The sequence below is a fragment of the Osmia bicornis genome, chromosome 3 (assembly GCF_907164935.1).
Source record: "Osmia bicornis bicornis chromosome 3, iOsmBic2.1, whole genome shotgun sequence".
NCBI classification, from domain to species: domain Eukaryota; kingdom Metazoa; phylum Arthropoda; class Insecta; order Hymenoptera; family Megachilidae; genus Osmia; species Osmia bicornis.
In genome coordinates, this window is record NC_060218.1 from 8,769,811 (window position 1) to 8,841,899 (window position 72,089).

At 42.0% G+C, this 72,089-nt stretch overlaps 1 protein-coding gene across 1 annotated transcript; it reads left to right on the forward strand.

Annotated features, from left to right (window-relative positions):
- The first annotated feature begins 3,214 nt into the window (after positions 1 to 3,214).
- On the forward strand, positions 3,215 to 59,440 carry LOC114872502. Its single transcript, XM_046285130.1, is given in 22 exon segments — positions 3,215 to 3,305; positions 36,956 to 37,009; positions 46,433 to 47,952; positions 48,136 to 48,949; positions 49,506 to 49,780; positions 49,854 to 50,201; positions 50,269 to 50,592; positions 50,673 to 51,020; positions 51,126 to 51,432; positions 51,515 to 52,152; positions 52,228 to 52,605; positions 52,673 to 53,497; positions 53,574 to 55,442; positions 55,518 to 55,804; positions 55,875 to 56,415; positions 56,633 to 57,227; positions 57,300 to 57,643; positions 57,712 to 58,003; positions 58,093 to 58,407; positions 58,486 to 58,763; positions 58,837 to 59,244; positions 59,352 to 59,440. Coding segments are annotated over 22 exon segments (10,887 nt in total). The 3' UTR covers positions 59,388 to 59,440.
- The last annotated feature ends 12,649 nt before the right edge of the window (positions 59,441 to 72,089 follow it).

Consider the following 72,089-nt stretch of genomic DNA (forward strand, 5'->3'; position numbering starts at 1 on the left):
TGCATATTTCTTGGCGACGCTATGCGGAAGAACGACACAAATAAGTGTTTACACGATTCAAGGTGTTAAAGAAAAAGTTCGTTTCACAATTTAGGTCGTTCCTTTGCGAACTGACCTATGATTCTGTTACTATGATATTAACAAAGTAAGGTAGCAAGTTGAAAGCTTGGATATGAAAATTATTAGGAAATTATTATAATTGCAGCTGACTTTTTATGGTTTCAGTGGACTATAATTATACATTTCCTTGAATCGTGTTAAAGTAAACGATACTAAGAAGGTGTGACTTAAGTCATACATACATTACAAATCTAGTTCATTATATGGGACGAACGGGTTAGTGTGCCGTGCAGAGAATGAATATTCGTTTGAACGAGTCGACGCTTCATTCGTCACGAATTCCAGTAGTTATTTCGAACAAACAACCTCGATATTTTTTCCAAATTAATTACATAAAGTGAAAACATTTTAATTTGTCAAATGATCAGAAAGAATTGAAATTAATATGTTATTCCTGTTCTGTTAACTATACCATTATAATTCTTACTAATCGTAAGAAGAAAGTACATCACATTTTCATTTTCCTCGCAAGACAAATTAACTGATTTCTCATTTTTCATTACACGTATAAAAGAGAAGCATCATCTTAAGCGTGTTATAAAAAGTAAACAAACGACACGATCCTATTCTCTCAACAATCACGAAACTCATCCAGGTATCATTAAATCCCAGCGACTGTATCATCAAACCATTCTCGAGAATCGTGCAATTGTCGTCCATCTAAACAAAGGTTTCCCTCGTCTGGTGTTTTTAATTTTCCCCGGCTGTCCAAGTCGCGGAACGTCGTTCGAACGACGTCAGCCGTTCAATTTCGCGGTCCACGAGCGTGACGCTTGGTCCGGATGCAAAGCAACCGAACTCGAAGAAGAAAAACGGAGAAAGAATGGAAAGGGGAAAGGGGAGGGAGGGTAATTTCTCCAGTGGAATCTCGGCGAGGGTATTCGAGAATCGGTCGGCATCGACACGAATACTTTAGGCGACCATGGCTTCTCGATCGAGGCAGACATCGCGGAGAGAAGCGTTCGTTCCGCGCGAATGTAGGTCCTCGGGTCGCCACCTATAATACGAACCTCCCACCTCGACGATCGTGCCACTATCCTTCTGTACAGCTTCCTTCAAGTACCGTGCCCGTTTCTTCCTCGAGATCATTCGGTAGAAACTGGACAACAGGTGAACTACCACCTTATTGGGAAATGACCGGATTCGCTTCGATGCGTTTCGGGAAATTGAATACGGTTAAGCACCGGTGTTCGCATCGAATTTAAGTCTATTAAAGATAATAATTTTCTTAACTAAATATTTATGATATTTAATAATGGAAGATTTTGAAGCAAATTACAATTAAAGTTTTTTTCCTTTTTTTTTTAATTAAGGTATCTATATAGAAGAATAATTTATTTAATAATTTTTAATTTTATGTAAATTAACCGAGTGTCAAAGTGTTTATTTTAGCATTGGAATGTTTAGTCAGCCATTGGAACTGTGAGAAAATACTTGAAACTTCCAAGTATTGAAAGGGACATCTCGTCGATGATTCTGAAGCGATCATTTCGCATACATTAATTTTCTCCTCGGGAGAAAAGTAAAGCGAGGATCCGTTATTTTTGAAAGTAATTTTTTGCGTATCCTCGAAACGAAGAGAGTGTCGAGATTCTCCCGTTTCTTTTCTCATCTGTATATTTTACATTCTAATAAGTTACAAAATTCAAATTAAATTGAAAATATTCAATTTATCAGACTTCAATTACAATTCCATTGAACATAATTTAAATCTAATCAATGTTATATCAAAACTTGAAGATATACTATATTCACCTTGATCATCAATCAACTTAACGTTTCAATCGATGTAGGGGATATTTCTTCAACAATTCTATGCAATTTACTATGAATTTGCAGTTGCTGAATACCAAGGAGTTCCGAAGATTTTTCAATTAACAAAATGGTAGTTTGATAGACAGATTAGTTGAAATGTAACAGCTGCGACGTCAGTGGCAGAGTCGGTAGAATTACCACGTAACGGGTGACCATGCAGTACAGTTCGAAAGTAGCAATACAGGAACTTACTACAACCACCACGTGAAAGACGAGAAAAAAGAACGGTGTCCGAGCCGGCTCCCTGCTGGAATTAATCGAACAACTTTCTTTATGAATATTTGTTGCAATATCTTGTCTCGCTTCCATCTTTAACCAAGAGATTTCCTGCGAAATTGAAATTGAATAATTTAAATGAAAAAAAAAGATTTTAAAATCCAAACACTCTACAGCCACAGTGAAAAGTTGACTATGCATATTTAAATATGTGGAAGCTCTAATTATTGAGAACAAGAATCATTCATTTTTAAATTTATCATAAATCAATATTAATTAAAATTTTCTCGAATAAACCCTGTTGGTCACAGTTCACCTTACATATCGAAGTCAAATCAATCATCCATCTATCATCCCTTATTTTCCAAAAAGCAGGAAGGAAGAGCGTGATATCAGAACAAGGCCGCGTTCATCCGCGACAAAATTATCAGGTGCAATTACAATGACAATAAAGGGACGATCAAAAAGGAATAGAGCGACGCGTCGCGCGAACGGGCCCATTCGCTAAGAAGAAGGAAACGAGAAAACGAGGTAAACAAGTAAGAAAGACAAAGAAGAGAGGGAACGATATTAAGTAGAAGGGGAAAAGAGCGATAGAAGAGGGGTCTTACCTGCTTGCCTCTGGCCTCTCTCTCGATACACCTTTCTCCGGTTCCCCAACAGCCGGCGGCGGGCCTTGCTTCCCCTTCAGTCCTCACCGGGACACAGACAAAGTTACGCACCCGGAGAAAGGTCAATCGGTCGACTGCTCAGCTCTTCGAGTACCGTAGCTCTCGTTAACCGCACTCTGTCTGCTGACCAGGTGGATAATATCGTTCCTCTTATCAAACCCTTTCAACGACCACCCTTTCTGTTTTTTTTTAATAAATTTATTTATTTTATTTTTTCGTGCGTTCATTCGTGAAACTGAACGGTTCGCGAGCAAGGTGATAAACGGTCGCGTTAAGTGCAGATAACGTTCGGTTTTTTTGGTGCCGATGTAACGGGCTACGTATCCATCCGGGACCATTTTACATGAGAGTGCACCAAGTCAGCTGGTAATTTTGTGGTACGTGGGAAGCAGATGGGCGAAGACATGTGGAGGCTCTGGTTCACGAAACTGCTAATCCTAGCGATCCTGTTGCTCTCCGTTGACGTGGAAACGCGATCCCAGGGTGAGTTCACCTGTCACCTTATACACCTACGCGATCCTTGGAGAATCGTGGCTCCAAGTAGAAATTTATCTCGGTTGATTCAGGATAATTTAATGGATTGCAAGAAAATTTATTCGCTCACCGTTTAAATTACAGGAAAAATACCTTGGTGAATTTGTTATTATTTATAAGAATATACTCTGACAGCATAACGTCAGTTTGCTAGATAAAAATTGCAAATTTTTGCAATTAATTTTTCTAAATACCTAAAAATGAACTATTTACGAAATGTGTCATTGTTCCAAAAGAACGAGGATATTTTTCTTTTCCAAAAACTAGTTCCTCGTTCAAAGAAAGAATGTCGACTGACGCACATGGCGCTCCAGGCGTTGAAGTCTCTGGCCAGCTTTGGAGTTGTCAGCTCTTGTGCAAACGACATTTGCATCAGGTTAGCCAGCGACCGGCTGTAAACGCGTTAAACACTTTCTAATTGGTAGCCTCGAAGAAGGGAGAAAAGACTTGTCGCGGAACGCGTTGTGCAATTCGCGAATGCAGGAAGGGTTTGTCGTCGGCCAGTTCGGTTTTGGCGTGATTACAACGTGTAAACCCCGAAGACGACGGATAGGAAGCTGATCGGAATACCATTCCACTCGGTGAACAGCTGTTTCTTCCGTCTGTTGAAGACGAGATAACCGCGCTTGTTTTCCAGTAATAGGATATCCACTTTTACGCGGGGCTCTCACCGTGGCGATTGTTCGCGTCGCGTTGTACGTGCAACTGTTTTCCTGCGATTAAAACCCGTCCAGGAATTAACTAGCCATTTTACACGAATACCGGTGTTCCTTGTTAACGTGTTTGTCGTGGCAGATTAAAGAGTAGGAGGGTAGATAACTAATGTTTGGCGATTAGATTAATTAAAATTGTACACTTTGTCATTCGAGCGAACAACTCTTTTGATAATAAATAATACAATTTTGGAGGTATTAAGTTATCCAAATGACAAATGACAATTTTTCAAAACTCTATCTATCAAATTTTACTATATAGGTAATTGGACTAATAGTTAATTGGATAATAGCTTCACCGATAAGATCTCTAATAAATTCAATCGATCAAGGAAAATATCGTTCAGACAAATGTAGTTCTACTGTATACATATTTCCACATACCTCTACAGATTTCTGATTAGACTCGTGAGAAAGTGGACACGAACGAGCGTTAGATCGAAATTGATAGCGTCGTGAGGCGAATTAGTGAATGAAGGTAAATTTGAGGGACGCGTTGCATAAGTTCAATGGAATTAACGTTAACGGCTACGAATACATTAAACGGATAATAGTCGTGGCTACAAACTCATGTAACGGTCTGCGCGACGTAACAATGCGTCGCGTAAATTCTTGTGACCCATATGATCCTGAAAATAAACAGAAATACGTGACGAAGAATAATTATTAACGCGCCGGTGTTCAGGAGCCGATTTTTTAACGGGACAAGTAAATTCGCGGTTTTCTTCTTCCTTCATTCTCCCCCGGTGGAAGTAACTCGAAGGCTTCATGAATGTTTAATTTCGCGGTCGACGAGTCTTGATAGAACGGAGCCTCGCGTCTTTATTAAACATGCATGTAATCACTCGCCGGCACATAATTCCTCAATTAATGCCGGAGCGGATTCGCGAACGATGACTCGGGGCTTACGGCTGCGAAACGAAAACTGGTATCCACCTTTGAAACTTGGGAAATAAATTTATCGAAAGAAACACTTTCACTGTGGATCAAAATTCCGAGTAATATTTAAATTAACTAATCTGTCCAATTCTTACACAATTTCTCGCTTAAAAAAAAAAAAAAAAAATACCGAAGAATCTATCTTCGACAAATATTCGCGACAGCGGTCGGAGAAGAGGCGCCGAAGACGCGTCGGAAAACAAACTGCGGGCACGATAAGATCGGCGTAAAGACGGCGAGGACGTTTTGCAAGCCGCAAACGGTCCGTTTGCGGGCATCTATCGTGCATAGGGCTCGCGATACGATCGTATATTACGCATTCACCAGCCGTAGACGACTCTTTCACCGAGAAGACGAACGAGCCTCGCTGACTCGCTGGCTGGAATCGAGGCTTCGTTTACAAGAGATCCTTGCGAACGACGATCTCTCCTGTTTAGCCATGGTGAATGGAACACCGGAGGTAATGTCCGCAAGGCCAACCGGCGCCGACAAAAATACCTGGAATAATGCAACCGCCTCTGTTCCACGCGCGAATCTCGTTTCCCTATTTCTCCGTCTCTCCCAGTATCATATCGAGTCAATGAGAACTGATATTTTTCAAGAATTCAGTGTCTAAGACTGGGTCAATCGCGTCTATGAGGACTTTCAAGGACCAAAGTAGCGATTAATTCCACTTTGTTAATTTTAACGTCAAAGCACTTAATCGATGCTTAATTTACGGTTTTCGCGCGGGTTAAATTGTATTGCTGTTGTATAATAATTGAATACTGGGAACCCAGAATGGCAACGAGTCGGTGGAGCGACATTTTCGTGGCATTTGCGTCACAGCTGGGGCTGCCCACGTAAAAGGACACGCGAGACAGAAGTGTATCGACATAGGAATGCAATTACAACGATAAACCTCATGTTAATGTATGCATCCGTGACTCAACGATTCTATTCGACTTTCTTTTATTATCATACCGATCATTGAAATTAACGAGTGAATAGAAACAAGGAATCGTTAGAGCACACCAGAGTAGTTGGAAAATTGTTGAGATTTAAATACATAATGTTTTATCATGGATAGAAGAAAGTGATTCTTGATGATGATGTATCAAAGTAATTTGTGAACGTTTTGAAGGCTCAGGATGCGGAAAATTCCGACTAATTGAAAGTTACGAGGCCAGTTGTAAATGTCTCCCAGTCGATCGAAGTGAAACCGCGACGAAATATCACGTAGCCCAGTTTTCTCCCAATGATCACGATGCTTCTTTGCTGTCGACACGATTCAATTAGAGTTGAGAGTGAAGCTGTTATCAAAATTCGAATATTAGAAACTTGGAGGAAATTTTCACCCTCTTTCGATGCATTCAGAATATTTTAAGCCTTTATATGTTTAAAACAAAAAGAAAAATATATACCATTTTGTTGCCGAAGGAAAAGCGAAGAAATACACAAATCTGTTCATTTCACCGGCACCGTTCTATTAGAAACGAGGAATGAAAGGCCGCCGGCTACCTGGAAGGCCGCCGAACAAATTGAAACGCCAGTTGCATTTAAATGCATACAACTAGTGCATACAAGTAACAGCAAACGCACAGTTTTCAGTCTTGATCAAGGACAACGTAAGAATTGGAAAGGGACGTGCCATGTCACGGTCATCATGACCCAGCGTCCTATTTACGTCCGCTCAGTGACGTTAATTAATTTTTCCAGATCATTCTCCCAAGATCGATAACCTCGATTACTGATCTTATCTTTATTACGAAATTCATGTCAGTGGTAGCTCTAATATAAAATACATACCCTTATATAGGAGTAATTACCAATAAATTTGTGTATATATCTGCGTTCGTCTACGTTATATAAATAAAGAAAATACATGTTTTTTTATACAAGTAATTACAAATGTAATAAATTTTCCAGAAAATGATTAGAAATTAATTTATAATAAAAATTGCATTTCGCAGAGACTCGTATTGTAAGGGAAGAATGAATGAGAAGGTTAATTACAAGGAAGACAGTAAAGTCTCGCATCCGTGGTAAAAAAAAAAAATGTGCCACGGGAGTGCTCGGTTCATGAAAGTGGACACGTGGAGATCACTCTCCCGGCGTCCGAGTGCTCCAGGCGATGAAAGTTTGCATTCCCTTGTATCGAGTCCTCGGACCAGGGTCCTAATTTCACGAACTCGAACTCATCCGTGTGCTCGAGTGAGAAAAGAAACACGTACGTTTCTTCTCTATCGCTCCCACCTGCGATTCGCTTTGATGACCTACAAGTTTCCGAGATGCTGACCGCTTCTTAATCACCGATCTCACTTTCTTATTTTATACTCGGGAGACTCTCCCATAAAACTGGTATTAGTATTAGTGGCGCTAGTAATAGTGATTCTACTTTTGCTGATAGGGACGGCACGGTATACTACCGATGAAGATTCTACTATCGCTAATACTACCGATGCGGATTCTATTATTTTTAATAACATCGATACGGATTCTATTATTGCCGATACTACTGATATCGATTTTAGTATTGTTAATGTCATCGATACCGAATCTATTATTGCCGATTCTATCGATACCGATTTTAGTATTGTTAATATCCCCGATACCGATTCTATTATTGCCGATTCTACCGATACCGATTTTAGTATTGTTAATGTCACCGATACCGATTCTATTATTGCCGATTCTACCGATACCGATTCTGTTATTGCCGATACTACCAATACCGATTTTAGTATTATTAATGTCACCGATACCGATTCTATTATTGCCGATTCTACCGATACCGATTTTAGTATTGTTAATGTCACCGATACCGATTCTATTATTGCTGATTCTACCGATACCGATTCTATTATTGCCGATTCTACCGATACCGATTCTGTTATTGCCGATACTAGCAATATTGATTCTATTATTAATAATACTACCGACACGAATGCTTCTATCGCCAACACTACCAATACGAATCCTATTATCACCTAAAGCACCAACACCGATCCTATCATTACCAATACTGCTCCTCCACGCCTACCAATTTGCTTCAATCCAAAATCGAATAAAAATCAGAACAGCATCAATCGAAACGACAAAATATCCGCTTCCGCGTTCAACGTCCAATCGTCTGCAAGCGTACATAAAGCCATGCACTTTCGTTGCTTCGAGCAGATATTCAGAGCGTTTCGAAGGAGGAAACGCGTTGGAATTCCACGATGACAGATCGCACGCGATCGCTGTTAACGGGCCCTGTTCGTACGTGTCGCGTGTTCTAAACCGTATAAAGCCAGCCGATACGACAGATGCAGTGTAATAACGTACTCCGGTACGGATCGAAGCCCGGATTGGTTTCTCTTGTCCGATCGGTGACCCAGATTTTTGCATAATCTTATGCAACCGTGTTAACAAAAGGCCTTCCTAACGGGTCGTTACGTGACATCACTGGCAAACCTTTTGCTTCCTCGTTTTCTGAATGGTCCCCGCCTCGAGAGTGGCACACTGTCCGTCACTGGAATTCAAGTTCACGAAGTCGTTGCTAAGAAATTAAGGACATACCGAACGGAAAACCAATTCATCTTCGTGTTTTTGTGCTGTTTCTTTGCTGGACGAAAGTTTGATTTAAGAGTTGATCATTTTTTCTTTCCTGGGGAGAATAAATGATCTGGAGAAGGATGTTGTATTCAATTTTTAATGTTCTTGTGATTTAAAAAGTATACAATATTTTTTTATAAATCTTTGTTCCAAAAAATCAAGTCTTATTTTCTCCAGTAATATCTTTCGATCTGACAATAAGATTAATGGTACAGAACAGCGCGTATAAGGATTTTGTAACAGCATCGTGTCGCAAGCTCGACTAGTCCTCTCATCAATGCGATCTAAGACATTCCTATGCGACAGAACTAGTTTTCAAGGAAAGAGAAAAAATATCCTCCTAGAAACCTATTTACGTGTTTTGCCTGAACGTCTGTTGGCCTGAAATATCGACTCGTCGTGAATTCTGAGTTTCCTTCGGCTATTCGACAGTTACGACCTCGAAAACCTGTAACCACGTTCCTTCGTCGATCCTCATTAACGTCATCCTATTAGCAACTTGGACATGTTGCATTAATTCCGTGTCATGTACTAACGAGCACCTTGTTTCGTTCTCCAACCCCTTATGAACTTCATTTATGTACTCACTTGCTCTCAAGGAAATTGGTGTTATTAATGGCGTAAATGATTGTTCTGATTGGAAAATCAAGAGCATAGGAATTTTTAGGAGAATGTAGATCTAACGAACCTAATAACTTATTAATAATAAATGCTTCTTTTTTTAATGGGACTCAAAAATAATGAAATACCAATTTGAAACTCAAAAACCGTAATTCTAAAATAGCACCACGGAGAAACCTAATCCGAAGGAATAACTAATCGAATCAAACGGGATTTGATACCCACAACGGAAAAAAGAAAACAGTTCTCGTCCAAAAACGTTTGATACAGGGTCGTTTAGTGTCCAGTTTACGACAACCGAGTCCATTTCGTCGGATGTCGTTGAACGCGAAACGATTGGAACCTCGAAAATATCGCGAGAAAGAATCCAGTCAACTAAAGAGTCCAACAAGAATTTCAGAAAACTGGTCCTGTCTGCCGTTTCCACGGCTAAATTTACAAGGTTTCATGATTATTATAATCTTTAGGCACATTCCAATTATTGGAATAATATTAGAGTATTTTCGAGCCACGATTAATACAATGATTCTAATTTTCAAAATAATAAAACAATATTTATAACTAGTATGATGAATGGAAATTGTCCATTTTTTATCCTTCTCGATCGCCGTGCTTCGTTCCGTTATGCTCCTTTCATACAACGATCGTTTGATTGCCATACGTTCGATCACGGATAAATTTAGATCGTGTCGAAATCAATTTTGCAACGGGACTCGATTTCAAACATCGTGATTCAGTTTTCTCTGTGTGAGAAAGAAAGATTCTCTACCAAAACTCGTTTCACCGATCGATCGGTAACAAAGGAGATTGAATTTCTTCTACCGGAGAAAGTTCGTTTCCCGTTTCTTCATTCCCAAAGACAAACGTGAACCTCGTTGAAAAATGAATCGTTACCTTACCGTTCATGAAAAATCGATGTTGCAAATGTACAGAAAAGAAAATGCAATGTTTCCTCGGTATTTCTGATTGTTATTATCTAACCGTCGATTGTGAAACTGAATTGTAGGAAAGCAGAGAATTCCTGTGTCACGAGATTCCTGCGAACAGCTTGAATTTCTTACGCGCGAGTACTTTCTCCGTCGCTTCGATCAGGAACGAATCTCGCGCCTTTATGGTTTCTTTACAGCTACCACCTTCTCTTCCTCTTTCTTCGTTCCGTTTCTTTTTTTTTAATAATCTGACATCTTCGACGGAGAGAGTATCGGCGATCGTTTTCATCGAATAATAAAAAAGCTTCAACGATCTTCTTCTTACGTTTCTGCTTTATAATTTCGCTTCGTCGTTCGCCAGGACTTTCTATCGATATACTTGTCGTCTTCCTGTTATTTCGTCATGCAACGAATAATCGTAGTCGACCCACGCTTCGACGACACGCAGAAGACCGATCGATCATTCGGCAAATTACAACTTTATGGCTCGAACGATCCGCGAGATCCCGTATCCGCGTGTGCGTAATCCCGTTGCTCGTGGTCATCGTTGACTTAACGATTCGATGACGCATAATGGTGCCGACAACCCGTTGTCCTTCGTCCTAGGACGTTTACCGTTGTAACCGTGCTTTCGTCCTCCAACATCCATCCGCGATGATTCTTCTTCCTCCTCCGCCTTCGAGTGATTATTCGAATAGCTTTTATGATGTGTGACAAATTAAGTTGAAGGTTTAAAATAAGTATAAGAAAATAGAAGGTGAGAAATCGCAAAGTTCAGAATTTCTAAGTACCGTGCGTCGCCGACTCTCCGGACGAATCCTTGGTATTTATAGTCTATATGGAATCATACTGCGAGTACCAAGTCGATGACGAAAACAACTTCCAAGTTCCCATTTTACAAATTTCATCTAATTAAAATCGAAAGTCTTGAATCTTAGAGTCGGGAGCCAAAGTCGTTTACTTTGTTGCAAAACAGTAACAAAGAATATCAAGAAAGCGAAACGAAGTTCCAATTCGTTAAGCATTATATTATAGAACGTTTTTCAACGACCTGTCTGTTTCAGCATGAATTCATCGATCGTGTAATTTACAAATGCTTCTTGGATCTCGTAATAGCTTAGCTCATCTGCAATTAAATAAACACATTCTTTAGATGTTCGAATACGGAAGACATTATCACAGCAAACGTCAACGATATTTTTACGTAAGAAGAAAGCAAGACGAATGTACTCAGCTCGTAAGGATCAGCCACTTTGTAATTATAATAAGCGTCCTTCCATTCCTGCGATCGTAGATTAGAGGCTCGCGTTAGAAAATTTTCATATTTTCCACTTGAGATTCATAACCGAGCTATGAACACGATCTGGAATTTCTATTCTGTATTAATGTTCACTTTCATTGCACACCTTTAATCTCTAGAGCTATGTATATTTCATTCTGCTTTTATTACAAATGGAAAAGGCGATGCTCAATTAAATTTACAATTCTTATTCTATCACCTTTCATATAATAATTAAGATCTCCTATTGCATTTGATGTTCGGCTATTATTATTTTAGTACTATTCAAAGCTCATCCTCTTCTTTATTACTTAATTATTCGACTATACAAAATTAGAGGCGCCAATTACCGATGACATTCCGCAGCAATCAAGCCGCTGAAATAAAAGCAAAAGTCTTTTGATTCTAAATCACGCACACGTCAATCAATCACCCCAACAAAAGCTAGCTAAGTAAGAAAGTCTAACGAGTAACGTCCTCTTCTAATGATAGTCATTACGCGCGATAACAGGAGAAAACAGACTAAATCTCTAGGAACACGCTTCGTTGTCCACGTGCAAAACGGTAAAAGTATGCGATCCTTGCCGGAATGCGGAATAGCAATGGCGATCTTGAATTCTCCGCAAGGTAGGACTAAACTACACGGTGTCTAGTAATGGGTATTAGATAGTCACCGTTGCAAATTGTCAAGCAATTCAATCACATTCAAATTTGGAATTACACAACTAACCATGATAAATTTACTAGGGAAAATAGCACTGTGAGGTAAGAAGGTTCCACTTTCGAGAATTTTTCATTTTATACTTATTTTATTATTAACGATTCCTTCAAGTATTATAGCGAAGTGTAGTATCTTCTTTTTCTATATTGCATTTTTTTTTTAAAAAGAAAAACCATCATTTATATGACACTTTGAATATTTGAAATGACTCAAAATGATTTCTAAGCTATCACTACTCGCGTTACGAATCGGTAACACGCGCGTGCTCGCTCGTATCCGGCTGCAATCCTTTCGTACCTATAAATATCCTCGCTCCTTTCAGCGGTCCTAAATCACACTGTACAGAGCTTGGTTCAAGATTCTCTTACTCCATGCAGCAGCTCGTTAAGTCTCGAAGTAGTAGACTGATTACACGGTGTATCGAGTCACTGAATTATCCGCGCGAGTTGTAGGGTGACGAATTTTTCCAGGTGTTGCTAAATATTATAGCTATTATAACAGGTACGAAATTCAGGAACGAACGTTGATACGTTGCCGACAACGTTACGCAAGAAACGTAGAAAGTTGTTTGTCATACGCGGCCAATGGTGCGATCAAACGGCGCAACGAAGGAAATCCTGGCAACGTGAAAATTGTGTTGCGTTCCTGAGATCGTTGAACCTTAATTTGTAAGATCGATGGGTGATTCGGGTGGGGGGATCGTAGAAAGTTGGTAAAATGAATTTTCACTATTTTAGCTGATAATGCGAGCATTCATGTAATCATTAATAAGATAACTAATCAGTCGCGTAACAACTCCCACTTGTAACATGTCGCCTACTATATGACACCCACATGTACAATATCAATCATAGTGTCCGTTCATCTAGTGTATTTTGTAATTTCAAATAAATTATTGAAAATTCTAAAGCTTTTATTAGATGATTATGTTAATTATTTTAACGCTTTTATTAAATAATTAGATTTATGATATTTGCTGCGGTTAAACTTGGACTCCAAAGTCAGTGATTTTTCACTAGACGAACGGACACTATGATATTGTATTTGACACGTTACAGTCTATTTAAAATAAGAAAATAAAAATTGCAATTCTCCCAGTACGAGCTTGTTATTATAATATTATAATTGCTTCAATCTCCAAATTAACGCAGACCTATGACCAGTATTCTATTTTCAGTAAGAATAAACAACATTTGTAACATAGTATCGCTTGTAGCTTCCAACAAAAAATTAATTCTTTCGACATCGAGCAGCCACGTTATTCTAGATCTACCCGAGATCACGTTCGAATCAAATAAATCCCGAGCGTTGGAACGCGAAACATGCAGAAAAGCAGCTCGCATAGAATCTCGTGTATGTTTGAACGGATCTCGATCCGTTCAGTATTCGACGGATGAATCGAATGATCGTTCAAGCGTATAGAAATCGCAGATGTTTCGTGAGCGTTGCGCCGTGTGTCAGTTCGTAGCTTGGAAAATAAAACGAAAGCTGGGAACAGATAATAGCGGCTTGTCTGTGGTACAGGGGAATGCGGGCAAATAGGGGTTTCTTCGCTGTACCGTGAAAATTCCGAGCATACCGTTAGAAATTTTTTTATTTTTCAAACGATAGAAGATAGCCGCGATTAGCAAGGCTATTAAATCCGCAGTAAATTAAGGAAAATAAATATTTACTCTGTCGAAAAGCATAGATGTTTAATCATTCACCATTTTCAAGGACTAGTAACGGATGTGGTAGTTATTTTTGTTATGTTGAAAACACGGTGGGGTATGTAGAAATTTATAGTTAAATTGTAAAAGGTTAGAAGTATTCTTGTGTGGACAAACAAATAACTTGGCCAACTCCTCCATGGAAATCTGCAGGCGTGCCTTGGTACGTTCGTGACATATTTGCCAACCCACGTGCACATTTTCAACCCACAATGCTTTTCTAACGACCCATCGTCGTTTAGTTTAGTGCATCGCGACGCGTTGTGCATTATGAGACGCGGCGTCGTGATTCTGATAGCAGAACTGAGAAAAGACGAAAACACCATGAACGTAAACGTCCTACTTTCATTTTCTATAATTATTGAATATTCAGTAGCTCTCGTATATTTTAACGATACCGTAGCAAATCTGATTATCCCGAACGTTAGAATAATCTAAACGTTTCAATTCTGCATAATAAACCAAATATTAAGAATATTCAAAAATCAAAGTGATTTTTCCTCGTTGAAAATGAAAAAACGATAAAAAGAGGAGCAAAACGGGAGTTGAAACGGCTTCCACGAAGCAAGTACCTGGAACGTACATGTTGGTTTTCAATGCGCGTTTTTTACATGCAACCCATTGCGACCGCAATTAGTGCCGGTGCCACGGCACGGTTGCATTTCTACGTTTAAAGTGCATTATGCAATCCCGTATGCTAACCGTTACTTTATACCATTTAGATGAACGGACGATTCAGATAAAAAGATAAACAAAACAGAGATACCAGTTCTGCTTGATTCAGCGAACTAAATATTGCGTTCAGCGACTGACATTGCATTTTCCTTTCATTTATATTCTACAATCTGATAACCTACGGTTCCGTTTCTACGTTTACAATGTCAGAACGTGAACGCGTTGAACTCGAAACGATTGGTAGAAATTGCAGCTGGTAACTGTATAAGTGAATTTAAAATCGTAATTACGGTCCACTTATTATTATTGCTTTAGGCATCGAAATTAAATCCACAAGAACCGCAGAACCGTCACGAATGGCTGTTTTATACTGAAAAATTCAAACGTGAAATATTATTCCAACGTTTTAATTTCTTTTAGAAATTTTTCAAGTTCAAATATGTATAAGTCGAAGAAGAGATTGAGATCTGTTTCTCCATGTACATGTGCTGATTACAAATTAAAATAATACTACTGGAAAAGAAGAAAATGTTTGATTGTATTAGTTGATCAGAATCACCAGTGATTTGGCACCGATTCAAGATTGTATATTAATAGTAATAGTAATTATCACTCGACAGAAAGGAACAGCAAGCTTTTGAAAGGGAGCCATGAGTTTTGTCCACTAATCGAACCGGTCCTGGTCGCGTTTCATTTATCACTGACCTCGGAACTTTTCTTTAACAATTTTGTGACGCGAGAGAACCCGGTTCCAAAGTAAATGTCACGTGTTAACACGTTAGCAACTAACCTCCCGTATAAATTTCATTCGAGTACTGCTATAATATTAATTCACCTTCTAATATAATTAATTTTCAACGTAAAAATAATCACGCGAAATTATATCGGAGGTATAGAAGAAAGCATGACAATAATAATACACTTTGTTGCAAGTCGTTAGGACCATCCGTTCCGGAGTTGCACGTCTGTAAAGAAACTTGCAGTCATCAATGAGTGATGAATGGATAATAGTAAGACGTAGAAAAAGTAGGTCACACACATCGTAAACAAAAAACAGGGGAGAAAAACGATGTCAGAGTAAGCTTCAAGCGGGGTGCATGGGGGTGAGCTATAAAACGCTGACGCGACGCCGCGCCGGTCAGTAAGTTCCGAGTGAAAAAACTTGTTTCCGATTACTGCCGGCTGGCTGAGCACCTGAAACATCCTATAAAGGGCATATATTCATTCCTATTATAAAAAGAAATTAATGTATAACTGCGCTGAAATCAGGCTTCCCCAGGAAAAAAAACAACAACCCTTCCTCTTGTCCTTTCCCTTCGACGTTCACCAAAAGACTACCAATAGGAGGAGCTCTTTTATATATAGAATATCTGTGCCCGCCTGTTACTTGCGAGAAACGTATGTGCGGTAAAATTTGAATTGATATTTACTCGTTATTCATACTTCCAGTTGTATACTAAATTTTACAATATTCAATAAGTGAAAATTAAAATGTTTACCTAATTGAAGTAGTATACAGTGGGTAATCAAATTATTAGAGCCACGGTATGAGAAATAGGTTTTTCATATTTGTGTAGAAATAGAGCCACAATTTTAACTTTTAATCAATAATTCTTCACTATTAATATACAAAAAATACTGATAAAAATAAATAAGTACATTTAAAAGATTATATTTACGCCTCAATTTTTTTCGGCATATTTTCGATGAATTTTAAGCAATTTATTTTGATTGCTTTATTTCTAGCCCATACTTCTGTCAAACGTTCAATCAGTTGACATTTATTACTAGTAATAAATATTCTCATAAATTTTCAATGGGGTTGAGGTCCAGAGAATTTCCAGGGCAATCAAGAACTTTCACTTTTTTCAACCGTGTATCATAATTTTACAAGCATCGATACATCATAAAAAAGTAACAGGAACTCTGTTTAACTCGGTTTTCATTTAAGAATTAATTTATGTTTTTATGTAGAATCGTCAATTTATGCGAGTGGCTCTAATAATTTGATGACCTACTATAAATTATTCTATCCTATATTTTAACGCTTAAATAGTGTCAAATTTTCGAATGTACATACATAGCAATAGATACCTAAACATAGTAGATATCGTTTAAAATATTATTTCGTAGAGTGAAAGAAGCAACGTAACTAGCACTTAGCTAAAACCAGCTATTGCAGGCTATCATTACGACTGCTCGTTCCGCGTTGAAAACTCTCGTTTTTTTTTTCTAAACCTACGATTGTTTTCCACGGCTTCACCGAATAACGACAGGTTCCCTGGTTCCGCGTAAACATTACCGTTATAAACGGAACGATCACTGTAACACGGGTTGACATTCCATTTCGTGTCATTATATAAATTAGAGATTATTCGAATATCTCCTCGCGTGCCCAATTCTGCGATCTTCTTAATAGATTTCTGTGAAATGCAAATAATTGCATGGAAGACGGAGGAATGATGCTAATAAAAGATAAACTTATCGTTGAGCATTTCAATCTTGCTAATGCATCGATGTTAAAATGAAGAATGCGAAAAGTATTCTTCTTAAAATAAATGCAGTACCGTTTCTTGCCTTCCAATTTACAGCAAATGGCAATGGATCAGTCGATCTACTCGCTTTTATATTGATTTTTTCCGCGATCTGGTGCCATTAAACGATCCAACCGACTGACTTTTGACGTAACACAATTTTTTCCTCGGATTTGTTGTTACCGGTTCGAGAGGCTTTCCGGTTTCGTGTCCAGGCGGTTGTAACAAGTTTTCCTGCCACGACGAACGTTCACGCAAGCTTTTGGACACTGCGAACGCCCACATAGGTCTAGTTCATTTGTTAATTAATTATTATATTCACAATCATGACTTGCATCGGCCAATAGCCTGCGATAATCTAGAACGCATGCGCGTGAGGCGTGACGCACCGAATTCGACCAATCGTACCCGCATTCCTTTTCCTAATGTTCTTTAAACCTTTGGGTATCCTGGCATAATTGTTAATTATAAGTGGAGTCATTTTTCCTTGAAAAGTTGCGATTGCTCCGTCGCGACGCCTCTTCCGCGCCGCCGTCTCGGCGCGGCGTTCCCGCTTTTCTCGCTGGAGCGTGTCGCAGAGGTGGCTAGATGGCCGAGTTTATACGTGTCTTTTTTTTTAACGAGAATACCATGGCTCGCGGATGTCCTATCGCAGACGACTTTGTATTTACTGTTAGTTGAATGTGGGATACCAGGTGGATGTTCACTGGCACAGCTACTACCTCCATTATCGTACAGATGCACGAATTCAACTTGTTAACTGATTGCGAGTGTTTTCTCAGGTAAAAAATCTGACTAATTTCTTGCAGAAGGAATAAAAAGTGAACATGATTGCATGCAACTATCCCGTGGATGCAACTTTGTTTTGTAAAGATAATTAAATTCTAACAAAGTACGTAATGTAACACAATTTTTTAATTTAAATTTCAAATTTTCTATTTTGCATTATTGTTGTAATCATAATGCTATTCAAAATTGCTTTTCTCCTTTTTATTTTTAATTATTCAATAGACTGTAATGACCCTCAGTGGCGGTCAATAGGCTTCTCTTCTTCCGTGGAATTGAATTTATGTAACAAGGTCTAGTGAACGATTATTCCTAAAAACAGGAAGAGATTTTATGATCAGTTAATCAAGGGGAATGAATTTCGGTTAATTAGTCGGTCTCATAACGTGTGCTTCTCGCCAGTCTAGAAAGTGGTTAACATTTTGGCCCCATTTTTATTGTAACGAGCGGTAATAGTGGGGACAGAAACCTGTCGCACGTTACCTGTGTTCCATTCCCACAGACACACGAACCCACAGTGGCTAAATTACGTGTACACGTTGCCGTTCATATGTCATTAATTCGTTTCAATAGAAGCGTGACTCAAGATACCAACTTTATTTCGTATAAAATCAAGATATTAACGGTGATTAATTTGTTTTTATAAATGGTACGCGATTACGTCACTCATTTCTTCACATTTTCAACGCTCTCGTTGACGTTTCATTGAAATTCCTGAAATTCTGAAGAAAGATACTTCGAAGGATCGTCAGTTTTATGGTCGTCTTGACACTCGTATGAAAAAAAAAGATTGCGCGTACGTGGCGAGGAATTGAATGCGCTCGTTGCATGGACGCGTTGCACTCGATTGCATAATTTCTCGTCGGCCGCCGTGCTCGTTCAGACACTTTGCCTAACGAACTGGATAACAATTAAGTGGAAAGCGGGGAGATGTTTAACTCGTCGTTCGTTACGCGAACGCCATTGAGAAACGTCCAAATAAATAACAAAATTGTGCTTTAATTTGTGTAAGACTTGAAAATTTTATGCATTATTATACGAAGCCGGCAATTTCAACTTTGCTTACGATCCATTGATGGGTCATTAATTCCGGCACTTTATTTTAATCAAAAAACATCAGAAAGCACATTATGCACATCCTAAACTTTTCTCAATCGACCGAATACTTTCACAACGAAAACCGAAACAAACTCACTTAGATTGATGAAATTCACCCACAGAGGTTTCTTTCGATTTCACGAACAAACAAACAATGAATCGGTTCCGATCGATCGCGATCCGTTTCTAGAATCCGGTCGAACGAAGCAGCCCGTGTTCCCAAGCGAGTGTCGAGGATTTCGCAAAGCAGCAGGAGAGGCGAGCTGACACGAGAGGAGGAAAGCAGATAGGATCTAGCTTCGTTGCATAAGGATGAAAGTACCGACCGACTGAGTAAATAATAACGGTTACGTGGCGTGGAGACGTGCTTCTTCTTCTGCGCTGAAAACACCATAATGAGTGGTCGGGTATGGTGTCCCGGTGCGTACCGTGGGATCCTTCACGAATCCTGGGACCATTGATCGTCGCGAAACAGTACGGCAATTATCGTAGCCGACTGTGCGACGATTCTTTCGCGACTCGGTCACACAACGAAGACTGTAAAATTTCATATAATTGAATTGTTCAAATTTTTTGGTTCTCGTTAGTTGGAGGATATCGTTTGAAACTAGCTGTTTCGGAAGACTTGGGAGGAAATGAAAAGGAAGCAACCAGTGAAACGAAAGCAGTCGGGTCGCGATCGACACGCGTGCGATCTCGTTCGCGTGTAAAGCCGTGTTTACATGGTTCGAGAAGCACACGCGGTTGCTTCTTGCGGAGCTTATCGAATCCGATCGGCGTTCGTGCCACGCGATCGTTACCAGTGAGATGTTCTCGAAGATGGGGAAAGTCAACGATTCTTTCTGAACTTCGACGAAAGGTCCATTGAAAAATTTCTTAAAATTGAAATTTTCATTATTATTAAACTGGGCCGAGCCATATTTCCACCCTTCTGATTATTAAACTCATTAATTTGGAGTTGGAGCCTTCGAGCACTAAGATAGCCATGTTTTAATATACTCATCAGGAACGATTATTCCACTGCTCGTTGCTTCATCTGGGTACCATACGACCCCTTCTTAATGATGCGAAACCGCAGCCTCGAAGATTGCGTAGAAAGTGTCTGGGAAACTGAGGATCCTTGTCGACGATTGACGTAATTCTCATGCTTTCCCTCGAGTCGTCATCCTTTCAGCAAGAACAAACCTCGTAACAGTGTTGGTCATTTGTTTAAGTAGCTTTTCTATAATTGGTAGGATAAAATGGAAAATTTCGTTCACCTCTGTTCGTCGAAGAAAGCCGTGCGTCGTTGAATTTCATCATCATCTTTTGTAATATAATTTCCTTTGTAAACGTGCCCAGGGTGCGACTATCACCTCGACTGAATTCTGATTAATTTTACTCCCTGGTTGACGAAACAATGAGATCCATCATGTCACGTCTCCCGCATGAGCATTTACGAAATTCGAAAGAGCGCATGAATACAAATCTGACAATGAGATCTGGAGTGAACTTATCATCAACGATGACGAAGACGATTTTAATTAACGACTTTCACGATTCGTCGCGATTTTAACTTTTCATTTTAAACCGTGCAATTACGCCGGAGAATTCCCAAACGAGAGTTTGCTTTTCAAGATTGTACAGAATGTTTGCTCGTTCGTTGACTCGGATGATTTTTAGATAAAGAAGAGGAGATCGAGGTTGCTTTTAATTAAATTTATGAGCAATTTCTAAGATTCTATTAACCAGATTTGCTGCACGCGATAAGTTTAGATCGATCATCTTCGAAATTATTATAGTATAATAACATCTTGCAGAATCAATATCCATGAACTTTAATGACTGCTAATTGAAGATACAAAAACATCAAGATACTCGACGCGATATCTGTTCAGCATCTATGAATCTAATCATAAAATGTTCTCACAAGGTATGAATACAAGTAGCTGATGTCGATAATCTGAAATCGTATGAAAAGGGAGAGTTGCATTCATAAAAGGCGGGGACGATGCATTCCCGTCGTGAATGGCTAAAAATAATTGCGGCAACAGGCGCGAATGCGATCCACGAAGACGATTACGGTAAATTATTCCAACCAGTCGGATTCTACGTCCACGGGTTTACGTGTTCTCGTTGGCATGCGTTTCGAAAGTGCAAGTGCACGATCCTCGAGGATGCTCCTCACGTTGCTACGCCCCTGTCACTGACATTTTCCGTCACTCTTAACTTCGTGATAATATTTGAACGTCCATTGACTGCAAAAACTGCATTCAGCTGAACGATGTCAAGAAAATTGCAAATTTTTGCAAATTTTCTAAATTCCGATTCTCCTCAGCCTTTGAAGATTTTACAGGAATTGAATAATTCAGATTTGATTTATACGAATTTCTCTTTTTAAATATGATAAACTGTAATCATTGTTGACCTAATATTCTGTTTGGATGTGATACTATTAGGAAATCGACAACGTGAAACAGAAGGGAAGCACGTTTTTCGTCTGGTCCTCGAATAATCTGAATTCAACATTCGCAGAACATTGATATTTCCCTGGCATCCAACCGCTCTCCTCTGAATCGTTAAACGGTGAATTCTCACTCGATCGTTCGTCACGAATGCCAAGCCGCGTTATTGCGAACCTGATTTCGTGGGCGAGGCAACGAGGTCTCAGGATATTTCGATCTTCTCCATCTATTAGATTAGAATTGCTCTGGATTATAATTAAAACGTCGTTACTTATTCAGATCTAAGTTTCAAATTTTGAATCTTCTCAAAATAAGAAAGAAAGGATAGAGAATTTTATAGAAATTTATTGACTACCAGATTGAAGAGTCACGTTTGTTTCCAAGGTTCTCACGGTTAAAGTTCGCCGGTTTCCCTTCACAATTCACCATGTAAGACGAAGAAAATGATCAGAGAAGGAATCACGGTTTCATCGATTCTCAATACCATTTTACTTAACAATATCAACGTAGTACACATTTTCATCTGGAAAATCATCAGCTGTTTTCCCTTTGCAAAAGAGGAATCTTCACTTTACTAGCGCAAGAGCACATATAAGGGACAACGCGTGCCTTTTCTCAAGATTTTACCTATAACTCTCGATTTTTCCGAAGCAAACCACGATTTCTCTGTGCCCGTTTCTCGTGCAGGTCACAATGATCCGTTGACAGGGACTTTCATCTCTGTTTTCCTCTCTCCCTCGGGAGACATTGCCCCCGACAATTATCGTGCACTTGCGTGTGCATATTTTCTAGCGTAGGTGAAACCAATAACTTATGTAACTGAACACAAGTATCCTTTTCACCAAGGATTCTAATGCTGGTTTTCTGGAGAAGGGTCGCTACGAGAAAGTGTCTCTGTGAAAGTAGTCATGCTTCGAGATGATCTTGAAGATGAGACGGAGATGTAATTCGAAAAATCAGAAAGTGTGGTGTTATGGAAACCGATGATTTTGTCTCTGACGAGAGATCTTGGTGCTCGTTTGACAACAGGCAATTTTGTCGCGAAAGCTTGCAATTTATGTTTTCCCCAATTTGACAAGCTACCAAATAAACAGGCCACAGTGGGTCACATTGGATTTTGTGCCGCCGAATCGAGGTCTGATCGAACCGCATGATCTCGAGGCAAGCATCCGTTCACCTATTTCTAAATACGTTATCGTGCGATCCTCTACACTAGATTACGTGTACGCGAGGATTAAATTGAATCGATGAGAAAGTAGCGACGTATAACCACGACCTTTGACACGTTTTATGGCAAGAGAAACTACCATGTGCATCCTCCTACTGTTTGTTAGCCACGTCGACGTTCGATCACCTAAATCCTCTTAACAAGCCTCTTCTCCTTGAAATATATTCAACGATGTACAGAGATGCTTCTATTTCCTTGTTTGAGTCGAACCTCAAAAGGAAGTGGAATAGCTTTAGAGAGTTTGAAAGAACGAGGCTATACTTGTAAATAATCATTGAATAGATATAAAATTGTGGTTCTTGTAACTGTTGGTTATTCGCTTCGAAGTGTAACTTTATTGAAAATAATAATTAAAGAAGTTTAACAAGATATAACAGGAAACTGATTACTAAAATTGACGATGCTCCCTCGCAGAAGGAACGCAGTGAAGTGAGGAAAATAGCCTAAAAAATGACCCATGCCATAAAAAACGGGCAAGAAAGGAAAAGGTCAGAACCGAGGGTGTACGAGTACAAATGCAGAGACTATGCATTCGCACCAAATGTGCAAAGGTCAAAAATATCCCTTCCTTCGGACACCCAATTCTAAATATGCCTGCTCCTGCCAGTTTAGAACGATCAAAATACCCAAGCGTATTCCGAAGCTAAATCAACAGTAACATATATTTGATGTCACAAGAGCCCATAACTAAGGCGCGCAGGTTGGAAGATGGTGGGGGAACGCAGCGAGCTCTCCGCCAATCGCTGTCCACTTCTTCTGGGAATATCGCCAATCAGGGCGAAGATGCGTACTGGAGATGCGCGAAGAACGAAAACTGGTCTTTTCGCAGTTATGGACTCTTGTTACATTAAGTATAAAATCACTGTGAAAATACGAAAACAAAATCATAATATTCTAATCGTGGATCACAGATTAAAAAAGAGAATTTTATAAATAGCATAAATAATCATTAATATTCATTAAAATAATTATTACCAAGATATGCAGGACCTCTGACTGCAAGGAAAAAAGAAAGTCATTACATTGGAATGCGGTATCTAAAGAGTTAAACAACCACAAAGCCTCGTAAGAACCATCGATATTCCTAAGTCAAACATCCAGGAAGTCAGCTTTTCCTCATTCACACGTTTCCAGCATCTTCTTTGGAGCAAAGTCGAAAAGAAATTCAAATTTCGTGCCAGAAAGAGGAATGTATGCCGTCGTCTTCCCAGAGGAGGATGCTGTTGCAAGTAGGGTGGGGAAGAGGGAATCTCGAGAGATTAATAGCCTGAGGATCGTTCGATCTCGTGGAATCCGGCTGATTCGATCGGTAGAAAGCGTTTTCACTCGAAGCGGGATGTACGATCCGTGTCTATGATAATGAAATCGAGCGTTGGCCACGATAGAGAGGCTAGCAACCGCGGCGATTTCTCGTTAAATACGCTCGGAATCATTAAATTTAATCGCACGTTACGCGATTCGTGCGATCCGCCGGCTGCTTTTCACACTCGCTGCGTTTCCGCGCGGAAATTTGATGAACGAAGGGCAACAGCGAAGCAACTCGGAAGATTGTCAAGAGCTGGTTGCAATTATATATGATTTGTTTGTTAAATTTTACCGAAAGGATCGGTGCCAGGACAATTGTAAACTATCGATTCCCTCGGCCTCGACGGAGATCGGTGATGTGTCATTACGAGATTCCCGCTGTTAGAAGGCAAGGAACTTCTATAGGCTTGGTCCATAAACGACCTACTAACACAAATACCGTGCCTTTCTACGTTCTGGCCATACCCTCGGCACACCGGGACGTATTTACTCGCTACCTGCATCAATGAGTATGTACACATCGCGTACCGTCATTTCTTCCAACGCCACGTCGCGGTTACGTGGATCGACAAGGGAATTTAATGCAATCACCGAAGTATCGCAATTAATCTATAATTTACCGAGTACGAATGAGTCATAGATTTTCATCTACCTTTCACGCGAAAAATACCCTTACATTGTTCGATAAAGAGAAGGCAAGTGTTTCTTCCTGGGAACAAAAGTCGCCGATTCCTTTCCCACAATACGCATTAAGATCGTGGAAAAGTGTTGGTTGACACACGTGGAAAAAGGGTGTATCCGCACGATTCGGCGTTAGTTTATGCCAGTATCGATTGCACATCATTGATTAGCAAAAAACAATCTGCGTTACGTAACTAGAGAAATTTCTCTAATGTAGAGTAAATTAAGTAGCGCCGTATTTGATTACATAAAGATATTAATGAAGTTTGTATTAGAGATTGATCGCTTTCATTAAATGTTCATTATATGAAATTTCAATCATTATAGATTTGTGATTAACTAAATAATAAATTTGAAGTTCCCATCAGATTTCCTTACAGAATTTCCCCCCAAAAATCCAATCCTTTGGATCCAGACTTATCCTTTCCCAACGATTAACATCCACCCACGCGTTGTGGAAGGTCCTTACCAGCTCCTTCGAACATCCTCATAGATCATACAGATCTATTGCTAGATCTAGAAACAGAAAAAGTTCAGTTTGATTTAAGTTGTTGAAGAAAGCGTAAGAAGAACAGGAGACGATAACGAGCCGGGTGCAGGCTCGAAAGTAAGACCGAAACGAAAGGAACAGAGGGACAGATAATAAATTCGATGCAAATTGCAGCTGAGGCAGTACAAAGGGGTCGATTAGCATGCTAGCCGACTACGTGTTTCGTGTCGACCGATTACCCGAAGTGGTGTTGGTAGAACGAGTCAGTGTGCCGACCCGTTATGGGCCTCGGGCTATGTGGTTTTCGATGGGACGACACGGCCCACATCTGGACCCACGTGCACAAAACACCAAGTTGGTCAGGTTGAAGAACCGACAGGTTGATTCGAGTCAATATTTGGTTAACAGTCTATCGATTGATAAATAGGTGATAAGTGGGTCGTTGAAATCTACAGCTGGAAATTTACATTACGTTAATCGCGCGCTAAAAATTGCCGATACATTTGATTTTGGAAAAATTTCGCTTATTGGGCTTTCCAATCGTGTCTAGACTCGAGAAAGGCTGAGGAACAAATAAATATACGGTCGCGCTTCGGCACCGATGGCTGCCGCCAATGTTTACACAGATAAGAGGGATTATCCTTTTCTCGAGCACGGTACTAATATTGCCGGTTTCTCCTGTATCCTATGCCTCCGATAGACCTCGCCTTTCAAACATGTTATTTACAGCGAAATTAAATTTACTGAATGTTAATTAATAGAGAAAATATTTGGATAAGTTTCCGATACCGTGGTAAGAAATTTTTGTACAATTTTGGGACTACGTATGCGCTATTCGATACTGCGCATGCACAGAACCTAACCTAATTTAACCTAACCTTACCACGATATCTCGAAAACGGTAAGACATCCAGCTCTGAAACCAACTTTAATCGGTTTCTTGTAGTCAATTTAGGTTATATACCGAACCTGAGTTCGCAATTTTGGTGGGGCCATTCGGAAACACAGTCAAATATTTTTGCATACTTGATTTGGAAATTACAAAAATGAAAGATTTTATAGTGTATTTCTTTTCCGTTACTTATTTATAGTACTCGGTGTATTTGTTTAACAAATAAATAAGAAATGTGATAAATGAGTCGCCACAATTTAAAAGACAAATAAAGAGCGGTGGTTAAAGATACACACCTTTTTCTGACCACGGTAAAAGTAGCACGAAAATGCTTTCTGTCTTCAGCATCTATCCTCTATTACTGCATATAATCAGTCGCATAAATATTTACGCCGTATATTATGGTCGACGAACACGAAAACGTTAACTTTCCCTATAGTAAGGCGTGTTCACATTACAGAAGTGCATCATAGACACATTAAACAGATTTTCACTTTGGAAAAGCTTTGAATGGAACGTTAGGAATGATGTTTTACAATTCTAATCGCACCTTAAAAAAGCGCTATTAGTGTAAGGAATTAATAATCTTAGAAACATGGACAATGATTTTGAATAAGTAATAGAAAAATGAATTTTGATTGAATGCAAGTTTGTATTTTTGAAGGATACAAATTGTGAAAGTGTTTTCCTCTCACCGAGCCAAGTGAGATCCATGCACTTTCATCGAACGTGTAAACCACGCCTTGATATTTGTATCATCAATGACAAGCGATGACTAAAGTGACGATAAGCTGAGGATTGACGTATTAATTGATTCGATCATAGCTGCGTATCGTTCAATTAATGAAACAGTCTGGAGAATTTATGAGAATATTGAACTTGCCTTTATAAAGCCAAAATACCGTGCGTCGCCGACTCTCCGGACAGATCCTTGGCATCTACATATAAGGGAGTATAGTGCGAGGAAGACTCTGAAGGCCGAGGAAAAAGTTTCGAAGTCCCTATTTCGAAACAAGAATTGGTAGTTTCAAGAGTTCAAATGTTAATTCCCTAATAATTTAACGAAATCTTACCAACAAAATTACGAAATCTATCTTCCCCTCGTATCTTCGGAAATTAATAACAGCCCCGATCGTAAAAATTACCTATCAATTATTCACCTTGCTCGATCAGGGTATGTGCACTTGCAAAACGCGTAATTAATAACGAATCAAAGCTTCGTCTGGCAACAATTAATGATACCGTGTAACCTAAATATCTTCTACTCACTTTCTAATACCTCTCGAGGATTCACCAGTGGTTCGCTCGAGGGGAATGAATGCCCCAGGATTATTAACGGTCTCATCCGGTATCATCGATCTTTCGTTCGAGATCGAATCGATCCACCATTGTTTCGATAGTTGGAAATTATTAAAGATCTTTCTAATTTTTTGGTTACCATTTTTCTCTGGCTACCATTATCCTATTAGATTATTCTTGCAATGATTTCGACACCTCGCGGTTTTTTTTCACCGCTTCTTTAAAACAAAACAAAAAGATACTAATTACGGAGAATGCTCAAGTGGGTCATGGACCGCAGACACAAGAAACGTAAATCTAATGAGTTCAAAGTGATCGTGGCGAGATTCAGCCTCTCTAACAGTAGCTGGATACAAAGGTAAAAGGTGCTTTGGGTGCTGGCTAACCGGAAACTGTCGATAATTGTTGGCTTGATGCATGATAACGCTCGAATGGTCTCTTTTCAATTTACTGATGCAATCGAGTTTCCAGAAAAATTCTGCTTCTTTCTCGCATTTCACTTGTTTCATAAATGCAACGATGCATTTAAGAAATGCAAGTGCACTTTTTTTAAGAGCCAAGGTGCAAAATGGAAGCTTCGCTATTCTGAGATTCTGAAATCCTATGGAGCTAAAATTCCAGAATTCCAATACCTAACATAGCTAGAAAAATTAAAAGACTTGGTCCACCTTAGTGTGAAATTCTAGTCGGACCATTATTGACTGCGCTATTTTCGATGAGAAGAATTATCAAGCAGGGTCTGGAGAATTTACTGAAAGTTTCACCGATCAACTGGCGAACGAAAGGGGACCTTTCGAGGGCAGCAGGCTCTTGCCTTTCCTTCCTCGCGCGTAACAATCTCATTGTTTCATTGTACGTCGTACAAGGCTTCCTATTTCGAGGCGGATGCGAGCTCGTCGTCCCGTAACACTCGTTTCTCAGCTCTCGGAGCCGAACTCGTAACGGTCCGTGGATCGATTTTTCATCTGACGATGGGTAACGAAAAACAAGAAAAAGAAAAATGACAATGCGAGATAAAAAAAAGAAGAAAATCTGCGAGAGATTCAACTGGAGATGTTCACGGTTCGTAGTTACGTCAGAATCATTTGAAATATTTTCCTGAATCCTTCAGAATATTAATTACTATCGATTCTTGGCATTCTTTTAAACCTTACTCTATGCAATTATTTTTGAAAAGTGCTAATTTTAGAGTACGTATACCTGTCCGATGATGAATTTTAAAAACGTAACACGCGCGAGGAATTACGTTAGAACGATCACGGAACAGTGCAGACAACTATGAAATCTAACGGTGGATAGGTGAATAAGAACAAGATATAAAAGAGGAACGATTTCAGCTTCGCGAAACGCCTCGCGAGCGTATTACGAAATTCAGTTTCCATGAAACGATTCGTTCCCGATTTACTGGAACGAGCGCGATAAGAGATACGAAACAAGCTATATGTATTTCGCTTATCGTTCGAATACCGTGCATGCGTTCAGCTGTTGAATCTAAGCGCCGCTAATCGTTCGAAAAATTTGACCGTGTCCTAGATCGGTTTCCCCTATTCAACGAATTGTCACATCCTTGATCTTCCTGTTTTCTTCGCTATCTTTTCACCGGCTCATTTACCTCGCTATTTATTAGCATAGCGGAACTGTAGTACACACGCCATTGCACTTCGTGCCTGCTCTTCTTTCGTAACTAATGACACGTGAAAATAAATTTCATGCCGTTTGATTTGTAATTTGTAATGGTCTGTTTACCAGGTGCACGTTAACTTATTTTTGTAAACGAAAAATTAAGTAACTATCAAAGGATCATATTTTGGTTATAATCTTTGGATAAAACGTACAAAATTATAAATTCCTCTGTCCAGGTAATATTTACATGCCGAGGTGAATCAGGGAAGTTGAAAGTCATGTTTAAAGTCCGATTAGCGGTTATCAGTAGCTAACACCGCGTATTGTTATCGAGTTAATGAAACCTCAAAATAGAAACTCGTTATGAACGAGATGAATTATTCATGGACGACTGTTTTAAGTGTCTATGCGAAGCTGACTTTCGATGACTTTCTTCTTTTCGGGTAATTAGTGGACAGAATATAACCAGCTGCTTAAATAATGAAATAATGCAACTGCATTTCCGCCCGTTCTTATCTTTTGTTGAAAGTCTTGTTTAGTTAGCACATTTTCATTTTCTTCTAAACAGAAAAAATCTTCTTGGAAAAATGATATAAAACAGTTAAACTGGTAATGTTTTTAAAATAACGCCCTGGTAAATGTACGCGTTCAAGAAATATCCGAGTTTCCACGATGGCTGTAATTCACTGGAACGCTTCAAAGCGTCCAACCAGAACCGACCGCAAACCCGGATTATTATCAAAACGATCGTCTAATGAAAACGGTGATACAGAGTGTACAAAGGTAGAATGTGAAGCTGCTCGTTATCGATACCCCCTGATAGGATGCACGAAGCTAATGAGATGTATCGGGGACAAATTCCGATCTGCGTACCAGGGGAACCAGTTTATCTCGAAAGTTTCGCGTATCGGGATCAAGCTGCATGGCCGATCTATGCCGGACCTCAAGATCGCCTCCAATTATTTCGGCGCGACCCCTCGAACCAGTAATTTTGAAAAATTTCTTTCACCCGCGATTAAGTTCCGCGATAATAATTCATTTACAATTTTACAGCACGCGAACTAATTACCGCCTTGACCTTTAAATTTTTCACTCAAGTGAGCACGAAAAGAAAACAAATATCGAAGTCAAAATGGAAATTCTTGGGAAGGTTTCTCGGAAAGATCGAAGATTGCGGAATCGAACAAGCTAGCGGAAGTTCGCGAAACGATTCAGCGAGATCGTTGGGCGAAGAATTCGAACGGGTGAACGGAAACGGCGAGCGTGAAAAACGGCTTGTGTTTTCCTGGTGCACGCACATGGCTGACAGCCACACACCGTGTTAATCCACGGATGTTTGAAAAGCTCACGGGATAATTCGCCGCTGGATAGTACAGCGATAATTATGGCACTGTTCGAGTAGTTTGCGGTATAAATCATGTGGAAAATGGAACGGTAGCTCGTTTACGAATAGAGCCTGGCTTTAGAATTACTCTGAATGGATATGGCGCTCTTGAGAAATATCGGTTGCAATCTTTGAGAAGGGAAGGAACTGTTTTCTTGAAATACGTTCCCACACGCAATCGACTAAAGGGATGTGATGTAAATCTTTCGATAAAAATTCAAGATTACTTAACGCTTTCATGGTCATACGTAGGTTCGCTTAAAGATGCATGATTCATCTAGAAAATAAGATCAGTTACGTTTGTTATTCATGGTCCAAGGATCTTTTCTTTTATTTTCGATAGATAAGTCTCTTCTAATCAAATAAGTAGAAAGTAAAGATCTTTGAAAAACAGAGAATGTTCTCGTTGGCCGAAGAAATCGCAGCGTCCATTGGTTGAAAACACTCGCGGCGCTTTTCGAAACAATCAAGGCCAGACCTTTCGCCGTGGAAGCTGCAGAAGAAGGCGTATCCTCCGTCGATTCCTGGGCACAGGTGGATCGAAGGCACGGCCGATGGGCCTGCGAATTGGGTCAGTGATTCTCGTATGAATCGAACGGAGAACCTCTCTCTGGCTCGATAGAAAGTCTAGTGTCGATGACTTTTTTCTGACACCAAAGTGAAAATCAACAAAGAAAATTCAGGAACTAAACGATAAATTGCAGAATGGTTAAAAAATTTTTAATCCATTTTGACACGAAGAATTTGCACTTTTTTTTGAACGAGCCTGTAACATAGTAGCGAAGGTGTTACACACGAAGCATGACCAGTGCCACGTGAGCTGTCGGATGCACGTGACCGACAGCGTGTCAGAGAGTCAAGCAAACGGATAGACAGACGGATATACACGGTTCCCTTGGCCACGCAACAAACCGCTTCTTGCATCTTTCGACCGAGCGACGATTTGCGTCACGACACGAGCCGAGAATGGAGCCGACCTGAATGCACTCCGCGCAATTATTGGGTCAACATCTTGGCAACCATGGTTGCGAGATGTACAATATTTATTTAGTTTTTACTTTCCTCTTGATTTCAATGATCCGACAAGTAATCGGAGAATCGGTGTTGATTAACCCTTTCGCATCTACGACGAGATAACTCGTCCAAAGATTCTGATGAAAATCAATTCACCAATCACTTTGTCATATATTTTTTTACACAAGGAAGGGTTTTTAAGCGTCCGTCTCCGATTGTTTTCATTTTTGGATGTTTTAAAGGACTGAAAAATAAGATATACGTATTTCTTTTATTTTTTCCCGTTTTCATATTTAGGGGTTGAAACGACCCCCTAAAGTTTCGGCTACAATAGGCTATCTCGGAAACTATCATAGATAGAAGAAAACTTTTGAAGGAAAAGTTTCATGGTTTTTTACGAACATATAAAAACCGTTCCTTGTCAGATATTTATAAATTCCAACAAAGGTGAGTGACATTACACTGACATTAACCTGGATTATGAATATTCAGTTCACCGTATTTGTATACACTTCGATAATTATTCCTGCTCTGGCATTATGAAACAAACGAAATATAATTTTATTATCGTGTGAATAGAGTACGATACACTGAATCAGCACTTTGGGTACGTTCCCACAATTTATTGTGACCCCGATGATCGAGCGTTTAATTAGAAAACGAGTGGCTATATTGTTATTGATGAAATTTGAAATTTAAAATTATCAAAGTGGGTAATAAATTTATCGAGTTTTATTATTGATTCATACGTTGTCGTTGTTCTTAAATTCGTATCATTCGGTTTATGGTTGTTAGCATAACAGTCGCAGAACAACGAGCACTTCCTGTTATTGGCTTTCTCTAATTTGCACCTACGCCGGAAGACTGCTCGTTTTTCCACGAAAGTAGCGTGAACTTCGTTTCCACTGAACGAATCGTGGAACGCAGAAATATAGCTAAATATAGGAAGGTTCATTTTCACTCTCTATTCCTCCATTTCAAACGTAATCAAACATCGAGTTAATTAATTATCGTTCAGCTGATATTTCTAGTTTGAAAATGTCACGGCAGAAGTCTTGATATTTTGTGAACATTAAAAGTCACGTTTTTAGAACATTGGAAGAACAAAAATGTTCGTATGATTTTCAATGTCACGCGAAAACATGAAATTTCCCATCGTGACAGTAACATGTCGCGTGAAATTGTACCTTAAGGTCGAAACGTGACAACGAGTCTTGTCAGGGTCGTTCTCCCCTCTAATCTCGTATCTGATTCCAATCGACTCCAACTCGAAATGTCACTTGAAAAACGAGAATGGCACTTTTAACAGTGCAAAATATACAGGGCGTACTATTTTATTCAAAAGTAGAATTACATTCTTTGATCATCTCCAACGCTCTGAAAAAAAAATGAAAATAAGAACAATCATATTTAGAAAGTTATTAGAAAAAACTAGAGCTGAATTTTCGCTCCTTTCCTCGCTGAAAGAAAATAAATTTCTCTAAGAATCCTTGATTTCAGCAAGAATTTTTGAAGCGACCAACTTTAGCCTCGATCCGTTTTATCAAGGACCATTAATCTCGTGGACCACGAGAGTTCGTGGCAAAAAGCTATCCGAACACGGCGGTTCAGCAAAACGACGAGCCGCAATCGATCACGATCCGTGATATCACCGAGTCGCACACAGCAGTACTTACCCGCCAGAAGGACGAAGATTAAAACGATACATTATCGTGCGATGGAGTCGGAAGAAGGATTCGTTGGCTGGTCGAAGCCACTTGACGAAGTGGAGTAGCGAGCAATACCGTTAAATGCAGTCCTCGTATCCGCGATTGCCTTTTGCTTCTCTTTCCGCGGCCTTTTTCGATCAGGGACAACGTGTCTGGCTCGGTTCGGCGATTACACTGTTCGACGGACATACGAACTCCCAATGTTCAAGATATTTCTTAAAAATTTTTAATTAATCAAAAAAAAAAAAAGAGAAAATTGTTTTTTCTATCGTGTACTATTTAGAAATCGAAACCATTCGCTGCTCGTTCATTTACATATACCTACTAGGAAATTTAGCATTGTCTTCGTTGTAACGAGGAAGAAAAAGTGTCTTGTAAACCGTAGACGGCGGCACGTTTTCACAAACCAGCATTTACGAGCGGATAATTAACGTTTCACGGTGGCCATGCATATAAGAAGGAAAAGTAGCGGTTGCATGGTGCTCAAAACGATTCCGAAAGAAGTTAACGTCGCAATGCGTTGATAGCACTGTTACCGGTTCCCACGATTGAACACTTTCTCTCTCGAACCTGCTCCATTCTCTGAATGCACAGGATTTCATGTCCCTCTGTGCTTGGGACATGCAAAACAAACGCATTCCTAATCGTTGAGTCGATTCTCCGTTTCCTGTAAGATTTTACTTAACAAAATTTCAAAGATGAACTTAAAAATTTGAATTATGGAATTTTCAAACATTATATTTTGAATATTCAATGTTTTATAGCCCCACTTCGAAGGATTACGATTTGAATCTTCCATCTTCAAAACGTTACTTAATTATTCTAACACGAAGTCTATGGATTAACAGAAACACTTTCTAACCGTGCGTCTTAGAAAACCCCGTTTCAAAATGTCCAAGCGGTTGGTTACATAAGAAAACCAGACTGACCTTTCCAACATCGAACGCTAAAAACTTGAAGCTTAACGGTTGAATTATCTCCGCGATACTCGGGACGGTATTATATCATAAAACTCTCTAACGTGGAACGATGAAAAATTACGTTCATCAAGAAAACCCTTGCGTAGGAACTCCACCACCCTCGAATCTTTAAACATGCCAACGCAAATGTTGATTGCGAAAAACTCATTGAGCAAGTGAGAGTAATCATCTTCTATTTTCATCAGCCGATGCATCAGAGCCTTGCATTCTCTCGTCGGTGCGTAGGGTTAAAGTTTCCAGACGATTTCTAACAAATATCAAATCATAATAATATTTAAATATCGAAAGCTTCGAAATTTCAGATCGTACCCAATATTTAGGAAAGCTGATATTAATTATGCTTAATGGTAGTCGATTGGGATTGTCATGGATCCAGGGTAAACGGCTTCGCCCACGGCGGAAAGTGAGATTTCCCCTTTTCGATCGAACGCCAACTGGGTTACGTTGTCCAGCGTGATCGTTGAAACTTGCGACACGTTTTTCTTCAGGGTCAGCGTGTCGGCGGCTTGGCGAAACCTTACGTTGCACCGTATGCGTGGTCACGTTCGATGCTAGACGAGGATCTGCTCGAAATTCGTACGAGCCTGGAAGCTTAGAGCGTGACGTGGAAGCAGTGAAATAAAACGTACATAGTCGTGCCGAACGGTATATTTCCATGGAATCTTTTTTGTCTACCATCAGGATCAGCTTTGTACCTTTTCCTCTTTCGTCACGCGAATATGATTTATTTATACTTTCCTGAAGTGATCCTACGTTATTTGGGCAAAAATGGTTATTTGATGGTTCTCGAAGTATATTCAGTCATTTTGCATTTTGATAAGTGGGAATTGTTAATGGCCATTGAGGAATAATATGACCCTGTTGGCGTGGACCATAAAATGGCCCTCGTTGGCCCCAGGCCAGAACGTCTGGGAAAGAAGGGCGTCTCGAAGCCGACCAGCTGACCTAATGCACCTGAACGAGGATGACCTCGAACCATGAAAGTACATCGGTCCCGATTGGTGGAATACCGAGAATTGGCCACCGTTGTATAACCGGATGTCATCTGGTTCGGTCACTGTCAACTTTTGACCGTCCACTTCTGATACGCCCAGTGCAACTATCTCGACACGATTTACTCCTGCTTGCTTATCTTACTAATAAGATTTTAGTTCATTTATTTTTATTAATAATTAACTCTTTGCACTTGTGATAATTAAAAAATTATCGATGTATGTATATTTGTTAATTACATAATGTTCTAAAAACAGATAACTGAGATATAATTATGTAAATATCAATCGAAAGTAACATGAATACTGGGAAATTGAAAATAGACTCATCTTGCTTTATAACTGACGTTTAAATTAAATCCGAACTGATGAAATTAATGACAACAGACGGTTGCAGATTTGCTAATCAAATGACGAAATTTTTTAAGGAACCCGTTTGATTATGCATTCATATACATAAATCGAGACGATGGTTTAATAAATATTAATTTATTTTGAATATTTCGCGATATGATCTCTGTACACGTGGCTTATTAATGACATTTTAAAAATATAAACAAAAATGTTGTGAACAAAGAATTCATTAATTACTATAGAGAAATGGTCAGAATACGATCATTTCATTTCTCTGTTATAGATAATTGTGATTGTAAGTTATATCTTCAAAAGCACTCTGAATGGTGATGTAACAGTGATTGCAATGGTACTAAAAGCTAACGGGTAACGAAGTGAACAGGTGAGACAGGTAGGGCAAGTCGGGTCAAGAAGACGGCCATTCAAGACGAACGAAATTCTGGGAAATCGTTGAACTCGACAAATCGAGCATGACGAATAAATGAAACAGCGCAGAAACAATCTTCTCGATCGAGTATCGAGATTCGTTTAAAGGCACTTCTATGAGAAAAAGAAATCAAAACACTAGATTTTCCTGCAATAATCGCAATCTTCAATTTGAATAATTATTTTAATTCAAAAAATTCAAATTTCAACCACTTAAAAAAATAAAATTTCAGTAAAAAGTATTACTTTCAATTTCTTATAAACACCTGTATCGATTTCCTTGGTTCAGGAATAAATTCACCGTATTCGATGCACCCAGTGCACGATATTACACGAACTCTTCAGGGTGATCGGTGTGCGTGTACATTACAGATGATTATTCTTCGTGTGCGTGCACGTGGCACGAGCCGAGAAACGGAAGAGTAGATATTCTCGCGAAGAGAAGAAAGGAGTCGGTCAGATAACTGTACGTCTCGGCCTCCGGACGACATCTTCAGCATCGAAGCCTGAGACCTCTTCTTCTCTCGTTCCCATACGTATCTATACCTTATTCAACGTTTCACGATCGCAACGTTTGTCTCGCTTCAATCATCGTTCCATTTCTGTCCGTTCACCGGTTTACTTACTCCGAAGCATCGTGGAATTCGAGGTCTCACTCTAAAACGACGGTATACTTTGTTGTTCTGAGAACGACGCCTCAATGGTGTTAATATTACACCGATTGCTGATGTGTTTATGCATTCAGGTTGATAGCGTTATTATTTCGCTGGTTTCTTTCGAAAAAGTTGACTGACACAGTAGAATTATGTGCCATGTACCAATTAGTATAGTACATATTAATTGGAATTGTCAATATGTTAATTATTATTCGAACAAAACTACTCGATGACCAAATATAGCCTCTTAGGAATTATTCCCTGAGGACTTACGTTCACCACCCACAGCTTCCTTTCTCAAAGATGCTATTATGTATCCTTGACCAATGAATTACACCTTTTTCCATAGGATGGTAAAAAGTGCTAATGCGTCTTTGATGGAAATGTCAGTATCATTAGAGGATCACAAGGGAATTTACACATTTCATAGAATTTATTTCAATTTCATTTCAAATTTTGAACCTGCAAAAAATAGATTAGCCAAAATTTTCATTATTTACAGAGGATAATTTTAATATATTTTTTCCTTCTTCTTTTTGCAGATAATGGATCGTTAACAGAAATTAGAGCACCTAGGATAGAAAGGGATCTAGAGGGTAAGTCTCTTGTCCTTTAATCATGCCTGCATCCACAACTCGTATCCTGCTAACGGAATTGCACTCGAATGGAACTCCAATTCTCTCGTCCTGAAATTAATACATTTCGTTGCTCGTGTTCTATTGGCCTATTATTCACAACGAAGACCGCGTTCAAGCGCAATTCTACCGGCAACAACAACAATTCTCTCTCGCTTTCTATCTTTCTTTCTCTGCTGTTTGGCCTTTCTATTTTCACATCAACACCAATCGTTCGATCTTTAACTGAAAAAATAAAAAAAATAAAATATCGTGATGTGCGTGTTGACGCGAGGTGCGGCCGTGTATATAATAATTGAAGTATATACTATTGTTACGAAATATGTGTTTCTCTCTGTGTAGTTGCGTGTCTATTTTCGTTTCTCTCTTGTCCGCACAATTTTGCGTTCCGTTTTCTCTGGGTACATGGGCTGGAATCCTGATTTACTATTGCCTCGAGGGACTTGATAAATCAAAATCATCGAGATACAAAAATGAAAAATTTTGATATTTCTGATATTAGTCATGTACACTTATCAATTTACAATTAATAAGTACCTATTAATTCTGAAAATACCAAAATAGAGATTTCACTTTCAATGATATCCTGAAGGCTGTAAGAAGTCCACAGTACAGACGTCAGTCGGTGTCAAAAAAATGCGAATAGCCGTGATGAATATGATACACTTTCACTTATTTAGGCGTGAAATTCATTTCGCGGTTCGTTCGTGTCTGCAGAAAATTATGATCACCTCTTTTGTCGAATAGAACGAAAGGTATGTCGAGCGAGTTGTCAGGTCCCTCGAGATGTAGATACGTACATAAAGCTAACGTGTTCGATCGTTCGCGATCAGGACCGTGTCGTTTCTCTGGAACGAAACGATTCGTTCGTGAACGCGCGACGATCGGAAATCGATACTCGTGACAGGGTAACGGGGACGTAGCAGGTGCTCTAGGCTACCAACAGGATGACTCGTCTACTAAGATCGTCTGTCTCTTTTTTTCTGTTTCTGTTACTGCTCCCGCCTGCTCCTCGCCTCTTCAACTCTTCTCAACAACTGGATGCCGTCTGCCTCCAACGTCCGCCCGCCACTCCGTCTCTCCGACGACCTACATTATCTAAACTAAATGCGAATAAATAAAAAAATAATAAAAAATACATGTATTCGAATCAACCGATCGCTCGATTGGCTGAACCGACACGACACGGACGAATTAACCACGAATTAACTGTGACTGGACATTCGTTAAATCGAATTCTGACTGCTCGTGCTTCCCCCCATTCGGCTATCGTCCCCCTCGTTTCCGGTGTTTTTTAACGATCCTGAATCTTTCCATGCTCGATGATTATCCTAGGAGTAACCACGGTCCTCCTAGTCTCGGCACGACCCGGTAAATCTGTTCCCCCGCTCGGTCTGCTAACGAAAACCGCGAGAACGTTCGTCCAGGACGGCGCTAGTACAGAGTTTGCTACCCAAGTAGTGGGTACCACCCTGGACAATGGTCGTCTGTACGCTAGGATACTGTCCACCTCGAGTAGGGTGTTCTACGAGAAGGATCCCGCACCTGATTCACCCACTCCCTACGTAGTTTATCCGTCAAGGACACCCAGCGACGATTGGCAGCTTAGAGTAGCCTTGGATAACGCTCCGATCAAGGTGTTGAAGGATATCGAAGATGCAAAGGATGGCGAGAGCGACGAGAAGAGTTCCGAAGACAGCGAGAAAGCTGCGACAAAATTGGATGAACTTTCTAGAGAGAATGACATATTCAGTAGAAGAGAGCCGAATTCGGATCCCCAAAGATTCAAACCTGCGAAGGTTAAACCAGCGGATAATCTACCGACCTACACCGTGAAGCACGAGTACGTGGGGAGTAGTTTCGATAACTTTGAAGAGGATCAACCGAAGAGCTTTAGGCCCAGAGTGCCGAAGATCTTCAAGCCCCAGCCGAAAGCTGCAGTGCAGAAGAAGCTGGACACGAAACCACTGGCGACGGTAACCTATCATGGTTTCGCTGATTTTACAACTACCGTCGGTGAAACGGTGATTGTCTTCTCGCCAAGTACATCACCTGCTCCTGCAGGTCGTCCAGCGACTACCATCAAGGGAGACGCGACCTTGAGGCCAGATGATGGGATCGCTGTCGTGCAAATCAGACCCACCAGCGTCGTAGCTGGTCAAGAGAAGACTATGCATCATCCTGGACGTAAATCTGATCCGAAGAGCGAAACGGGTGATCCTCTTCTGGACGCCATCAACAGAGCCAACATTCAGCCCAGTGTCACGGAAGACTTTGAAGTTGAGTCCACTACCACGTCCACTGAGCCATTGCTCTTGATACCAGACGTGGAGACTGCTTCTCTGAAACCAACAGGACTCCTCAAAGTCTTGGATTCAACTACTTCCAAGGATGGCATCACTACGCATTATAAGAGTCTGATTTATGGCACTTATATTGGTACAAACTATGCACAGATCATTCATACGTCATCGAATGTATATTTCTTCCCTGATGAAGCAACTGCTAGTTATGGTACCGGAGATACTACCTTGGATTATGGAACCACTGGCACAGAGGAGCCAGAAAGTGAACAGGACACTACGCTTGAGATGACGACAGGTACTACACCCAGGGTGATCACCACTACCGAGGAAGCTCCTCCTGAAATGAACGAATTAACCACTCCGCTCAGAGGCACCACTGACAGTGTGTTGACAACCCTGAAGGACATCTTGGAGAGTGCCAGAAGGGTCCTAGGTACTACTGAATCAGCAGCACCAACCTTGGACGATGAGATTCCTAATGATATAGTCCCTGGGGATCCTCAGGGTCGAAGCATCAAGGGAGGCAGCTCTAATAATATCCTTGGACACAAGGGTGGCAAGGATAATGTGTTCCGTGAACCCGAAGAGAAGATTACCCTTGCTACCAAGCTTCTTCCATCTACAGTATACAAAACGTTCACTTATTTCACCACGTTCTTCATCCCCGACGGTGATCAGACCACGACTTCAATACGTTCTAGAGAAGTGGTGTCTTCAGAGGTCAGCTATTTAACGGAATTGATTCTACCTAGTGCAACTGTGACTTCTGTCCTTCCAACAGCAGTTACTGGACCACCAAAGACAACGACAACTCCTAGTTTGATCAGTGCGGTTGAAGAAGAGCAAACTACTAAACAGGATGAGGAAATAGAACTGATATTCAAGACTCTGTACACGACGTACACGTATTTGACGACCTTCTTCCAGGAGAGTTCATCCAGTATCTCCAGTCGTGAAGTTGTTGAAACGAATGTGATCACACAGACCGTTGGTCCCAATGGAGTGTCTGCCGTGGTTGCTGGCTTGTTCGGAAAGGACGAGTCCAGTCTAATAGCGCCAACAAAGATCTCGGACAGTGTTCTACCTTCGACAACTCCACAACGCGAAGAAGGTACTGAGAAGTACCCAACCACCTTGGAACAGACGACTGAGGAAACTCTGACCACCTTGCAGGAGCAGGACACCACCACCGATCATAATATTCCCACGGAAGCAGCAGCCAACAAAGACTTCGAAGATACTAAGCAAACTGTTCCTGAGATTGAACCAAGTCCAACTCCAGCCTTGCCAACGCAAGAAGTCAAGGAACAGATCAAGACATATTACACCACGTACACCTACTTCACCACCATTTTCGTTGACGATGAGACCGAGATTGAAACGAGAACCGAGGTGTTTACCAATGTTGTCACTGAAACTATTCAGCCAACTGCAGTGGTACCAGTCGTTCAAGAAACCCTGAAGCCAACCACACCAAAGGCAGACTCTGTTGACAAACCAGCTGTTCCTCCAGAGATCCTAGCCTATCTGGAAGCTCTTCAAAGGCAGAAGTCTCAGGAAGAGGCTCTTCTTTTAGCAAAGAAGGTGCAGCATGGGTCTAGTACTCCTGAAGAAGCTGCAACAGTAGCCGAGATGAAGGCAGAGACAACAGTGGAATACCCTACCACTCAGGAATCCACTACTGAGAAGATTGATCTGTTTCGTGGATTTGAAGTAAACGCTCAAGTAACACCGAATCCTCCAATGGAAGGAGAAGTGTTAGGATCCATGATCACTGATGTAGTCTCTTCTTCAAGTTCCGGAGGTGGTACGCTGTTGGATGTGATGGATAAGAGAAACGCTGTTCCAGAAGATCAGGAACTATCTGAATCGAATCATCACGATGTAGAACCTGCTCCGACTCTTCTTCTTCAGACCAGTTACACGACCTTTACTTATTTCACGACGATGTACAAGGGTGAGGAATCAAACGTCGTAAGTCGTCTGGAAACTGTCACCAACGTCGTGACTGAGACCATCAGACCAACTGCTGTGGTACCCATGGAGACGAGTACTTTGCCAGTCACTTACTTCACCACGTTCACTTATTGGACGACCTTCTACAAAGGTGGCGACACTGTCACCACCAGCCGAGAGGAAACTGTCAGCAACGTGGTGACACCAGGTGTCGCACCCACTCCTACCGTCGAGCTAGGTGTCATTATGACTTACAGACCAACTACATCCTTCTCCGAAGATGATTCTGTCGATGACAAAAAATCCAAGATCACTGCTGACAATGAGGTCACACCATCCATTGTTGTCCCTATTGAAAATATGAAAACAGAGGAACTTGGGATTACTTCTAAAGATATTAGTACAACTCCTTCTGAACAGAGTGTCTCGGAATCCTCGACAATTTCACCTGAACCTGTCACATATTATACTACCTACACCTACTTTACAACTTCGTACATTGGGAATGAGACAATCCTGAATAGCAGACTGGAGACTGTCACTAGTGTTTCCACTCCCGAAGTTGCTGCGACCCCGCAATTGGCAACTGGCAGAGCAATCGATGGACCAGTTTACCAGCAGAGTGTGGCAACCGAAGAGAAGCCAGTCACTCCATCAAAGTCTAGCGAAGTTCCAAAGATAGGACTGATCTCTACGGTTCGATCCAGTCAGGTTAACGATGGAACGACTACTCATTACATGACAGATGTCCATGGGACATATATCGATGGTCTGTATGCTCAGATCGTAGAAAGTTCAACAAGAATAGAGACACCACCGCTACCATCTTCATCAGTAGCCACTCCAGTTCTTCCAACAGGAGTTCTGTCAATGAATAAAGGGAGCGTGGTCGATGCTGATGAGGTTACCACGATTTATTTCACCACCAAACAGATTGGTACTCTGTTAAATGGTCTATATGCCAAGGTCATTGAAAGTACTTCAAGTACTAAAATTAATGAAGAAAGAAAGGCAACCATTGCGCCCGTTCATGGTCATCGAACTGGTCTGGTGAGGCTGATACAAGGTCAAATTGAGAATAATGGAACTACCATATTCTATCAATCTAAAGTAATTGGAACCAGTATCGAAGGTAGATACGCCCAGATCATTGAAAGTACTTCTAGCTTTCTGTCAACTCCAACCATCAGTATCGCGCCAACATCGACCTTGCCACCAACTAAACCTACAGAGGTCCCTGAAATATCACCCTCACCTGCGGTGATCCAGTCTTCCTTATCAGAAGATCCAACCACCGAGTCTCCTGATCAAGATAATGACTCTGAGCAGAATGAAGATAGCGAAGAAGAGACCGAGGATGAAGATGGACAGAGTTCTAAGAAGAAGTCCAGACTGACGTTCTCGACGAGGAAGAGAACCTTCACACCAGCGATTAGGCCATTCGTCTCCAGGAGCAGACCGACCTTCAACCCGAAGAGAAAGGGCGCACAAGGTGCGACTACCATCACCAGAACGGATGCGACACCTACAATAACAGCAACTTTAGCTGGAAAGGGTAATAGATTCGCCTCGTCCAGGGGTCGAATCAGTTCACCGATAGGTCCTTACTCTTCGACGCTGTCTCCAGCTGGTTCCAGGAGGTTTGCTGGAAGAAGAGGATCTCCAAGCACTGCAAGCTCTTACGCCTCCTCTATTGGAAGCACCAGAGGCAGACCTCAGTCTAGAATATCGCCATCTTCTGTATTCCAAGGGAACAGACGTGGTCCAACTTCCATCAGAGGTTCTTCAGCTAGGGCTGCGACTCGTGCATCCAGTTCTATATATCCTGGCACGTCCAGCAGGTACAGGCCACCAATTAGAGCCTCCTCGACCCTACTTCGAGGACAACCGACTGTCAAACACGATGATCAAGAGAATGATGCTAACGAGTTCACCACTACGACTTTGGTGACGGAGGAGACTCTTTATACGGATGATGTGGAAGGTGGAGAGACTGTGACGACACCGTTGCAGACTACTACAGAGTCACCGAGGAGATCGACGAATCCTCTGCTGAGATTCCGTAGACCGATTAATCTGAATAGTTCTGGAAGAAGTGGCACTACTCCAAGGCCACCCACGACTACAAGAAGAAATGGAAATTTAAGTAGAACTACTACACCGAGTGTTCCTAAGGTCACTAATGCTCGTGGAAGAGGTAATGCAGCAGTTTCAACTAGACCTAGACAGGGCAACACTGGCTTGTTTCCTCCTCGAGGGTTATTTGGAAAGAAACCTGAATTACCTATCGAAGAACAGGCTGAACCCGAGGAGGTAGATGCAGAGGGCGAGGAAAATTTCGAGGATGATCCTGTGGAAGAGATAGCGGATAATGATTACGAGGGTTCTGAACACGAAGACAGGACATCCTCCGCGAATGTTAATCGAAGGTCAGGCAAATCTATCAGGCCTACGGTGCAAATTAGACCGTTTAATAGATTGCGAAGAACTCGCCGACAGGCAAGTCAGTTGAGGTCATTAACCAATCGTTTCCGTCGACCTGGTCAGCCGATTTCAAAGGCTGAAGACAGGTCCGATGTTGTCGAGAGTGCATCGAATAAAGAGGAGACTACGAAGGTCACTTCTAAACCCATCGCGCGTTATAATAACCGAGGAAGATCTCTGACAACCTCTCGACCCCCTTCCAAGTCCAACAGCCCTGAAAAAACCTCAGCAGAGTCCGCAGAATCGAGTCAAAATAAGGTTAGAAACAGAAAGCAGTCCAATGGTGAGAGAATCTCTTCATCCAGAATAAAACCATCGCCAACATCCAACAATGGCAGACAGTTTACTCTAAGAGAGAAGGACGGAACGTCCGCGAGTAGACCGAACTATAAACGACCCAGCTCTTCAACGTCCAGATCAAATACTAGGTCCTCAAGTAATTCTGACAGAGTAAGACCTCCAAGGTTACGAAATAATTCGAACAAATCATCCGAATCGTCCAATTCAAGACGAGTACCCCCGTCTCGTGCTTCCTCAAGGTCGTCGAGTAGGAACGGTAGCAAAAGAGGATCCTCTTCGCAGAGGCCGCGAGGTTCCCGCGAGGACATTAGGGAATCGCCCACCATTTACCCAGACTTTGACGGGACGATCACGGTAACCCATTACGTGCCCACCGAGGTGACGATCCCCGTTGTAAATAACGGGATCACGGAACATAGAAATATTATAACCGCTCAGCCTAGCACCGAGGTGCTGGCTCCCTCTCAGTACAGCACTGTGACAGGTGGAGACGGCAGACCGCTGGTAGTGATCGTTAGCGAAGTTACCGGTACTAACATACAAGGTCAGACCGAGGTAACTCGATTCTTATTGCACGAGACGCCCACCATTCGGCTCTCCCACACGTTGACCACCCTAGGTGGTCGTAGGGCCTCGCAGTCCGTAATCGTACCGACGACCGTGTACTCCGTAGAGAACGTAGTGTCCACCATACAGCCTTCCATACCCGAGAATGCTCCTCTCGCGAACATTCTGTTGTCGCAGTTGCTTCTGGGTCAGTTAGGTCAGGCTAACCCTTTGCTGCAGCCGCAGGGCACGCCGTCTACCCAGTACAACACGCGCACCACCTCCTACGTCACAACCATAACCAAGCAACAGAGCACCGTGATTCCGCTCACTTTCCGCGGCAAAGAGATCCTGACCACCTTGGTAGACACCTCGACCGACGTGATCACCGCGACAGAGTTCATCACGGACACGGTGGTGGTGACCCCGACGGCTGCCCTGCCAGCGGCTAACCTGAACTCGTTGCTGCTGCTGCTTCAGCAACCCCAGCCGCCAAAGAACCCTAATCCTCTGCTGGATCCTGTGTTCGCCGCGCCTCCCTTCACCCAAAGCAACACGTTACCGGGAGAGGTAGAGAGGAGGCATCAGCCGGCTGATTCGGACTACAAGCACGACAGCTACGAGTATTCCGAGGAGGAGGACGATGTACAGGAGTATCAGAAATCATCGAAACCGTCAAAGTCGTCCAAGCCGCGTAACAGTCGTGGCAAGTACGAAAAGAAAGATGATCACTCGAGTACGCCGAAGGAAGAGTCCAGCGTGGTGACGCTTTACGTATCTGGTCGCAGGCCTGGAGAGTTCAGTACTGTTCTGAGTACCGTGAAAGTGAGCGATGCGGCTAGTTCATCGAGGAGAAGAAGGGATACTGGCCAGGATGCTCGTGTGGAGGTCCGACCTTCCATCCCAGCGTCGTTACACGCGGGACCGGAAGAGATCACTATCCTAGCTGGTAGCGAGGACTCGATGGACGCGCACGCGCCGACGCAGAGTCTCGAGAGCGTAGTGGGTGACGTCGGACGGCACATTTCCACGTCCATCCGCACCTAACCCTCAGACACCTCCCATTCAATCATTTCCTCTTTCCTTCTAACTGTTATCTCACTTAATTAAGACCATCACAAATCATGAAAGCCCACCTAGATCGAAGCTGACGACCTTTCCGTAGTTCTCGTAAGTCGGTAGTCACGCGGTCGACCCTTCGACCGTTTGTTCCCGCGTTTCGCAGCGACCAACGGGTCGCTGTTCGTGTAATATAGCGAGAGTCTTCGGGGATGGCCCTGATCGGGGGCAACGCCGTCTCCGTGGACGAGGAACCGTGGAAAGCTCGCAGCTTCGGTTGATCGAGACCCGCGTTGTCTTGTCTCTCGATCTCCATTACACGTCCTGTTCGCTATCCCAGTCTTTATTATCTTCTCTCTATTCTCCCAGCCGACGTTTCTCTTTCCTCCGTCCTCTACTTCTCCACCTACTAACACAGAGCCTCTCGAATCCGTCGCCGCACGCGCGCCCACACGACAACAACAAAGAATCTCAACGCATGGTACCTCTATGTTTTTTGTCCGGACCAACGTCGCAGTAAATGCACACCGCCGCGATGAGTAACCGCTACTAAGTGCACGAAACCACGTATGATGGAATGTTCTGGATGGCAAATGTTCTTTAACCCACCTACCCGCCCGCCCTCTTACCGGACGCTTAACGACCACCCCGCCCACCGTTCGGTAGATTTAATTCCGATGCAACGAGGATTATCTGTCAATGACACACACAAGCGAGAACGTCGTCTTTTCAGATGACTATCCTCACGACTACCAGCTAACCAACCCTGATAACGCACGCGATAGTAGTTGGTCGTCCAGGATTCTCACTGGCGACGACTACTTCGAAGAGGCGCCGAGAAAACGAGTCAGAATACGCGTGCCCGTGGTCAGAAAGAACGGAAGACAGCATAAGTTGACTGTCGTTAGACGCAGACCTCTGGCGCCTAGAACTGAAGAGCCTTCTTCTTCCTTTACGACCGCCAGTCATACACCTAGAAGGATCGTGGTGACCCGAGTTAGGACTCTCGGCCTGGCTAACTCTATTCAGAGTGATCTGGAGCCTGAGAACTTTCGACCAGAGATTGGACGGCACAAGGTCACGATTACTAGAAGAAGAAAACTCGAATCGACTAGCGTTTTACCGACGACTACCGAGAAGAAGGCTAGAATCACCAGGAAGAAGCTAATTGCCGTTAGACCCGTCCAACCGACACCCAGTTTCGCGATTATCACCACTGGGTTCTTCACTCCTTCCTCGGAGTACGATGAGGAATATGCTGAAGAGGGAGAGGAAGAAGAAGAAGAAGAAGAGAGTAAGGGAGACGTTACTTCTACAGTCACTCCTGAGTTGAAGGAACCTCCTAATGTTATTGATAGCAAACCTGAGGATCTAGAAACTGAAGATAAGGTTGAAGAAAGTACATTGAAAGTACTGGAAGAAACAACTACAGATACACCTGTAATCATTACTACTAACTTCTTCTTCCCGCCTTCTGAGGATGAGTACGAAGCGTATGATGAATACCCGGAAACGACAACTGAAAATGTTAAAGATGATGTTTCAACAACGACCAAGTCAGAGGTTGAAGATGTATCATTTGATAAAGAAGAAATCACAACCACGACAGAAGCTCCTGTTGTATCTGAGAAAGAAGAAACGACGACAGAAATGATTGAAACAACGACTGAGAAGTCTGATGAATTATCGACTGTTAGATCAACTGAAGATTCAATTTCACTGGAGAAAGATGAAGAGATAATTGCGGAAGAACATGCGACTATTAAGTATCCTGCAACTGAAGAAGAAAATGAAGAAAATCAACGCGAAACGACAGAATCGGTGCAAACAACTGATGCAGACGTTCCTGAGGAACAGTTTGAGACAACTATAATACCTGAAGAAGATACTACAAGTGCTGAAAAAGTAGAAACTGATGGTAATACTGAATATCCAGAATCAGATGATCATGAAACTCAAATTGAATTTGTAAATGACGACGAAAAAGAAGAAGAAGAAGAAGAAGATATTGACTCTCATGTTACAACAATTTCAACTGAAGTTGAAGATTCTTCGACGAAAGATACTGAAGATTCCCTGGAAAAAGGAATCGAATCTCACGTTACTACACCTGAAACCGAATCCGAAGAACATGAAGATTCCAGCAAGAAGATCGAGCCTAAAATTACAGTAACTCAAACTGAATCTAAAGATGCTGAAGACCCTCGAGAGATTGAACCTCAAGTAACAATAACTCAAACTGAATCTAAAAATGCCGAAGAATCTCTAAAGACGATTGAACCTCAAGTTACAGTAACTGAAACTCAATCTGAAAGTTCTTCATCGAAAGACCTTGAAGAACATATAAAGAAAATTGAACCTCAATCTACAGTGATTCAATCGTCAGAAGATTCCGGACGATCTCTGAAGGAGACTGAACTTCAGATTCCAATAAAGACAGAAACCAAGGATTCTTCATCAAAATACCCTGAAGAGTCTCTTAAGACAGACACAAAATCCGACACTGCAATCTCAAGCGTGAAACCAGATACGGTAGATAAAAATCTAGAAAAGACTCCAGAAACAACGATAAAACCTGAAGAAAAGGAGGAGATCCAGACGGTGAAACCAATACAACCAACTATCGAACCCTCTTCGACATCACCCCCCGTTTCTCCACCTTCCTCTGAAGTATTTTCCACATTCGCGAGTGTCCTGCCTCTGGAGACGTCTCGATCAACGTCTCACGACTCCTCGAGCCCGAACATGTTCGACGACATCGAAATACCGAGCGTGATTCCCCTGGAGGTCGACTACACCTGGTCCGAAACAAAGAAGACCTCGGTGGTACTCGAGGTCACTCCTAGCCTCGATTCGTCGAAGGTGGCCACGTCGATCTCCTCGCCAACACCCGAGGACATCGAGGCTGGATTAGCTGACGACCTTTATCTGTCCCTTTCGAGACCGGACTTCCCTGAAATTTTACCCTCGAAACCCGTGACCGACGTGCACGAGACGCAATCCACGCCCGACCTTGAACCGAGCACGAGCGTTTATTATACAGAGACCGTGGTGACGTCGACGCGATTAAGGACGTACACGTACGTGGTGACGCAACTGAACGGACTGGAGACAAAAGTGACCTCCTCGACGACCGTCAGACCGAGAGTGACGACCCTTACGTTGACGGTGCCCGTCACCGTGACTGTCACTCCTACCGTGGAGACAACGAAACCCGTGTCGTCTGTGTATAGTCCAGTTCCTGTTGCTGGTGAGTAGCCACCCCGGCTGTCCGAGCCTTTTCTATAACGATCGCCGTGTGTCCCGAATATTTTTCATTATTCAATTGGCTAATAAACGATGAACAGTGAAATTAATATGAAACCTTGGAAATACCAATTAGGAATATTTTCGAGCCACACGGTAATCGATGTATAAAATATTCTTTAAACTAATGAAGACTTCTTTCCCCCTCGAGACTGTACATAATTGGGAGTCTCACTTAAATTGGCTTATGGCGATCGAAATTTTCCCTTGTACAATAGAACTTGAAGTGTACATACTTGTAAATGAAGAATATTTATTGTACATACTAAATTTTCTGTTCTGTATATTTTCATTCTATCGTATGTTAATTGAAAATATTTATAAACGTCTGAATAACAATATATTCAGGTGTCTTTAGCGAAGAACTGTACAGTTTCTAAATTATTCAAGGATTTCAGGTATATCTTATTTTTCTTTTCATGTAACGTGTGTACATTGTTGACGGGTGAAAACGTGATTTGTTTTTGTAATTGGTTCACTATGGAATTGTAACACGACAGGAGAATACGAAGCGAAAGATGAAGAAGGTCGAAGGTTCAACTTGGCAACTCGTGTCATGTCGAACGGAGTGGAGGTGATCGTCGCCGGTCCGACACCGGCGTTACGATGGGAGAATTCTGTGCCTCAACCTACGCTGACATTGTCCGACACGGTTGTCATGATGCTTCCTCAAGATAAGCCCAATGAATTTGTTACCAAGACGTGTACCACCACCTTCACTTACTTAACTACAATTACCAAGGACGGTACCACTACTATATCCACGGAACAACAGGTAAAACCTTAATATTTTACTACTGATTTTTCCTTTTATTTCGGCCTCCATTTCAAATCTGAAATAATTCAAGGTGATAGCCAACACAGCGACGGAGGAACGTCACCGGAAACCAGGCTCAGAGACAGCAGCAGTCACCCTAGATGCGTCGCCAACTCTACGGACAGAAGTCTTCAAAACGACCTACACCTACTTAACTCTAAACACTGATCATTCGAACATAAACGATGCTTTAGAGAGCAGCACGAAAGTTATAGCAAACACTGTTACCGCTCCACAACATTATTTGCACATGATCCTTGAACCATCGGAAGCGCCACGACCGGAAACGAACACATATCTCAGCACCAGGATGCTGGAGAAGACCTTCATGGAGGATGGGCGAACCAGAATCGAAACTACCAGCGATACTGTCACTCAGGTTAATAGAGAATATTTTTGATTATTAAATATTCGAGTGTTTTAAATGACTATGTCTTCTTCTTCAGCTGATAATCACAGAATCTGCACCACCTCCTCGTCCAACCAGTGTAACAACCACTTTGACAGCATTGGATAGTACGGAGGAAAGCATGACCGATCTGATGAAGACGTACTATATCACTTATACCTATTATAATACCTTCTTGGAGAAAGGTAGTACGATAGTTCGAACCAACGTCGCGACCTCGACCGATGTTGTGCTGGAGAAAGTGCCTGTCAAGAAGACGACCACGAAGACAGCCTTGGTGAATCCTACCCCGGAACCTATACAGATCTTCGCCACGAAGACGTATTTGACGACATTCACTTACTTCACCACCTTGCTTCAGGTAATTTTCCTGAAGAGACTTTAAGTGTTTCTTTCTCTGGGCTCATGATTAAAAATTGCAATGTCTAAATTCATTTGCAGGCTGGACCAGATGGGGAGACCTCAACAACGATCTCTTCAAGATCTCATATAGTAGAAAACGTGGTCACGGAATCAATAGCACCAAGTTTACTGGATGCTGGATACATGAATGCTCTATTGACCACTGCACATCACTCTGATCCAGTGAAGAACGTCGTAACAGGATCGACGATCATCTTCTTCGACGAGGAGGATCAGATCGATCCTACGACTACTAGTAGTTTCCAGGAAGCGACCTCTTTGATGGAGCCTCAGAAGGATGAAGCGATTTCTGCTAGCTTGGTGTCCACGGAAGCGTCTTCGGTTGTCGGTGAACAGAATTTGAAGCCTTCCGAGCAGAACATTCAAGTAATTTATACAATATTTAATAGCATGTCTAATTGAATTAAATTTCAATTGAATATCGAGACTTCTAAGGTTTTAGAACTGAGGTAAATATTGAATTATTTTCAGGAACAAAATGTGACAACTTCCGGGGAGACTGTTCAAAATAAGAAGCCTGCTAGTCAGAACACTAGTGATCTTCAAGTGAGCAATCTTCTCAGTCTAGGATCTTTAGGAATAAATAGTTTGTCCGCTCTTGGACCAGTCATCACAGCTATGGCGGGTTTGCTTCAAGGAAAAACGACGGCCAGTCGAAGAAACGACACGATACCGCAAGCGGAAGTTCAGGAAGTAACCACGCAGAGGTCACCGATTTACATTCCTGTGGCTGATTTCGTCGAAGAAGATATAGAAGCAGCTGAAAGCCAAAACATCGGTAAGAAAAATGAGCTTTTTTAGCGTTTTTTATTACTATCTCGAGTGTTCCATCAATTAACAGTACCTGTATTTTCTTCAAGGTGCCCACCTGGCGAACTTAAATCACAACTACATAGAAACGCGTCACAAAGTGGCGTCCAGTTTAGCAGACGGCATTCCAATCTCCCCAGGCGAAGTGATCACCGCGAACAGCGACGTGATAATCGGTAAACCAGGAAAAATGGCACCGAGACCACCTCAGACATTCTTAGAAGACGAAGAGCACATCGGTATGAAGCCACCGCCATTACCAGTTCCCAATATACCCGTTCATCCTGTTCTGGAAATCCTGGAGAACGATCGAGACGACTCTCAGCCGCAACAAACTCTTCAGGGTCACAAAGGACCTCAGATACAGATATACCCTGCTCATCAAGTATACGAAGAACACTTGAAGATACCAGTGTCCATGCCCATCGACACGAATCCAGGTTTGATACCCAAACAACCTCAGAAATTACATTCTATTCAATCCTTACCACCAAAGAGGATGGGTTCCAAGCAAGATGTCCTGGAGAATGATCCTCTGTTGAAACCTCCGGATAGACCTAATGTCGAGCAGTATGCAAATCCGAATTTGAAATTGAACGAGCCGGAATGGAGTCCTGACAAATCGAGGAGACCATGGAGCGCTAAGGATCCTTTGAAACTTGCTCCTCCGCATCCACACTTCGATCAGGTATGTGTTTTTTGAATTTTAAGGAAAGTTGTTTTATTTATTTAATTTTGTTTTAAATTATTGTAAATATTACAGAAGATCGACTTGGCGAAGCCACCAATGGAGAAACCATGGTCCACGATATTATCCGAGGAACAGAAACGACCACCATGGGCCCAGAAAGATCCCCTTATCCCTAATACTTCTACTGTTCTTCAAAGTTCAGAAGCAAAACCCATTTCTGCAGAACCCATAGTTCATCAAGTGCCACATGTTATTGATAGATCGACGGGGCAACCTTTGTTGGTGAACATTCAACCAAGCCAGGTGGCCAATGTAGTGATTCCTCAGGGTGGTACTCAGGCTTTGATATTTGGTGACACGAGTGAACCACACATAAGTGGACAATACTTTGATGATCCATCTCCGTATCCTGAATCAGAAGTTGGATTAGGATTCGTTGGAATTCAGGGGGTAATTAAATTATTGAAATTTGAATAATTTAACGTGATAATAATAAAAATTGTTCGTTATTATTTAGGTGGAGAATCTGCCACAGTATTCGAATGGAAAGGACCCAGCTGACTACATGGTGCCACCATCTCCACCTCTAAATTTCAAGAATCCTGAGAAACATCCTTCGCGACCAGTGATCCCATTGTCACCGGGTCGTTTTGAATACGACAGACCACAGGATAAACTGGAAGCTCCCGTGGGAAGACCCGAGAAGAAGCCATCCGACGTCCACGTGATCAAACATCCTGATGGTTCGAGTACACTAGGTGGACAAGGACACGTGCACACAGAGATCCTGGTCCATCATAGGCCAGAATCGGTGAACATTCGTCCGCAAGGTGTTCCACATCCTCCTCACGTGCATTCTAACAATCATTTACCACCACGAAGTCAATATCCCAAGCTCCCAAAGCCTGCAGATCCTAATACTCCTCCAAGGAGGACAGAAATGTCCACCAACCCATCAGACAATTCTCATAGATATATTCTTCTGGCGAAACCAGACTCTGGAAACGAGATACTTTTGAATACTAACTGGAAATCGGATAAGAAACCACCAAGAATTCTAGTGAATAATAGGATCAGGCCACGACCTCCATTAAGATCGACGACCAGTCGTCCTTTGGACAGGCCGATCTATATTGAACGGCCGAATGTGAGGAAACCTGTTTACAATGTCCCTCAAAGACCCCCTGCGAAGAATCAGAATGCAAATACCTTTGTACTGTCTCATCGACCACCGCCGAATCCTCAGATTCATCATGAACCACCTAGGATAACTACGGCTAAGCCTGGTGATGGATTGAAGGAGGTGGTCACTGAGAGGCCTTCTTTTGGACCTCGTCCTCAGGTAAAAAAGAGTCCACATCAATTTTCACTGTGTTTATAAATAATCACTAATATTTTACAAATTTTCTTTTCTCCAGAATATCGATCTTCAAGATAGGCCACCCCACTTCTACCCCGAAAACAAACGTCCAACGAATGTTGTTCAGCTGAGACCTCAAGCTGAAAGAACAGAAGAGCATCTTCCCACAGGAGCGATAGAATACCACAATCCTTCCAAACCCAAGATAAAACCTGAAACTACCAAGCCAGCGATGAATACTGAGATTCCGAATTTCGATCAGAGTCCATCGGACCATCAAGGAAAACCAGAGACCTGGCAGAGTGGTACACAGACCGAGAAGACTTTGGATTCCGAAACTGATGCTTCAGAAGAACACGTGAAATATCAAGATACAATAATCAATCAAAATAATAATTCTTATACAATCCCAAAACCAGTGGAACATGATCATCAGCAGTATGAAAATAAGAAACCTGCTTGGTTGAATCAAGGAGCACCATTCACCCAGAAGAATGTGCCCACGTCGACACAAGTACCATATGGGCCAACTTACTACAATACCAAACTCCACGAGATGCCGATAGTCCAAGGAAAACCATTTGGCGTTTACAGTGGACACGAGGATGCAACGTCCTACGGTTACAAATGGAAAGAGGGCAAACCTGACTACGAGATAGTTGAAGGTGTACCTTCCACTTACTACGGTACCCAGAAACCATCGGTGGATCACAAAACGCAAGGTGAACACACATCCACTCCACAGCCTCATGAACGAGATGACACCATAGACCTGAAGCCTCCAGCCATCATCCCTCAATTCATGCCCGACTCTGATAAACCTGGCAGACCTTATCCCAGACCATCTGTAGCAAACAAAGCGGAAACTAGACCTCCTTTCTACTCCAGACCGGAAGTTTCAACTCAGACATCTGAAGCTAGACCAGATCAGACGAAACATTCCAATGGGGATAAACCAGGAACTCTGGAGTCTTTCACCAATGAAAGTGTTTCTCAGGGAAACAAAGTGAATCAGAGTCACCTGCAATTAACTGGTTTTGTTGATTTAAATTGGGACAATGGTGCGAAGGTTTCACAGACTCAGGATAATAGGACAGAAACCACGAAGACTCGCTTCAGGAATAGTACTATTCCTCATAAATCTGAAGAACAATTACCTCAGTCAGACATGGAGATGAATTCAGAAAATCATCGTCCTCCAGTGTCATCCCATCAACAAGAATATGGTCCCGGGACCAGGATCCATCCAGAGTACCCTCACATCATTACCAAACCCAAAGCTCAGGTACCTGGGCCGATAACCATCTCTAGTGATCATGGCAAACCTGATACTAGACCAAATATAAGAATCTCCATGCCAGTGGAAGCGATAGGTGAAGAAGTTGACAGTAAGACTCAAACTGAACGACCTCCTAGCATGCTGATCACGAAGAATGATTCCATTGATAAGAACAAGAATGATGAAACTTTAGAGACGTCTTATCAGACGAACTTTGCATTGTCAGACGCAAATAAGGCTGATTCGAACAATGTTAGGATTCGTCCTATTGAAACATCTACTGGAGACATGTTGAGTAGCATGGAGGGAATGAGTGTGCCTTCCAGAGACATGATGCCACCACCTTTGAGGCCTGTTGTAACTTCCAATCAGGTGAATAACAACGAAGAAGAGGATTTGAAGCCACCACCTATACCTTCGAGAGATGTCGTTGGTCTGTCACCACCTCCTGTTGATATCACTACTACTAATAGACCTATGGAGGATAGATTTTCATTTGGGGTTGCAAACGAGTCTGGATTAAAACCTCCCCCTAAGTATATCCCTTTGAAGGACGCCTCTGTGGCACCTCTGCCTAGTGTCAGCATGGTACCACCTAGCCCTAGGCCTTCTGTCACCAGGCCTTTCATCGTGGAACTACTTTCTCAGGTGAATTTCATCATTTTTCATTTTTCATTCTTTTATAAATATTTCTGTTCCAATATATCCGTAATTTTATGACAGGACATGGTACCACCCCCTCCAGTGACACAGACCACCAGACCCCTCGAGATTGCCACTGTAAGACCGGCAGTGGCAGTGTCTGGATCGATCCAGATCGCAACAGCAGTAGCCACGTCTCACATCCCGGTGGTTCAGGATATCGAATCGAAGATACCGATCATACATGGTACTGTCGATCTTCCAGTTGTCGTGGACGTGCCTGAGATTCTCAGACCGGTTGAGACAAGGATGACGGAGCACGTTAGCATCTACACCGTGAGGCCTTTCGACACGAGACCGGTGTCCAGGTACTGAGCAATCTCTTTTTATTTAATAATTCAATATATTGCTGACTTATTATCTATTTCAATCTTACAGAATATCGGTACAATCAACCGCGATACTTACCACAAATATGGTAATTCCAACGAAACTGAGACCATTGCAAGTGAACCATATCCAACCGAGCAGATCCTCGTCCACGAGTCGAGATGTTGAACCAACTAGATCGCATAACTTTGAGATTCCCAGGAATCCTGTGAAACGTCCAGAGCATCCAGTCTTCCTGGAGTCTAGTTACGATAATACTCTACCATCGACCAGGGTGGAAGCCACGGAAACATTGACTCAGGTGATCACGAGTCAGAAGAAAGAGCCACGCCCTACTGTGACTAAAAATGAAAGCACCAAACTGGTTGTGTCGCATACGACAGAAAGCAAACGGACGAATGAGACAAGCGTGAAGGATTCGTCTAGCGTGGTGACTAGGACTGACAGTTCAATCGTGAAAGCAACGAGCACTTTATTGAAAAATGATAGAACGAATGGATCGATAATCAAGATGACGAAGAGTACAAGCAGTAGTACTGTGCGTAAGGCTGTTAATGGAACTACGACTATGCGCACGAAACCGAAAGAGGTATTTTTGATACAATGTTTGCCTTAGATACTATCTGTCTATTTACCCTATAATTTCATTACACCTGTTTGACCACCTCGAACTAACGCTACTTGTCTAACCACATACTCGACCAGCCACCTGCAGTTCCATTACCTGTTTGACGTTTGATACAGGATCATCCTTTCTATTTCAATTTTCAATCCTGTTTCTGAATGCCGCGATTTGTCACATATAGGTCACTCGATTCCAGACGTCAACCGTAACGAGAACGGAAACTTCGGTCCTGGGTTCTCCGCCAACTACAAGAACCCTGCTTCTCACCCATACTATGACATCTACCACAGTGGAAACTGTAACGGAAACGCTGTTACGTCCGACGAGTGTTATTTCTACGGTTACTTCTACTATTCTACAATCGGTGGTTACTAGGATACCTTCGTCGTACGAGAATGTGGTGGATAACGATTCGATCTTCGTGGTGCTGAGTGATCAGAAGCCACCGGCACCTGGCGCTGAAGAGGTAAATCTAACAAACAGTCCTTTTATATTAAATAATGCAACGGTTTCATGCAAAATTTTCTTATAGGTGGAGGCTGAATATGGAGATGATGTATCAAGAGACGAGCAAGATCCTGTTGGAAACGAGGTGCACAGAGTTCTGGCTGGTGGAGTTCTGGGAGCACCTGTGGTGTCCCTTCAACCTATCTCCAATCAATGTGCACCCGAGTGCAAAGCCTCCAGGGCGGAAATGTGTGCGGAAGTTGGAAACGAGTTGAGATGCATTTGTCGGCCAGGTTTCGCGAGGATGTTCCCTGATCGTCCTTGCAAACGTAAGTTGCTAACCCATCGACGACAGAGTACAATATACAATAATTTTTTAATCATATTTTGTCTAATTACAGCTACTTACACTTATACATTGCGAGTTGGCCTGGATCGAATCGGACATGAACCAGTGAGCTACGAAGCGAGCTTGAACGACTCATCGTCCACACCTTATAGAAGACTATTAGGACCAATCAAAGATGCTCTGGATCGAACTTTGATGCAGAGTGATCTAAGAGATATCTACAGAGGCCTCGAAATAGCTGGCTTTACACCAGATCCAACGAAAGTTGAATTCCACGTTCAATTAAGCGACAATGCTAATGAAACTAGGTTGAAAGAGGTTCTTCGGAAATATTTGATTAATAGTAACTATAGCTTAGGTGGAACTGAAGTGTATGCCTCGAAAAACCTTGACGTGGTAAGTAATAATATCACTTCTTCGGTATAATTTGAATATTCTTTAATTTTCATTTCATTTCATTTCAGATTGATGCAACTGATTTCGACGAATGTAGGACAGAAGAAGGTGGTCCCCATCACGATTGCTCGCAAAACGCAGCTTGCTTCAATTTACGTGGATCGTATCAGTGTTCGTGCAAGGAGGGATGGGCAGATTTGTCCGAGAATCCTACGTATCCTGGTCGTGTCTGTTCTCAGGCTCCCCTGGGATGTCCTAGTTGCAACAACAAGGGACACTGTGTCACGAACACAAACGGTCAGGAAGTCTGCGAGTGTTTCCCGTGGCACAGTGGTCAACGTTGCCAGGTTAATCTGAAGGGTAAATTTTATTTTCCATAGAAATGATAAAACACGTATGTATTTATATTCCGGGTGATAGAATTCATGGTTCCATAAATCTATTTGCAGTGTTACTGATAGCTCTGGTTACGACCGGGGCGATACTGCTGGGTCTTCTAGCGGTGTGCGTGAGTATGGCCTGTTTCCGTCAGCCGAATCGAAGACGAAGAACAGGCGACAGAAGGGCGATGATTCCTGGAACTGGGGGAGATACCAGCAGCGAGGGTAGCGTGACGGATCTGGCGATACCTCACCATGTGCCCCATGTTCTACCCCCACCACCGCAGATGATAGCACCGTTGCCGCCCTCTAAAAGGCCAGCTCGCAAGATCAGTGGTAAACCGAGACATCCGCCGAGGAAAGCTACCATGGTTCCTGCGACAGGTTCGTTCCCTATTTTATCTTACATCTAATCTATATGAATTTTTACAATAATTCTTGAAAAATTATTACGATCAGCAGTTCCAGTGAGCGACGAGCAAAGAGACCGTTCGTTGACAGTGATGATTCCGCGTGCCAAGTATCGATCGGCGCCTCAATCACCGCAAAACTATAAATCCGGCATGAGTACCTTCTCGACCGAGGAGCACAAACTGCTTAATTATCTCGACAGCGGTACGCATAACACCGGAAACCGGAAGCAAAGCGTATGCAGTACGAAAGATTGCAAGGAAACTGAGGTGCAGGTGGTCAGGGCACCAGCTGCACCCAGCGGAGCTCTCGTTAGTGCGGGTTTTCAGGTAATTTCTGTAACAAAGTTTAATTATAAAGGTAATTACTCTGAAATTAAAACGGCTGTCTTTTATTAATCAGGTGTCAGCGACAGTGACACGAACAATGGACGCCGATTCGACGTTGGCCAGATCCTGCGGGGAGACCACAGTGGAAACAGCAACGAAGGTTCTACGAACCGGTGATCTTCAGGGTGATCTTTGCTCGACGCTGGCTCGTTCCTGCGGGGAGACGACCATCCAAGCACCTACCAAGTTGTTGAGGCTCGATTTAGGCGAGGCTGGCTCCACTTTGGCTAGATCCTGTGGGGAAACGACCATCCAACCTCCTACTAAGGTAGCCGACGCTCGAAGGAACAGCGTCAAGGACTCGAGAGACAACAGAGACACCAGGGATAGCGCCAGCGAGGGGCACACAATGGCCGAGAGGGATCTGGGAAGCACGCTTCGACTTCCGGCTCAGCATCCGCCTCTTTATAGCCCGGACAGGGTAAGTTACCAATGAAACTCGACCTTCTTCCGTCGTTCTTTGTGTACTTTCAAGCGTATTTCTAGATTTTACTTCGCTATTTAATGTTCTTCTTTTAATTATTCCAGATCAGCGATCGGGAATCAAACTTTGACTCTCTCTAGGCATCGAAGATCGTACGATTATTATAAAAAAAAAAAAAAGGAAAAGGATCCGGTCGACGGAGAATCGTGGACGGAACCGCTGGACGGTAGCCTCCACATGCTCAAAATAAAAGAGGAAACGAGTCTTTCTTTCTCGAAACGATTGCAATTGTCGAGACGAAATCATGAAGCTTTAATCGTCTATTCTTATTAAATTAAAAAAGATATTTATTGATAGGAAAGCGTCTCGAAGGAAGAAAACTTATTTCTCGATCATAAAACGTTCAAAATGGGAAAAGATATTTTGAATGTTGAAAATTGAAATTGAAATTACGAGCAACGCTTTGCTCTATTTATTTATAACGTATACGTTTCAATCGCGACAGGCGCTCTCTTTGCCGTCGACGGAAATCTCTTTTTTTAATCGAACGCAAAGAAGCTCAGATTCAAAGAGACGCGCTGGTTACTTATTCCCGTGCCAAAATATAACCAATGAAAGGGAAAGCTGTGTAAGCTTTCCGACTGTCGTTTTCACGTTTTTATTTTCTTCTACTTTCTTCTTCTTTAATGGATAGCGGAGTATTCGAAACGTTGCTTAGAAATTTGGTTTGTTGCAATGAAATTTGGAAGAACGTTTGATTTGTGTTTTAAATGATGCTGTTTCTTTGAATAATATATAAAATTATCGTGAAATAATGAAATTTCGTGCAAGAGTTTCGTGATCCTCCGCAAAGGCTACACGCGAATCGACGCGTAACTGAAGGCAGTGTCATAAGTCGTGAACGGCGCCGATCGCCGCGGATTCGAGAACCGCTCGCGATCGCTCACGAGAGCAGACATTTATTATTATTGTTGTTATTGTTTGTTTGTTTAGTCTATTCTTTGGCGGGTCTCGTCATGTTGCCCGGCTTCGTCGCAGCGTGGTAAATTCAATGCGATCGAACGATCTGATCAATCGGACCCATCTATTCGATCAATCAAATTACAAATTCTTCTAGCTCGATGGAAATAGTGTTGAAATTCTAAATGAATTTTTATATTACAAAGAAATCGATAATTCTTTAATTAAATATTGTATTTGAGAATCTGGTTCGATTCATCATTTCTCGACGTCGCATCGAACATTTCCTCGTCAATTAGCCTCGATCAATCTTCTTGATTGACAATTAAATTGCCATGGTTAATTGAATTTCGAATGTTCGCCAATTATATTTTTTATCGAGACGAAGCCGCGGCAACGTCGCTGAATAAGACTCGAGGAAGAGCCAGCAGTACGTGTTTTACATTTTTCACCCCCCTTCCCCCCTTCTCCCTTTTTTTATTTAGCTCAATAGGTAAGTAGCGTATGCGAATGTAATACGGAGGATAGGTGTGTATTATTAACGATGTTATTTCTTTCTGATAATTATTTCTCTCTCCTCTTCTCTGTAAAATCGCGTTTAACCAAAAGAACCATTTCGGTATTGTCTTGTTAAACGAAGGCGATTATGCTCGCGAACTAACTAACTCGTCGAAAATCAATTGTTCTTTATACATACAGCATACAACATGTACGCCTAGATATTAATTTTATACATATACATAGATTTACAATGATATACATATGAATATATTCTGTTGTACATACCGTCTCCACGAGAAACCTCTTCTACTTAATGTTATTGTAATTTTGTATACTTAGTGTCTGTATACTGCAACGTAATTTTAATAAAACTGAATAATACAAATAGTTTCTTAGCTAATTACATCACGTCATAATGACTGTGAATTTAATTCAATATTTCAATTTTTAATTTTAATTTATAGAAAATTTTTGTGTGGAACTTTATCAAAGTGACGCGTGTTGATTTTGATAAATTTAAAAATTATTATTTATATAAATGTTTTAGATCACCACTAGATGGCGACGAGGGTACTGCCTTCAGTAGTGACTACAGATAGTAGAAGACTGGACATGCCTTTGTTCCCAAAGGGTCGTGAATTTGTGCCTTGAGAACGAACGCCATCTTCTTTATCCTAGTATAAAAATCAGAAATACTTCGTACTGCAACAGTCTAAGGCACTTTGATGGTAATAACAGATTGCTTCGATATCAAAAACTGTACCCCATTACTCATTGTCAGTCAGTGTCTCGAGCACAGCCTTGCCATATTACAGCAACAAGAGGAGCAGCAAGGAAAGGTTGATACAGCCCTTCTCTCAACACTATGACGGTTTCACCACCAAAAGCGGGCCCCTGGGCGTCGGGAGTGGGGGCTCCAGACGCCTTTGCACGCGGCTCAAGTAAAAGCCGGCACTGTCTCTTATTCTAAGATAAAAGTCTCTTATTTTATGAAAAAAATCAATTTTCCAGTTCATCATATATGATACTCACCGCCAGGTGACGCCGGTGGTACCGTTCTCAAAAGGCGTATTAATAAAATCATCACTAACCTAACCTAGGTTAGGGTTAGGGTTAGGGTTAGGGTTAGGATTAGGGTTAGTCATTTTGCGTGGAAATGCGTTCTTATCAAGATAATGGGGGTTTCCGCACTTTTAGAATACCCTGTATATCTCGAGAACGGTTTATTTGCCAGTTCCGAAAATGGTCTCATTCGATTTCTCGTCCCTCAATTACTATAAATCCGAAGTTTGGTTGTCCTGAGGTGATGGGGCCTTTCGGAAGTTTCCTCAAAATATTAAATTTGTACAGCTCTAGAAGATTAATTACCTGGTTCCCTCGCAGAAACAAAAATCCTATAGTACCGAAAGTCAATGGCACCGGAACCGTCGAGGATCGTCGATAGCCGTTTTCTCGACAAAAGGAAGATTGAACGTCGCGGTCGCGTCGTTTCGATTCCACGAGCGAAGCGTGTGCAGCTCGCGAGAGGGCCAGCTACGCCCCAAGTGCTCGTGGAACGCGTAGAAGAAACTGTAGTCTAACCCGGTTTTCCAACGAATTCGACGACGAGGACGAGGATCGGTCGGGCCTCGAAGCGTTCGAGTAACGTTCCCTCGGAACGAAAAACTTGCACGCTTCGTCGCTGGTAATTTCAACGTAGACGGGACGGGCAAAAAGAACGTGGCCCGACAAAAGAGGCCCGATACACGCGAAATTACCTTCTCGACAACCTTACACGGCCACGACTCGGCCAGTCCTAATAAGGGACGACGGTATAAATAAAGTCATTTGCGGTAGTTGCCGCTCGTCCGAGGGCCGTTCGACGAATCGGCCCTTTCGTCGCGTGTAAAAGAGACCTCGAATCTCATGTGGACGTCGATCCGTGTCACACGAGTCGAATGCCTCCTCAAAGGTTCGGTTTGTTTTGTGCTTCAGCTCGCAGGACATTGCTTGTACCAAGACGAATCAAGAGACCCAGCCTGGCACACGTCCCTTTCCTTTTATTAAAAAAAAAAATCACAATTATTCTAGACAATTTGACTATACAAAATAATTGTTAAAATTCACATTAACAATTACTTAGCAATCGTTTGAAATTAACGAGCATCTTATAAAAAGAAATATAATTTTTACCTTTGGAAATTTGGAAAAAAATTCGCAATTGTTACCATCGGAATGTCGAGCGGTAAAAGTGAAGCGGAAACGGTGGTGGATGTAGGGAACCGGCGCGACAGAAGGAAGTCAAAGCGAACCTTTTTTCCCGGAATCGGTAGGCTCGACGCCTTTTTGCGACACGTTGCGCACGCCCGGAGAAATTGGAACCCTTGCGTCCTCGTGTTTCTGGCCATGGACCCCCACCGATTTCTCGCTGCCTCTTTTCTTTCCTCGTCTTCCCTCCGACCCGATTGTCAGATAAGATTTCGTCGAAGGAAAATACGAGTAAAGGTCCTGGAGGGATCCCTTTAACTGTCTTCCAGAGATATCCTTCTTCTATCAAGAATTCTGAAGAAAATTTGTTTTCTAGCTTTTTGGAATTTCAATTTGTACTTTCCTTAAAAGAGGATGAATTTTGATCGAGGAAGAATTTTTTTAAAATCAAAACAACCCTTCTTCAATTACATTATACCCTGAAAATTTCAAAATAATTTCTGATTAAAAAATTCCCTTTCAAAATGTCATAATCACCGCTACTTTTACCTATATCAAAAATCGGTCGACTATCATTGAAGTGTCCAAGAAAGAGGGTCTTCAGTGGTCCCGAAAAAAAGGAAAGGTAGACCTGGACAGCATCGGCATCGTTTCCGATTTCTGGTCACAATGGCGTTACACGGGACGCGCATGCCACGAAATAAATTGTCCAGAAATTTCAAAGGTCGGTTCCTCTTTGTGGGGATTAGCCAGGCACCGCAGGCTACCAGCTACAAATCACCTGGTACCAGTTACCAGTTACCACCTATCACGTTGATACGCCAGAATTATTGCGATCGAACCGGCGTGTATCGTCCGGACGACTTTGTCCATTGTGGACACGCAGAGTGTTGGTCGCATTGTTTGTAAACCAGGCGTGATCAGCCTGTGTGGACGATTTATAACGATCGTGTCCGGAGCCTCTATTCTACGGAGGGATCGATCGTCGTCATAAAACCGTCCAGACACGATCAAATCGTTCGAGCAGCATGGAAATTACGCTCGGCTACCTCACAGGCACAAGAGGATTTTTAGAAGACGCGTGAACGGCTTTCTCGTGGAATTTTTGGTTCTTAGTAAAATGACGAGAAAAAGATATATGTAGGAAATTTTATTTCCAAGCACAAAGGATGATGGTTTCTAAGATTCATATTAATAACATAAAATTAAGGTAATGAAAGGAATCGTAAAATTAAAATTCCATCGAAAAACAAACTTCCTTCACGTCTCTGGATGGTCAGCGTTAATGAAGACATCTCGCAACCTGGTAGAAAAAAAGGAGAGTCTCTGGTCCGACTCAGGGTTCTGAAATCACCCTCACAATGGCCGACTTCGTATCCATTGTCGGCTGCGGAGCTGCGGCCCCGTATAATACCGTAGAAGCTAAGCATTGTGCTGTTTCCTGAAAGAAGGAGCAGAAAAGGAGTCCTGGTCGTGATCTATGGAACAGAACGAGGTGCCATCCGTTGCCCTGCTCCTCTCCGCCCCCGCCCAGTTCACACTGCTCGCGAAACCGAGATGCGTGAAAAGGATTTCACAGAAAATTCGAACACGAATGTTGCCGTTTTATGGTCGCTCGTTTACGCCATAGACCCCTGGTTCTCCATCGTTTCCTTGAATTCCTGTCGACACGCTTTTTCTTTCTTTCCACAGCTTTTTTAGGAAATTTTCTCGCTTCTTATGGGTTTGTGGACACGGTGGGTGGAGAAATTTTCTTGGATTATGTCTTCTTTCGTTATGATGTTTTTTTAGAGACTTGTTTTGGTGTTGGGTTTCTCCGTTTTATATTTTAAGGGTGTTGCGATGGTTTTTGGTAACGATGGGCTATTAAACGCTTTGATTTTAAATCTTGAAAGACGATCAAGAGTACAATGGTGGAATTAATTCTGGACACTTTGAATAAAAATATTCTTTATTTCATATTTGTGCAGAAAATGTATATTCTGTTATGTTAAATTGATACGGAAATATTTTTATTGTAATCTGTAATGTTTATACTTAACATTTTCACATGATTTGGTTTGTAAATGTTTGAAAATTTTAATTAAAAAAAATCTAAACTGTGTTGTTATTTTTGTTTTTGTGCCTGATGTAAAATAACCAATCACAGGATGAAAAGGATATCCAACGAAATATTAATTTTTTTCTACCTCCTTTGATGTGTTGAAATTGTAATTTTTATTGTATATTAAAAGTATGGCTGTAAATGATCTTTTCACTGATTTTTTTATACAAGCGACGCCCTAAAATTAGAAAACAAATATAAATGATTATATATTAGATAATTTGAACAAACGCGAAATTTAAGTAAAAATTTAAGTGTCCAGAATTAATTCCACTAGTGTATGTAATTGAAAAATTCGAAACAATAAAAATTTCACATAACTGAAGAACGTATGTGACACAAGGTGAAAAATAACGTGTCTGATATTATTGATGTTAACAAAATGACAACTCATTATGGAATTGCGAAGTCAGCACACTAAGGCGAAGGAAAGAAGCAATTTCATAGAGAAATTCAACGAAACAGCCTCTTCTGATATTTTTTTTTTCCTCCCTGACCGATGGAAAAAGGTTGATGAGCTCTTGACGCAAGAACTGCTGCCAATTGATGTTCGACGGACATTGTTCTTCAGCTTTGTTCGGAAAATCTTTGGAAATCCTAACTGTTGTAGCTAGCTCTATTGTGGAAAGCTCTGCCGGAAATCGTTAAGAATAATGAGGGATCCGGGAAGTTCCTTAAGGGCGACATGACAGGGTGCTTTTCTACTAATAGACTCGTCTATTAGATTTTAAGCATTTCTCTCGAAAATATTCTCCAAAGGATAATATAATATTTTTCTCAAATTAAACATTAGTCAAATATTTTCATCTATATATAAATAAACAATCTTAAGCAAAATTAAACATTAAATTACAAAAAATTCCTCGTTTCAGAAAATCTGAATAGAACTCCCAGTCACCCTTCTTCAGAAGCAGAAATTATTTTTGCATCGTTTCATCTGAACCACCATCCCATTTCTACCCCCATCATGTCAAATTTTGAAGGAACGGTACACGCACACACCTGTCCGTCGACTTTCCCTGATTTTCCGGCTCCGCTAACAGGCATAAAGTTTTCGAGTTTGCGATTCGCGACGGGTCATGGTGAACAGAATGAACGTCAAGGTGATGAGTGACACAAAGCCAGGACATTAGCGGGACAGATCCTGTCATTTGCCGGGATTTACCTGCCTTTCATCCTTGGCCGGTGCTGTGTTCAGTTGGATAGAGAACGCGCCAGACGACATTCGAATCGATCCATCATGTTTGCAAGGAAAATTACATGTAACGGATGTTTTTCAGTATTTCGTAAACAAAATTCAATGTGAATGAACCCTATCAGTTCAGTGCAAAATAAAATCCTTTTTATAAAAAAGATTCTTAATCTATATTAGCAAGATAATGATTGAGAAAATTCATAATATATAGGCATGGTTGGAATTTCATTTTGAAACAGTGAACGATGTCTTTGTTCCATTTACTGATCTAGTTTTAGACCTTACACCACTTCCTTCGAGTAGTTACGCAATGTCCTTTCTTTTTTATTTATACTTGCGTAAGACAGTGGGTATTTCGATAACGTTAGATCGAAGGACAAACTGGTGTCATTAGTGGACTTACTCTTAACGAGTGGTAAATTAGAAGGTTCATTGGTTTCGATATTTCCAATTAAAACAGAGTATCGTTCTATGCGAACTGAACGGGAAACGTATATTCCATCGAATCTTTGGAAAATTCTTAAAAATATCATTTTATGGCACCCGAAGCTGTGCATCGATTCGTCACACGGACTCGTCTCTTTTCAGATTCTCGAGAGAGAGAGAAGGCTCATCGACGCTTCCGTACGTCAACGCGTACGTTCGACGTCCATTAACGTTTCACCGCGGCGCGAAAATAACAAACAGACGATGAAATCCGATTTTCCACGGTGGCCTGCTATCTCGTCGGCACGTTTCCATCCACGTCAACCGGTTCCTATTTTTCCACGGACCGTTCCAAATCCTTGGAACGTGTCGCAATAAAGGCGACCGGTGAATCGAACCACGGCCATGGGAAATCATGGGATTTCGAGGCGTGACACGCTTCGTTGGAATCCAACGTTTTTCTTGATTTTCATGCCGCCACCGCGTGTCCAACCTTTGGACAATAACGAATGATCGTCTTCCGTTCATTCTACGATACGTTTTCCTTTTTTCTCGATTCAATAAATAATTGAAATTCTAGCGATTTTAAAGAAAAACACACGAGGAATCATCGGATGAATTATAGTCACGTTCCACGACATTTTTTTCAACACCCTTAGTTTCTTAGGTGTCTAGAAATATTTAAAATGAACGAGTTCGTAGGGGGTCGGACGGATACAAAAGGTGCGGGGCAACAGCGAGAAAAAGTAGAGGAAACGGGAGGTGGAATGAGACCGGGAACGAGGAGCGCGATTTTTCATTTTCGAACAGGCCGGGTAACGCCTGCCTGTGTCGGGTCTCTAGCGAGCCGGTAATCATCTTGTTCTCAACGCCCCGTGAATAACACAAAGGGATCGAACTGGCGCTAATTACGTCGCTGGACCCTCATACACGACACGGTTAGGAGGTTGAGGCCCGAAAATTTCGGAGCCGCTGTAACGAATGGGCTCGAGCTTTTGAAACGCCGGCGTTCCGAGGAAAATGACCCCTTTAAATTCCTCGAGCTGAGAATTGAACGAGGCAACATTGAAACAGGGTTTATACAAAATTAAGTTTCAAATGATGAAATAATTGAAAAATTCCAATGTAAAATTAACCATCGAATCGAGTCGCGCTAAAAAGAAAGATAGATAATTATTTCTAACACTAACAAGGAGCCAGCGATTAACATGTTCCCGGGTGATTCAGCAATGCAACCCGAGGGATACGCGGCGGTAATCGTCCCGGATTAGGCGGATTCAAGCATAACGGCGGTCGGGAAGAGCAAAGAAGAAATCAATTTTGCTCTCCCTCCTCCCCCGCGCAAACGTCGCGGTCGGCGCGAATGAACAGCAGGTAGAGCAAACACGGGACAAAAGGGGCCCTACGGGTGACTTGCGAAACTTCTTACGCTCCTGGAGGCTCGTTCTAAGCCCCTTCGAGGCTCATAAGGGCCGCGAGAAGGGGCCTTAGCCATGGAAAAACAATGAGGCGGCCCGATCGGACCCGGACTCGCTCCGCGCGGCCCTTCTGATTCGCCATGAAGCAAACAAGAAATCGAGAACGATGGCTGCTTCATCTGGTCGTGTCTTCTCGTCCTCTCCGCTCGTTTCTGCTCGAGGAACGACGAATGCCCGCTTTGGAAGCGTCCAACGAGGATGTCTTGCCTCGAATCGCCACCGAAACGATGGCTGTTTCGCGCCACAGAATCATTTGATTCCGGGGAATCATTTCTCTTGAATCTTTATTGATGATTTCTTTTTTTTTCAAGCAGTAAGAGAATAACTATACGATAGATTAAAATATCATCCTGACAAATTGGCAAATAATTTATTCTAAGTTGAAGATAATATTTGAAGGCCTAATCAAAGAGGCAAATACAAATATTTCTTAATTTATTCTTGCATTATTAAAAAATTGAAATTCATGCAACATCCATCAGCCTCTGGCTCAGTGGTTCTTAACCTTTTTGAAGTCAGGAAATACTTTTAATAATCCAAAAAACAAAAACATCCCGCGTAGAAATAAATATATTATTAAATATATTTAATAATTTGATGAAATTGAAATATATATATTCTTGAATAAAATTTATTTGAGGCTAAAATCATTTAATGTGATACCTGAGCTTGTCGGCTTTTGCGGATTTCTGCGATATTAGGTCTAATATTTGATATTTGATAAGAAGATTTGACTTAAATCTTCTTATCCACGTTTTATTAATTATATATAACGTTTAAATTAATATCTATATTATAAAAATGATTTTTAAAAAAATTCGGCTATCATAACACCAGTATTCTCAACTGGACTCCCAACTTTATTATCCTTGAAATGGAAGAATCGAAACGGCGATTGCGGCACGGCGCGGTGTTCGAGGACAAAAGCATCCTAAGCATTTCCGATAGAATAAACGAACATGACTAATATTCCGTCGCGTCGTGTGGAGCACGGTTACCACCGTCGACCCGTTACAAGTCGAGGTGTGCTGTTTCTCGTGTAACAGGTTTCGAATCCGCCTCGTAGCCGAAGAAGTGTCGCGCGTCGTGGAAAGTCGGTAATAAACTTATAATGGGTCTGCCCGTCAGATTTACAGCCCCATTTACCATGTTCCTCCATCCTTTGTCTCTCTTCCCCTCCGTCAAGCCACGTCCACTCCTCTTCGCTTTTCTTTTTCTCATCTCGGCTCGCGCCGAACCGCCGTGCCGCGCCGGTGAGAAACGAGCCCGTCTCGCAGCGGTGTCGAAGAAAAACGGCCGAAGAAAAAAAAGACCTCATGGTGGTTACGGTGAAAAGTCCGCGGGGGGTCCGGTCCTTCGTTTCCACGATCCATTTTCCGCGCGTAGAATCGACGAATTCCCAATTTACCACGGTACCTGACGCTTTTCCAACGCCTCTCTCGCTCGCCACCGATTCCCTGAAGAGGATGCTGGGTGTCTCGAGGCGGCTATCTTCCCGGCCGATCTGCACGCTGCTGGCTGAGATACGTCCGCGTCGAGGAATCCTCGTCCAGCGAGCTCCTTGAACGAGGAGCTGGCTCGGCTTGGACACGAGCAGCCGGAATGGGAGAATTTACCACCGAGGTGTCGAGAGTTAGTAGCTTGCTCCCAAACGAGATCCCGAGATAAGTTCGTCCACGAATTAGCGAGAACCCGGAGAGGTCTGGAAGCCTTTGGAGAAAGTCACACTTTAACCTGCAGGACGGTGGACCTCGTTCGACCATGTGGAAAGCTCGCATCTCCTGCCCCTGGAATCTTGATGGTTCAACGCTTCACCGATTGCGCCTTTTTCTTCTATCCGATTCGATGCTGTGTAGTTAAATTGTATAGAGAGTGGTCTTTTGTACCTTTCTGATTGCACTGGGTTTTATGAAGGACCAATTTTGTTGAAACGAGACTTTTTACGTTGCGAGTACTTAGACTCTTGGTACTCTTCATGTCTTTATCCCAGTTAGTTAAAAGGTAAATAAGACTGCAGTAATTTTTATTTAAGAAAATAAAATTGAACAAGAATTTTTTTAATTCTTCAACCCCATCAACCCTTCCGCAATATCAATCCCTTTAAAAGCTGAATATATTCACATTGAAGAGCAAGTTAACTCGTTCACGACGTGGTTTTTCGTATGTGCCGGATATTCGGGAGGGGTTTTCACGTGTAGGAAGGTGGGACGGGGCCCGAGGGTTTAATAACACCGTGGGCCTCGGCATAACCGACCGAGACCGAGTCGAAGGCCCCCTTCTTGGCATATATATAGCAATTAGGCCGTGGAACGTCTCTATCCCGGACCGTTGGCGGCCTTCTCAGCCATGATTAGAGGACATACGTACACGGTGGGGGCCCGCGCCACATCCACCGCAAGATTAAAGCCTCCTCCACACAGTCTCTCGACCCCTTGACCATCCAACCACCCTGTCGCTTCGAATTTCCTGCCGCGACAGCCTCGTAACACTCGCTCTTTATGTCCCACCGACTGTTTAACCGACTACGAAAACTACTATACCATACTTTCCAACGCGATTCAAGTTTCTGGAAGTGGCTGGGTAGGAATTGACTTGGTATGCGTTTTGGTGTTAGTAATTAAGAATCGAGGCGATAAAAGGAGCCTTAAAGGTTTTCCCTTTATGGAAAGTATCATTTGTTTTCTGTAAAATATGAAAAATTGCAATATAGATTTATTCTTCTAGCCCTTAATAAACACTTTCAGTATTTAATGTGTCAATTAATAGAGTTTGCAATCTCACGTAAAACTAAATTCGCCTGGGGTTGAAATTAAAATACAGCATCGCGATAATGGCGACTAATTATTGAGCAAGCCAGTCGAAGAGGACGGTCAGACCAGTTCGGTCCGAGTAATCTCGTGTACAATTTGTAGACACGTTCCGACGGCGACAGAAGGAAACCGTCGGTGTGAATAGGGTCTTAGGATAGCGTTGGTTCGACAGAAATATCCTGGGCGACGTCCAGTGGGCGAAATAAGGACGAGATTAGAGTTGCGGTCGGATGGCCGAAAAGAAGAGTAAGAGAGGACCGTAAATAGGACCGTGGCAATATGTTGGGTCGGAGGCGGCTGATCCGACAAAGATGTTTGCGTCAGCCACGGAAAGAAGGATACATAAATAAGAGACAGGTGAATTTTTCTGTCCACGGACGAGATAATCCGTATCGGCCAGAACGAATCCACCGATTTCTCGTCTTCCCACTTGACGTGTTGCCTTTTTAAACCGAAGAGGAATTCCTTCGGCAAAAGATGGACGCCCCTTTGAACCTGTTCAGCCTGATCACCGCAATCGTCAGCCTTATCCTCCTTCTCTCATTCATAATTCACGAACTAATTTGAAGCTGAAAGAGTTCCATATTCATCGACTTCTCTACAAACCTGGGTCACCGTTATCCTGCTGAAAATCCCACGTGTCGCGTGTGATATACAAAAGTTTTGCGTGATTGATGGTACAATTAGAAAGGAGGTGATCGTTCGTCTAAAATTAGGTTAAACATGTAGAATATATTCTACCTATAGGTTTCAATAACGTAGATGTCGTAGATTATTCAAATTTAATTAAGGGTAGGTTTTCATCATTTCCTTGAGTTGGATAATCTTCAGACCTTGAAGAACATGTTTCTAACAGGATATATTGAAGTTTGAAGAATTTATGAAGTTCCTTAAAAATTGCAGGACAAAATTTCGCCAAGCATCATCGATAAACTTGTCGAACCCAAGAGCGGAGTCTGTCGAGGAGCCGTGTTCGGGAGGTCTTCGCGTGCGGCGAGGCCACCATGTTTCTTCGGGTCTTTTCGAGTCTCGTTTGATCTTCGTCGCTCTAACGAGACCTCGTTCGCTCTGTCCTCATCCGGACCACGGCGTGCGAGCACCGGCCACCTTGGGGCGCCCCCGGGTGGCGAACGGACCAACCTGTCTGCCTCGCGCCACCTCTAGCTGTATCTCTCCCTTTC